Source organism: Rhincodon typus, chromosome 9 (assembly GCF_021869965.1).
Source record: "Rhincodon typus isolate 14 chromosome 9, sRhiTyp1.1, whole genome shotgun sequence".
NCBI lineage: Eukaryota > Metazoa > Chordata > Chondrichthyes > Orectolobiformes > Rhincodontidae > Rhincodon > Rhincodon typus.
In genome coordinates, this window is record NC_063340.1 from 10,727,778 (window position 1) to 10,799,866 (window position 72,089).

Sequence of the window (72,089 nt, forward strand, 5' to 3'; positions counted from 1 at the left end):
AGCAGACTTAACTGAACTTGAGCGTAGGTTGCTGAGGTGAAGTTTTAGCCTACAAATGCTCCTACCACCTGAATTCCCCTTCCCCAGGTGGAATTACTTTTTTCACTCTTTATCCACTGTTTGGTAAAGATTCTTCGTAAATTGTCATGTTTTGTGAAGGGAGATTTGAAATTAAGATGTTTCCAGTCGTTCAGCTGGAATGTGCTGGCTTGGTGCGAAATGACCCAATCACTCATTGAGAAACAGTTTGAGTATGTGAATCACTGCTGTTTGGTTTTTTTTACCATGTGCCTTTTTAAAGGTTTATTTTGGGTAACATGTGATTGGATGCCTCCAGGATCCAATCTGCTCTGTCAAAACTATCTGGGGATAGTTCATTTCTGGAAAATTCATGAATTTTGCATTTTGGGAGGCTGAACCGTTTCCTATATGGATGGAAAGGAAGAGGGGAAGTGAATTAACTTCAACCATTTTTCAGGAGCTGATTATGTTGACATGGTTCTGGGAGTAGGTTATCTGACTCCCTTTTGTAAGACAATGATGCAGGACAGAAAGCTACTGCAGAAGGCAATGGGGAGGAAACAATTTTTAAAAAAGAAACTACAAAGAAGACAATTAAACTTTCTTCAATTTTCACTAGTCCCAAATTACAGATTGACATGATGCAATGGATTAAATTCTAAATGTAATTGAGAAATATTTGAAAATGTGAGCAATGTGCATGATTTAAGAGATACATACCTTTTCCACCACAAGCATAGCAAATTGTTGTACAATGCATACATTTAGTAATAGACAAAGTGATGGTGCAGTGGTAATGTCATTGGACTAGTAATGTTCGTGGAGCAATAGGTTAAAATCCAACCATTGCAAGTGGTGAAATTAGAATTCAATTTTACAAAAATGTGGATTTCAAACAAAGCTGTTGTTGATTGTCATAAAACTGTCTGGTTTACTAATGCCTTTTTGGAAAGGCAATCTGCTGTTGGCCTGACCTGTTCCACAGCAATGTGGTTGACTTTTAGCTGTCTTCTGAAATGGCAAGATGGGGCAATTGGGGATGGGCAACAAATGCAGTCTTTACCAGTGATACCTACATCCCATTTGAGACTAAAATCATGCCAATAAAACGGATTTATAGTGTCTGGATATTATTGTGTTGATTTCCTGTATCCCAGTTATTCATGTTGGGGGAAATATGCTTATATTCCATTTTTTCCCACAACTTAAATACAATAGAAATTGTTCAAGAATAGCTTACAATAGTAAGTACAGTTTACTGGTTTAGGGGAGAGAAATAGAAAGAGAAAAAATATTTTCTTTTAGTTTTGGAAACCACTTTACAAAAACAATAATGCATTTGTACTGATGATGAAATTGTCAACATTCACTGTCATTTCTTCCCTGAAATTGGGAGCAATGTCCAATGTCTTATTGATGCCCAGCTTAATGCAAATATCCAGAAGCTGATATCTTGCTCTTCTGTACAGTACTGTAGCCTTTGCAGAGGCAATCAGTGCAGGATCATTGATTTAGGATAACATTCAAATTGTTACACTTTTTTTTTGCTTATTAAAACTTCAAGAAAAAGTTAAGCCTTTTTCAGCCAGATGTAACTGAGATTTTAACAACATAATGATAGATCACAATTATCTAAGAATGGACTTGCTGGCCTTGAGAAACGAACTTCACAATTGAAGGGTCACACTCTTTGAGAGGAATATTTGAATTTTGCACAACCTTGAAAATAAAGAAAAATATTGTATTCATAAATTTAGCGATTTAGTAGCATTTGTCAGCTTATAGGCTTCACTTTTGATAATAGAATGTGGGCACCTTTTCTCAAGATTAGTGTTGAGTGTTATCCTTTATCTCAGTGAAAAATATGGACTTAAATAATATAAAAGAAATCAGAGTTAATAAACTTGTGAGTGTTAACAACATTAAGCTGCTGACTCATTCATTAAAGTTCATTCCCTTCCTGCAGAAATGCATGTTTACTAGAATTTTACCTTTTTAACCTGGACGGTTATCTGTGGGATATATCCTTCAACTGTAATAGAACTCACCTAATTTTAATTCTAGTGATCCTAGGTGTTACTTCCCGGGCAACGCAGACAAAAAAGAAATCTCTTTATCTCCACTTGTATGTTGAAGATTAGCAACAGTGTAGAACATTAGATGGCAGAGGCAGGAGCATTGTGGTAATATCACTAGACTGATGAGTCAGAGCACTATGTTTCTGGGGACATCGATATGAATCACATCACGACAGCTGGCAAAACTTGAATTTGATAAAAACCTGGATTGTAAAAAAGTAGCTTGCTGTTGGCAAATTGGATGCCACATTGAGACTATAAAACACAGGAGCATAAGTAGTCCATTCAGCCCATTGAGTCTATTCTACCTTTCCATGAGATCATGGCTGATCTGATAATCTTCAACTCCACTTTGCTGCCTTTTTTCCCCACAACCCTTATTGATTAAAAATCTGTCGATCTCAGCCTTGAATAAACTTAATGACTCAGCCTCAATAACCCTCCTGCAGTAAAGAATTCCACAGATTCATTACCCTCTCAGAGAAGCTGTTCCTCCTTATCTCCTTCTTAAATGCGCACCTCTTTATTCTGAGATTATACTCTCAGATCCTAGATGAAATAACTCCTCAGAGGGCAGTACCCCGTCACCAAGACCCTCTTTATTGACACCTGCACAGTACTTGACACTGGTCCAGCTTCCTCAGAGCCAGCTCTCAGAGTGAACCGAACCTTGAACTCTCCTGTTTATACCTGTCAGCTAGGGCTCCCGGATTGGACCAAGTTAACAGCTCCAAGCAGGGAGCTCATATTCTGCGAAGTCCATCTGGCTGACCTCATTACAATCACTACACTAGACTCTCCCATAAGGGGAAACAACCTTTCCACATCTACCCTGTCAGATTCCCCAAGAATCTTGTATGCCTTAATAAGGTTGCCTCTCATTCTTCTATATTCCAAAGAGTATACCATTTTAACAGACTGTTGCAGTAATGATCATGCATTTATGCAAAGGGGTTTTTGAAACATTGCAAGAACTAGCCCCAAGAGCAAAATTTTACTTTTGGGGTGTCAGGAGGAGCAGAAATACTTTATAAATCAACCCCCCTGCTCTCCTAGACTCTGAGAAAGTTGGGCTGATTTGCAGAATTTCCCAAGCTCCCTCGGAACACTGGATCAGTACATAGGCCACAGGCTGCCTACACACAAGACTGGTTTCCTTGAAGTGGAACAGGCCAAATGGCAGTGACAATGGTTGGGCCATGGTGCACCTTTCCCACGTGGTATGTGACCAAACTTTAAATCAGGCCTGGAGTAATGCAGGCAAGGGAATGAAACAATCACTTCAAAAAGATACTGTGTGTTGCAGAGAGTCTTTCCAAGTGCATAAAATAAGATGAATTACCCTCTTCCATGCTCAATCTGTAAATACAGACATTTCAAAACATGTCTTCCTGGTCATTGAGTCAGAATTGCGCAGCACAGAAACAGACCCTTTGGTCCAACTCATCCATGCTAGCCAGATATCCTGAATTAATCTAGTCCCATTTGCTAGCACTTGGCCCAAATCCCTCTAAACCCTTCCTATTCATGTACCCATCCAGATGCCTTTTAAATGTTGTAATTTTACACACCTCTACCACCTCCTCTGGCAGTTTATTCCATACACACATCACCCTTTGCATGAAAATGTTGTCCCTTAGATCCCTTTTAAATCTTTGCCCTCTCACCTTAAACCTATGCCCTCTAGTTTTGGACTCCCCTACCCCGGGAAAAAAAGACTCAGCTATTCACATTATCCATTGCCCTCATGATTTTATAAACATCTATGAGGGGAGGTGATGGCCTAGTGGTATTATCACTGGACTGTTAATCTAGAGACACAGGTAATGTTCTGGGGACCTAGGTTCAAATCCTGCTACAGCAGAAGGTGGAATTTGAATTCAATAAATATCTGGAATCAAGAATCTAATGATGACCATGAATCCATTGCTGATTGTCAGGAAAAATCCATCTGATTCACTCATGTCCCTTAGGGAAGGAAACTGCCATCCTTACCTGGTCTGGCCTACATGTGACTCCAGACCCACAGCAATATGGTTGACTCTTAATTGCCCTCTGGGCAATAAATGCTGCCTAGCCAGCAACACCCTCATCCTGTGAATGAGTAAAGGAAAAAAAATGGTTGTTCCTTTCATGTGCAGCCTGCTCCCTGCAGGGAAAAAGACAGACAGAATATTCAGGACATTTGGTTAATGGAATCCTCAGCTGGGTTCTTTTCTGTTTCACTTGAGTTCAAGAGCTTCTTTGCAATGGGCCAAGGTCTAATCGGCTCCCAAAGTTCAGGCTGTTTTGTGCCTGCACCACCTCTAGCTCTATCCAATTTGTGAAGAGTTGCTCCTTTGGCACATGATTTATCCCTGCCACCCCAGGAGAGCTCCTAACTGGCACAACTTTGACATCTGCTGAGTTTAGCGATAATCTTGCCATCGCTTCCTCGAAGTGGAATGGGCATTACCCTGTGTGGCAGCTTCCTGTTGACTGCACTTCTATCTGATAACACGCAGTGACTTGCCATCAAATTTAAATTGCTCCATGTACTACAAAAAACCAATTGTTGCAAATGAGGACATGTCGCTTCTTGGCTTTAGGAAATCTGGTTCTCCCGGTCCATAGAGAGTTGCCTCTCATTGATTTGCAGGAAAGCTCTGACAGAGTTTACAATTTACAGTAATTGGCAAAAAAAAAAGAACCAGAGGTGCAGTGAGGGGAGTGATATTTTTGAATGCTGTGAGTTGTTCTGCAAACTCCCCGGAAGAGCGGTAGACGTTGATTCAACGTTAACTGGAGAAAAAGATTGGAGTAAATAGAAGTGGAAGATTTTTCCATAGTGAGGAGGATGAGCCCAGGAGTGAAATTAATTGGACAGTCCCTTCTGGGAGCTGGTATAGGAGGAATGGGCCAAATGGCATCCTTCAGCACTTTGCATTCTATGAATCTAATGCTTCTTTGTTACTGACAGTGAGGTCTGGGATTGTGTATGCTGCTAAGGCAAAGGGAAAGTGGGTAAGTTAGCTGGATGGCTGGTTTGTAATGCAAAGTGGCACCAACAGCATGGGTTCAATTTCTACATGAACTTTGGTTACCATGAAGGACTCTCCTTCTCAACCTCTCATCACCCTCACATTAAGCCACCACCAGATGTGTTTCTCTAACAAGAGTAGCACTATGGACTGGTAGAATTATGATGACTTTGTCTATTGCATTTTTTTACTACAATGGGATTGATTTTAATTTTACCCTCCTTGGGGTTACTGAGCAGTTAAGAGAGAGCAAGTTACTTATCTAGTTTGCAACTGAACTTCTATCCTCCCATCCAATTTTTAACGGACAACATTCCTGGAACAGATAAGTCGGTTGATTAAGGCAGGTGCCATGAACGTACGCAAGTTGGAATCACTTTATATCAATAGGATCCTGATTGCATGTACACTGGGGCATCAATGGGGAAGTTTCCCATTGAACTGCAGCAGACCCAGATAGAGGAAGGCCCCAAACTATCCTCTCTAGCACCAGAGGCTGTGCTGCCGAAACCTATCCCCCATCACTACCCCATTTTGTTTTTGGTGCTCAGAAATTGTCAAGACCCCATAATTCTGCGAGTGGGGTGTGAGGGGAAAATTCCCATGGTACTAGGAGAGGGGAGCTATGCCTTTGAAAGTGAAGTGGTTGGAGAGAGGGTGTGGGGAGGGGAGATGACCGTGTAGGGGTAGGGTGGGTGAGAGGAGATGCCTACAGGACAGGTGGAAAGGCCTGTGAGGGGTAATGTGTGTCGGGATTGGGTAATGTGTGGGCAATTGGGGAGGAGGGGCAGAGATGCCTGTGGAAGTGTGTGTGTGTGTGTGTGTGTGTGTGTGTCTGTGTGGAGTTTGTTGCCTGTGGGTAAGGTATTAGGTTTATCAAGGCAGGATTCAGATGTACAAGACTGAGAAGGTGGGCCATGCCCATTGTTTAAAAATAACACACGCTATAAAGGAGACTCACTGCTGTTAGCTCTTTATCAGAGCTTCATGACAGCCATTGCAGTATAGAACCCCTCTCAATCCCAAAATTGTGACACCCCACCCCCCACCCCAACCACTCCACCCCTCCCACCAAACATGTGGTCATGATCCACTGTTGAGCAAGTCTTGTACTAGAGAGGCCAGAACCTGGTGACTTTAGTGTTCATTTCACAGAACCCCGAAATGTTAACTCTGCTTTCCCTCCACAGATGCTGCCAGACCTGATGAATTTTTTGAGCAATTTCTGTTCTTGTTTCTGATTTCCAGCATCGGCATTTCTTTGTTTTATCTTCTCCCTCTACTATTGGGTGACTGATTATCTTGATCTTTAGACTGTTCCAGTGCAAAACCAACACTGGTTTAGGGCATCACAGTGGCTCATTGGCTAGCACTGCTGCCTCTCATTGCCAAGTTCGATTCCATCCTCAGGTGACCGTGCAAACTCCACACAAACATTCTCCCCATGTAAGCCTGGTTTCCTTTGGGTGTTCTGGTTTCCTCCCACAGTCCCAAGATATGCAGGTTAGGTGGATTCGCCATGGGAAATGCAGGGTTACAGGGATTGTGTGGGCAGGTGGGTTTGGGTGGGATGCTCTTCAGAGGGTCAGTATGGATTTGATGAGCTGAATGGCCTGCTTCTGCACTGTAGGGATTCTATAGAAAGCCTGGTCAGGAGCAAGGATAAAGGGGAGATGTGGAAAAGAGTGGTGGTAGAAAGGGGCACAAGGAAGGGGAGAGGAAATAGAAGAGGGCAGAGCAAAAAGGAAGTGTTCATAATTATCTCAGTGGAGGAGGGAGGCAGGAATGGGAGAATAGTGTCAATAGAGGTGCATGACTGGGCTCCTCTGGGTGAGTTACCATGTTTTTTGGTCATACTGTGTGACATGATTTCAAATCAAAGAATGAATGTTCAGGCATAATGCAATGTCATGTGCAGCCAGCTGATAATGCAGAGCTGGATTGTTGTTGAAAAGAAAAGACTTAACACTGAAGCTTCGACTTCGCACTCATCAGGACAACTGCAAGAATGTCAAATTTCAAACAATCCCAACAATTTACATTGCAGGAGAAAAGGGATGTTGAATAGGCAAGTCTCCCTAATGAGAATGTAGGTCTCGCTACAGCACATGGACTGCAGCAGTTCAAGAAAGCACCTCACCACCAACATCTAAAAGGCAATTAGGGAAGGGCAATAAGTGCTGAGTCTACCCAGTGATGCCCACGTCTCATGAGTGAATAAAAAAAGTGAACAATGATTGCTTTCCACATTGCAAGATTTGAGTCAATAATCCCAGGTAAATAGGAAGTAAAGGTTGTTGACTTGCTCACCGAGCTGGCTTGTTTTTGTTCAGATGTTTCAGAACCATGCTGGGTAACATCATCAATGGAGCCTCCGATGAGGCGATGTTGTTCTGCTCCACTTGGAATTTACACTGTCCGGTCCGTTATGGTGAGTAGCGTCATTTCCAGTTTTGTTCTGTAAGGATTTGTATATGGGGTCCAATTCTATATGTTTATTGATTGCATTACGGGTGTAGAACCATGCCTCTAGGAATTCCTGTGCATGTCTATGTTTGGCTTGGGCTACTATGGTTACCTTGTCCCAGTTAAACTGATGGCCTTCATTGTCTGAGTGCACCGATATTAAGGAGACTTTGTCATGCCGTTTTGCTGCTAGCTGATGTTCACGTATTCTGATGGCTAGTTTCTTTCCTGTCTGTCCGATGTCATGTTTGTTGCAGTCGTTGCACGGTATTTTGTAAACCACGTTGGTTCTGTATGTTGTGGGAATGGGGTCTTTAATCCTTGTATGTGTTTGTCGTAGGGTGGCTGTGGGCTTGTGGGTCACCATGATTCCTAGTGGTCTTAGGAGTCTTGTTGTCAGTTCTGATATGTTCTTGATGTAGGGCAGCGTGGCCAGTGTATTAGGGCATAATGTGTCCTTCTGTTGCTGTCTGTTTAGTAGGCATCTGTGGATGAAGTTGTGGGGATATCCGTTCATAGCGAAGATTTTGTATAGGTGCTCGTCCTCTTTGCTGCGTAGTTCAGGCGTATTGCAGTGAGTGGTGGCTCATTTAAATAGTGTCCTAACACGGCTTTGTTTATGGACAATGGGGTGGTTGCTGTGGAAGTTGAGGATTTGGTCAGTGTGGTTTATTTTCCTGCATTCTGAGGTTTGGAACTCCCTTTTGGTCATATTCTGACATCCAGAAACAGAAGCTGACTGTTGTTTTCTTTTTCGCTCGTGAATTTAATCCCAGCGCATATGTTGTTGATGAGGAGGTGGTTCTCTTCTACTTTGGTGCATTTAATAATGACAAATGTATCGTCCACATACCAGATCCACAGTTTAGGTTGAATGTGGGGGAGGGTGGTGTGTTCTAGTCTTTGCATGACTGCTTCCGCAATGAAAAGTGAGATGGGTGACCTCATGGGTGTACCATTGAAAGAAAGAAACATGGCTTGAAGATATTTCTTTTGCTTGTAGAGAACGGGCCCCTGCAAATGAATGTATGTCACTTTTAGTAACAGAATTTGACTGATTATCTTAAATTAGTTGATAGTGTGGACATTAGCATATTTGGGATTTCTTAGTAAATGCGGTCCAAACACAAAATCATATTTACAATCATAAAGTCATATAGCACAGAAACAGATCCTTCGGTCTAATTTGTCCATGCCAACCAGGTATCCTAAACTGAACTAGTTCCACTTGCCCATATCCCTCTAAACCCTTCCTATTCATGTACCCATCCAGGTCCCTTTTAAATGTTGTAACTATACCAGCCTCCACCACTTCCTCTGGCAGCTCATTCCATACACACACCACCCTCTGCATGAAAAAGTTGCCCCTTAGGTCCCTCTTTAAATCTTTCCCCTCTCACCTTAAACCTATACCCTCCAGTTTTGGACTCTCTTACCTTGGGAAAAAGACCTTGACTCTTCACTCTTTCCATGCCCCTCATGATTTTACAAATCTTTCTGAGGTCACCCCTCAGCCTCTGACGCTCCAGGGAAAAAAAAGTCCCAGCCTATTCAGCCTCTCGTTATAACTTTAACCTTCCAATCCAGTTGTAAATTTTTTCTGCACCCTTTCAGTTTAACAACGTCCTTTCTATAGCGGGGAGATCAGAATTGTACGCAGTATTCTAAAAGTGGCCTCACCAATGTCCTGTAAGCCACAACATGAAATCCCAACTCTTATACTCAATGCTCTGACCAATGTCTGACAAGCATGTCAAACGCCTTCTCCAATTCCCTGTCTACCTACGATGCCACTTTAACACGAGATGTTTTGCTTTGGAGCTTTTGTAAGTGCGGGCACATCCATACTCTTGTCATGAACAGTCAGTGTGGCAAATTAAATCATTCATTCTGCCTGTCTCGCATGGTATTTGAATTTCCACGCAATGCCATGCAAATATGACTGGCAACATTTTGTCTTTGAGGTCAAAGCATTACTTTCACCACTTGATTTGTTTTTTTTTAATTTTAAAAACTTCTTTTTATCTTTGTCCAGCAGGGAGCTCAAAGGCAATTTTTTTTTAAAATAGGGAATTTTCCTGAGACTTGTTCTCGTTGGCCACCATAGCTTTGGCAGAAGATCATTAGAAGAAAGTTTCTGATAATCCCCTCTCAGAGAAACAACAACTGATTTAAGAAAACACCCAGAGGGGATTCGTGCCTCCAAAAATATTCATCATCAAAAAATAGCAGACAAAAATTTTCAAAAATACACCTTAAAAATAACAACTGGCAAATAAGGCTTAAAAAAGCATAATTGACCAAAAAAGGATTAAAATGTTCAAAACTGTCACAAAAGATAATAATTAATCCAAGGTCTAATAAAATTCAATCTTAAAATAGCTCTACATAATTCTTCTAAAAAAAACTTCAAAAATATTAATCATAAAAGGGAACTCATGCTCTACCAGATCTAAAAATAAATATTAGGTTTTATATCCTGTGATAAGAATTTCCTCCAGGGTTCCAATGTTCTTTATTCCCCAGTATATTATAAATATGATAAACTGAAAGATGGTTTACAGGGATTATCTCTTGGGGAAATAAGGTCCCAGCAATAGCCTTCTGTTAAGCTGCAGAATAAATTCCTTATCTGAATTGTACAGAATCTCTCTCAGTTCTCTTTCCGTGTGTACGGGCAAATGAAATACATGTTTCCTTCATTTATTTTTGTCCTGGAACAGGTCACAGACGTTATAGTTCGAGGGGCACTACTCAGAATCAAACATAGCTAGAGTCATGGAGTTGACCCTCCAGTCCAACTCGTCCATGCCGACCAGATATCCTAAATTAACTAGTCCCATTTTCCAGCATTTGGCCCACATCCCTCTAAACCCTTTCGATTCATATACCCATCCGGATGCCTATTAAATATTATAATTGTACACCAGCTTCCACCACTTCTTCTGGCAGCTCATTCCATACACGCACCACCCTCTGTATGAAAAAGTTGCCTCTTAGGTCCCTTTTAAATCTTTCCCGTCTCACCTTAAACCTACGCCCTCTAGTTTTGGACTCCCCTGCCCTGGGCAAAACCTTAGCTATTCACCCTATCCGTGCCCCTCATGATTTTATAAACCTTCATAAGGTTTTCAATGCTCCAGGGAGAAAAAGTCCCAACCTATTCAGCCTCTCGTTATAACTCAAACCCTCCAGTCATGGCAACATGCTTGTAAAATTTTTTCTGCACCCTTTCCAGTTTAACAACATCTTTCCTCTAGCAGGGAGACCAGAATTGTACACAGTATTGTAAAAATGGCCTCACCAGTGTCTTGTATAGCCGCAACATGATATCCCAGCTGGTGGCTATTTGGAATGAGCTGCTAGAGGAAGTGGTAGAGGCAGGTACAATTACAATATTTAAAAGACTTTTGGACAAGTGCATGGATAGGACAGATTTAGAGGGATGTCAACAAAACACAAGCAAATGGGACACGTTCAGTTTAGAAAACTTGGTTGGCATGGACAAGTTGGGCTGAAGGGCCTCTCTCCATGCTGCATGACTCTATATGTAATATGCAGCTGAGGCATCTTCTCCAGGGAAATAGAGAGGGGCTAACAAACGTAAAAAACAAATCCACTTTTGTGGCAGTTAAATGCTAACATTGGTAGTGATCAGAGACTGATTTAATAAACGTGATTGCAACTTCTCAGTTAATGTAGGTATTAAAGAATCGAAAGGCTATAGCAGCAATCCCTGTTGACCATTTTCCGCTACCTGACTCACCATAGCAATTTGCAAAAGACACCAAAGCATGTCTGACCTGGACACCAGAGTAAGCATCTTGCCATTCGAGAACAGCGAAATCTGTGCACAGATTCTCTGCCACTCTTCATCGCCTTTTCACTGAATGTCAACCTCCTTGGTCATCACATCTTAAGGATGGAGTCGAAGTTGGAAATTCTGACTCCAAGGCAGGTGCTGTACTCACCATGTTACAAGGACCGCTCTGGTGGGATGTGCCGTGGATTGAAGAGATATCACTTACCACAAAGCATGATCAGAGAAACGGAGTTAAAAAACCATAGAGTGGATGATAATTCTTTGACTAAACAAAGAATTGCATGAAAACAATTAACACAGATGTTCGGAGACATTTGGTGATATGGAGCTTGAGTGTTGCTACAAAAGACACATTTTGTCACAGCTTTTGTTTTGCACTCATCATGATAATTCTCAAGAATATCAGTTTATAGGAAGTCCAACATTTATAGTAAGAGAGGAAACTGCTGACTGGTTGGCAAGTAGACTTTGTGATTGAATTGTACCCATCAGGGTGCATTGGACATCCAATCAGCATTCTTCTCTTCGACAGTATAAACATTGGGCTTCCCAATGAATGGGTACTCTTGTGAATTGCCCCGACGAGTGCAAGGCAAAAGCTTTGAAAACTGAATTTTTCTCTGAATATTCAAGATAATATTTATGTGCCTAATTTCTTCAATGTTGAAGATGGAAAATTGGTTGAAGGTTTGTATGTTGCAGCTGTCAGGCAGAATTTCCTCCTGCTCATTTGTGAAACTGTGCACTTTCTGTTGTGAACCTTGTGAATGATGCACAGACAACAATGATGGAGCAAACACAATCGAGGGGCTAGAATTAGAACACATATCTCAGAAGGTTGTGGAGCTGGAGGTGATTGCAGAGATTGGGAGGGACAGGGCCTTGAAAGGACTAACTTAGACAAAGAGATGGAGAGTACTGCAATCTAAGTTTGCTGATGATTCAATACTATGTGGGAATGCCAGGTGGGAGAAGGGCACAAAGGTGCAGCAAAAAATTTGAACAAGGTAGCTGATGCATGCAGTACATCACTCATTGATCTGGCTTCACTGGATCAAGTAATACGTTACTTCAATTGTATGCCAATAATCAACAATTACACTTGCACTTACTGCATGGAAGTAGCTGAAAGCTTTTAAACAAAGAATTCCATCTGAGTGCTAAAAATGTCATCCATGATTGTACCTGGCTGCTTTGTGTTTGGATTTATCGTGATCAATGTTGTGCTGCTCTGAATGAGAGATTTTCTAAACAGCAATCACTGCAAAGTTGTTTGTTGTGCAATTGAAAATAATTTAGAAGTTCTGAATGCCTTGAAGAATCAATAGTCTGTTTTGTTAATGATGTGAACTATGCATTTTGTTAACATGGAACTCTGAAATTGGCCCATTGTTAAAGTGGATATTTGCTGTAATAAAAATCACTTGAGCAATGGGTGGAATTGTGGAAATGTGCATTACCATTCAAAACTAATTAGCAGAAAGCAACTGAGTATTACTTAATGCTATACTTTGATTCATAAATGATAAATGATTTCACAGAGTTTATTTCCATTTCTGGTTCACTACTTACTTGGGATTTCTTCATTTTTACAATAAACAGGCAGAGTTGCGGGAAATGTTATTCTATGTAGGGATTGTGGTAATTTATCTGAATAGTTGTGGACGATTTGATGGGCGTAAATGGTTAGAACATTATTTGCAGATCTGCTATGCCAAGTTTCTCTTCATTTAGCTCCCTATTAGTCCAATTTTCTCTAATGATCCTGTATAGGCACCATGTAAGTACCCACCAATTTACAGTTAATCATCGATCTGCAATACACAGATGATGCTTGCGTGTGTGCAGTCTCTGAGGATATACTACAGACTATCATCAGCACCTTTTTATGGAGGTATATGAGAGCATGGATCTCACCCTGAGCATCTGCAAAGGTGAAGGTCCATCACCAATCTGGCCTGGCGCTGTGGACCGAACTCCTGATCATTGAGGCCAATGGGGAGGCCTTAGAGAATGTTGACCACTTCCAATACTTTAGAAGTGTCCTGTTGTCCAAAGTAGCTATCGCTGAAAAGATCCAGCACTGCCTCCAGTGTGCTAGTGCAGCCTTTGGCTCTCTGAGGAAAAGGGTGTTCGAGGACAACAACATAAGGTGTGACACCAAGTTCATGGTTGACAGAGCAGTGGTGGTTCCCACCCTCCTATATGGCTCTGAGACGTGGACTGTCTACAGCAGACACCTTCAGGAACTGGAGCAGTACCTCCAACGCTGCCTGTGCAAGAGCCTGCAAATCCTCTGGGAAGAAAGATGCACCAACACTAGTGTCCTCGACCGGCCAACACTCCAATCAACGAGGCACTGACCACCCTTGTTTGGCTGTGATGGACTGGACATGTCACCCACACGAGACTCCCCGAGCAGGTGCTCTACTCCCAGCTCGAAGCAACGGGCGAGCCCCAGGTGGATAGAGGAAGTGCTTCAGTGATACCCTCAAGGCCTCACTGGGGAATTGCAGCATTCCCACAGGCATCTGGGAATCACTGGCCCAAGACCGTCCAAAGTGGAGGAGGAGGATCCGGGAAGGCGTCGAGCACCTTGAGACTTGCCATCGGGGGCAAAAAGTGGAAACCAGAGGAAAACAGCAAAAAGAGTGCGCTGCCGTACCAACGCCCCACCTCCCCTTTCCCATGACCACTACCTGCCCCCAGTGTCACACAGCCTGCGGTAGGCGTATCGGTCTGTACAGCCCCCTACAGACTCACCCTGAGAGTGGAAGAGAATCACCCTCATCTGCGAGGAACCGCCAATGATGACATTTAATCATCAACAGCAACAACTTAAATTTATAAAGTGCCCTTGATTGTAATTAAAACTCTCAAGGTGCTTCACAGGAATATGATAAAACAAGACGTGGCATCCAGCCTCATGAGATGATAATAGCTTAGCTGTCCAAAAGCTTGGTCAAAGTGATAGGTTGTAAGGAGTGTGCCCTAAAGGAGGAAAGTGAGGTGGAGAGGCATTCGGTGGAAGAGGGGTTGATAGTTCCAGAGCTTGGGCCATTGGCCACTGAAAGCACAGACAACAATGATAGGCCAAATATAATTGAGAATGCACTTAAAGCTAGAATTAGGAAGCAGATACCTCAGAAGATTGGAGGAGATTGCAGGCATCAAGAGGGACAGGGCCTTGAAAGGATTGACTTTGTTAAACAGGTAGAGGGCACTGCAATCTAAGTTTGCTGATGCTTCAATACTGTGTAGGAATGCAAGATGGGAGGAGGACACAAAGGTACAGCAAAGAGATATTGTCCAGTTTGGTGAGTGGGCAGCCAATGTAACTGATGGAGTATAATGTGGGGAAGCGTGAAGTTACTCACTTTGTTTGTAAGAATGGAATACATTTTTTAAAAAAGTGCAAAACTTTAAATATTGATATTCGATGAGAATGGAGTGTACTTGCACAAAGGACACAAAATATTAGCAGGCAGCCACAGCAAGCTATTATCAAAACAAATGTCCCATTGGTCTTTATTTCAAAGGGATTTTAGTGCAGTAAAAGAGGTCTTTTTAAATCTTGTTTAGAATTTTTGTCTCTAAATTCAAGGAAGGATATGCTAATTATGCAAAATGCTATGCCATATCAGCCTGGTTATGAAGTGCTCTAGTTGTGAAAAAGAGAAATTGATAACATTTCAGGGAGGCAGGTCAGAGCATGAATGTAAGAAACAGTTTCCCCCTTCCACATAGCAGCCTGTTCTTCCTGGTTTTCTCCCTCCTTCTATAAATAGCAGGGTTACATTTGCCAACCACGTTCCCCGCTGCCCGCCTTCCCCCCTCACCCCGGACTGTTCCAAAGCCTATGGAATTTTGGAAGAACGTAACCAACACGTCCAATATTTACACAATCACCTCCTTTTGGTCTGATGGTAGAAGTTGTGGATTTGGAAGGTGTAGTTGGAGGGCCTTTAGTAAGTTGCTGCAGTGCTTTCTGTTACTAGTCAGCACCGTGGGTCAGTGATGAAGACTGTGAATAGCGAAAGCGAATGTTGTTGGAGATGAAAAAGGCATACACGAGCTAGTCTGTGAGCTGAAAATCAAAACATATGTCCAGTATGAAGTAAATCCTGTTTCTGCTGTCTCTCGTTCTCCATTTGATCTTCTTGTGCTGCATTTGTTACAATCAGATTCTGTGCTGCAATTCACAGTAGCTATCTCCCTTAACAGATCTTTGGAATTATAGTCCATGTGGAACGCTGCTGGGATTAAGAGAGTCAGATTTAATAATGTAAACAGTGGCAGTTAATTAACATTGTGCTCATGGAATTTAAATTAAGATGGTGTCGATATAGAATCAAGAACTTGTCTTCGTCCTAAATAACAACACTACCAGCCCACTAATGGCGGTACTGAATTACTTCATTCCCTGTTAAAGTCAGATGTTTTTTCTCCCATTAACATTTTTGGTGAGCAAGAAAGCATTGGGCCGATTTCAAAAATAAATCCTTGGTTAGGTCTTTTTTCTCTAGAATTTAGAAAATTTAAGGGGTGATCAGATCAAAGTCTTCAAGATAACAGGAAAAGACAGGGTAGATAAATTATTTCCACTGGTTGGGGACTCTAGAACAAGGAGGCATAGTCTAAATATTAGGCAACACCGTTCAGGACAGTTGATAGGAAGCACTTCTACACACGAAGGGAAGATGATGGCCAAGGTAATCTAGAAACCCAGACAATGTTCTGGGTTCAAATCCTGCCATGGCAGATGGTAGAATTTGAATTCAATTAAAATCTGGATTTAAGAGTCTACTGGTGACTATGAATTGATTGTTGGAAAAACCCATCTGGTTCATTGATGCCCTTTGGGGAAGGAAATCTGCCATCCTTACCTGGTCTGGCCTATATGTGCCTCCTGACTCACAGCAATGTGGTTGACTCTTAAAGTGCCCTCTGGACAATTTGGGATGGGCAATAAATGCAGACCTAGCTAGCAACAGCCTCATCCTGTGAATGAATTTAGAAAAGTGTGGTAAAACTTAGGAACTCTCTTCCATAAACAGTAGTTTACCCTGGGTCAGTTGTTAATTTTAAATCAGAATTAGATACATTTTTGTTAAGCAAAGATATTAAGTGATATGGGCCAAAGGCAGGTACATGGAATTAGGCCAGAGATCAGACATGATCTCATTTAATGGTGGAACAGGCTTAAGGGGCAGAATGGCTGATTCCTGTTCCTATTTTATTAATAACTAACATTCAAAGATTTCCTTCAGCAGTATTTCCCAAGGCAAAGGTGTTTTGTGGATCATTATGCTTCTATTTAATCCTTCAGGATAGTCACTGGAATGAGTAGTTTATGCAGCTTCTCATGTTGTTTCTGTTAGCATTTACCATTCTGTGGGGTACAGTGTCCCACAACATCATGTGCAGTGAAAGGACACACAGCTTGTGTGGCACACTCAGCAAAATGTCAAGGTCTTCTCCCTCAACTATTCTGTGGTGACTGGAAGAGCCCGGATCCAGGCCTATGGCTGAGCCAGATGTGGGAGCTGTTCCAAAGCCCACTTAACTTTATTGGTTTATGTTTCTGGCTTTATATTGTGTGTTTTGGTTTATTTTCTGTGTTTTAAGATGGCACTGGGGAGTGGCAACAACACTTTTTCACTGTATTTGTAATAAATACACGTGACAATAAATAAATCAAAAGTCACTTATGGGACGTAGGCTGGGCCCAGCATTTATTGCCCATCCCTAGTTGTCCTTGAGAAGGTGCTGGTGCTCTGCCTTCTTGAACCACTACAGTCCACATGACCCACAACTCCCCTTGGGAGGGAATTCCAGGATTTGGACCCAGCAATTAGGGTTAGGGTTAGATGCTACCTGAGTAGGCCACACTGATTGGTACAGGATGGGACTGAAAGCAGGAAATTTTGTTTAGATTCTCAATTGGGGAAACACAGGGAAGGATTTTTTTTTTCTCCCAGGCTTCAGAAAGCGCCCCTGGTCTAGTCCAATGGCAATCGTAAAGTTTGAGGGAACGCTCTCAGGGAGGTGACTTACCCTGAATCTGCCCATTGATGCCCATTCTCCAAGCTGGGTAGTCAATAGGAGCTGCTCAGTGTCAAAGTCTCTGAAGGTTAGCCGCGTTGAATAATAAAAGAGAGGGTCTTCTTTATCTGGAGATGCCTTCTCTCTAATTTATTTAGGGGAAAAACGGCCCAGATCCTGGTTGCCATTATGGAGGAGGTAAAGTGAGTCCTTTGTGAAATGAGTCTGCCTGAAGCCAGGCATGTGGGAGGGGCTCTAAACCCTGAGCTCTGGTGGAGGTCCCAACTAGAAAACTCTACTTGACCTTGAGAAGGTCTACGAGATGGACAATCGGTTACCCCCTAGTGGTCATTTGACCTCATTGCTGCCTCCCATTGTTGCCTTTGGGAGAATGGAACTGGTGGAATTTTCTGAAGAAGGGTCTAGGCCCAAAACGTTGGCTTTCCTGCTCCTCTGGTGCTGCTTGGCCTGCTGTGTTCATCCAGCTCTACACCTTGTTATCTCATGGTGGATGATGGAGCTAGCCCGTCAGTGGTATGAATGCATGTGCCTGCCCATGAGCATGCTCACTGCCCCTACGCCCTTCCCCCTATCCAAATTGGGCCTGGAACGTCAACTCACGCCATGTAACAGGTCATTTAATGAGCACAAATGGGGGGAGATAAATTACCAGTGAATGAATCGCGGTATTTTCCAAACGACAGCTCCTTGCACCTTGTCTCCTCTACCAGCACGTAGTACTAGGTAAGAGATGTTGGAGCTAGTTCCTGCCAACAATCCTCCTTTTGTCTTTGCTTTATCTTGGGCCTATCTAGTGCCTCATGCCAGAGGTAACACCCCCCTAGAATATCAACAGGAGAGGCTCTCGGTTCTTAGATAACAAGGAGGTTTATTGCATGATACCAATTAAGGGAAGTACACTTGGTCAGGTATAACAACAACAGGACCTGTTGAGTTTCCTTAGCATACAAAAAAACCCAAAGAACTGCCGACACTGGAAATCAGAAATTGCTAGAGAAACTCAGCAGGTCTGGCAACATCTGTGGAGAGAAATTGGAGTTAACGTTTTGGGTCTACTTCTGAAAAATAAAAGGGAATGGAATAGCCTTTACTATCACATGTACTCAATGAGTATAGTGAAAAATTTATACGTTGCCACTTATGGTAGTGACTGAAATACCTAGGCACAGCGTCTTTAGTTACAGGATTTAGACAGTACAGGAAGTCCGGCATTACAGATCTAAAAGTTCAGCACAGCAGACCATGCTGGCTCCCAGCTTCCAGCCTGCACCAGGCCCTGGCTCCACACCGCGCCCAGGGAGATGGGCCACTCTGGGAGGTCAGAAGGTTGCCACACCACGCCCAGGAGATCCCTATGGGGAGAAGACCGCAACGCCAGGCTGGGAGATCACCATGCCAACACGGGGAGGTTGCTGTGGGAGATCACCATGCCAACACCAGGAGACCGCGCTGGGAGATTGTCATGCCAACACCAGGAGGCCACACTGGGAGATCGCCATGCCAACACTGGGAGGCCCCTGTGGGAAATCGCCATGCCAACACCGGGACACTGTGGTGGGAGATCGCCATGCCAACACGGGGAGGTCACTGTGGGAAATCGCTACGTTAACACCAGGACACCGTGGTGGGAGATCGCCATGCCAACACTGGGAGGTCACCACACCAGGAGGCTGCTGCGGGTATCTGGGAAGACCTTTGAAGAACAGTCATTAGGCCCAAAACCTTAATTCTGCTCTCTCTCCACAGATGCTGCCACACCTGCTGAGTTTTCCCAGCAATTTCTGTTTTTGTTTCAACGTTCTCTGTTTATTTCAGACTTTCAGCGTCTGCAGTATTTTGCCTTTATAATGTTTAGGAACTTAGGGAGCTGGTACAGATACATCGGCTCTCTTTGAAAGCTAGAGCGGTCCTTCTAATCTTCACCCATAAACCTTCAGTAGAGTGGGTGGAGTCAACATACCATGAATATTAAATCCTTTAGAACCATTACCTTTGTACAAAACACACCAGGTAGGAATAAATACTGATAGTATATGAAGCACTTGATATTGTGTGGCTATTATCTGCTGGGAACTTGATAAACACAGCAGGAAGTTTTCAACAAATCTCTATTTCCAGTGAAAACATAAACGTGCTTGTTTGCCAGGAAAAATAACTTCTGACGTCTCTGTTGCTCAAACATAACAGACAGAGACCTTGGCAGTATCAGATGAAAGCTGTATATAAGTTAAAACTTCTGACAAAGGAGTAGAATTTTTTCTCTGAGAGATTTGCAGAGATTTAAATGGAGGAGAAATGTGGCCAATATAAAAATTGAAATGTAAACATGGAGGAGACAGAGCATATTTCCTAACAGAAAGTATGTGACAAAAAACCAACTAAATTCGGGGATAGAGACAAAGTATTTTAAATTGTGTTCCATTCATTTTTTTTTTTAAGGCTGTTGTTGGGGTGACTCTTGGAAGAAATGTTTCACAAGGTGGTGACCTAATGTGATTATTAATCCAGAGATCCAAGTCATGTTCTGGGGACCCAGGTTCAAATCCTGCCATGGTAGATGGTGGAATTTGAATTCAATGAAAATCTGTGATTAAGAGACTAATGATGACAGTGAAACCATTGACAATTGTCGGGGATGAACACATCTGGATCACTAAGGTCCTTTTTAGGGAAGGAAATCTATCATCCTTACCTGGTCTGGCCTACGTGTGACTCCAGACCCACAGCCATCTGGTTGACTCCTGACTGGGCCGTTAGAGATGGGCAATAAATACTGATGTGACCAGTGATGTCCACATCCTGTAAATGAATTAAAAATAAATGGTGAATTTCCAGCTGGTGTGACTTTACAGTTTAATGCTAACCCACCTTTTGTACTGTGTCCCAGCTATTGGTCTTTGTTATCTTAATAAAGGTGACCAATCGAATGCAGAATGTTCGCTCTGGCCATGTTAGCTTGATTTCTGATTAGTGCTCTAGAAAGCTTAAGACCTCAGCATTTGAATTTGAAGTTCAGAGTCTGAGATTTGTTGCTAACTGTAGTCTGGTTTTAGAGATAGTAGGAACTGCAGATGCTGGATTATCTAAGATAACAAGGTGTAGAGCTGGATGAACACAGCAGGCCAAGCAGCATCAGAGAAGCAGGAAAGCTGACGTTTCGGGTCTGGACTCTTCTTCAGAAATGGGGGAGGGGAAGGGGACTCTGAAATAAATGGGGAGGGGTGAGGCATCACAAAGCAGCTGTCCAGCCAACTGAACTAACCAACCACCCCACCCCACAAAATGTTCAAACTTCAGCATATCTGGCAGTGTTTGACATTTCAGATAGCTGAAGGACAGAAACTCGATCCCATCCATACTTCCAAAGGCTGTAGTGCTTGACAGGAAACCCCTGGGCACAGTTTAGAAACGGTTTTTTTCTCTTTAATGTTTCACAAGATGGCTACTCTTGTTTTCCTCACTATTGAGTCGTTGCCCTGCACTCTCAGGTACCATGACCCTTGTATCTTGTTCATTCCAGTCAAAATCAAGATATTGATTTCTCTGTGTAGAGCTCCAGAGAATGAAACTGCAAATTATTCAACTTCTTTGGCTGTAATGAATCCTTGCTCCGTGTCCTTGACATCCCTTCCTCGTCCAAGCCTGAATCAAAAAAAAACAATGACATGGTTTAATAACATTTTCACGGCTATTATTCCAGCTGCTGCCTTTGTTTCTTTTTTCCTATCTATAATCAATACACATCTCACATTTAATTTTATGGTGAGGTATATCAGTACCATCTTTAGAAATCTTACGAACGCACTCGATACTGCGCTGTTTTCCCCTCATTGTATTCACACCACTGCAGTCTCATATGAAAGTGTGTGTTTCATTTTGAAAATTTTACACTGATTCACACGAGGTCGTACATTTCACATAGTCGGCAGGGATTTGATTCTGAGACAGTAAACCTGTATACAAAATTATGAAACTGTGCAATTACATACCCTGAGATCAGATGTTCTTTGTAAATGTGGGCTGGAGGAGGAGGCAATAAAGGGCTAGGATAAAGTTGAGGGGGGGGTGTCTGTTGTGTAAGTTGACAGGGTCAGGTGTACTCGGTTTGGAAGAACCTTTCGATCTGCCAATTCTTCCTGTGGGCCTGAAGTGGGCAGTGGGGCTGCCCTGAGTTTTATTATTTTATCTTAAGTAGAGTCAAACAATGTTATTTTCAATATTCCCTACCATAATTGCCCAGAGGAAGTGAATACAAATCAAACTCTCTTACTGCCTTCCAGCCAAATACAATCTTTAAAACTTTGTCATAATTAAATCCACCTGAGAACACTATTTTGAGGGAAAATCTTCCTCTTTCATTTTGTTTATGGGTGTAGCAGACTGAAGGAAAGTACTTGGAAAGCTGGGCTAATGCCAAGTGAAAAATTTGCAAGATGGGTTGGGATGTTTAGGAAATGAAGTAACTTCAACTCAGTATGACAATGTAATAAAGTTGAAAGGAGAAAGAGACACTGAAGGATTTTATTGGTCCACATTGTTCCTGCTTTTTAGGAGTGACATGGGCACCTATGGCCACAAAATGGCAGAAAGTAAGGACGCACATAATCTGCCCATCACAGTGATTGAGACAAACAATCAAACATTCTCAGGTTGAAATATGCACATAGTCAGCAAGTATTTGATTCTGAAACAGTAAACCTGTAAAAAAATTATGAAACTGCAATTACATTCCCCAAGATTATCACTGGCCAGGCCAGTATTTATTGCCCATCCCTAATTGCCCATAGAGCAGTTAAGAATCAACCACATTGATGTGGGTCTGGACCAGACCAGATAAGGATGGCAATTTCCTTCCCTAAAGGGCATTAATGATCCAGATGGGTTTTTCCTGAGAATCAGCAATGATTTCATGGTCATCATTATACTCCTAATTGCAGATTTTTATTGAATTCAAATTCCAACATCTGCTGCGACAGGATTTGAATCCAAGTCCCCAGAAAATTGCCTGGGTGTCTGGAAGCACAGTCCAGCGACAATACCACTAGGTCATCACCTCCCTGACGGAGTATTTACCCCCTCTGCCACATGGCATACCAACCGGCAGGGCTAATCTTCAGAGCCCTCACACTGAGGTGTTGCTCATATTATAGTGTGAGTGTAGCTGCAGCAAAAAGTGATTAACTCAAGTAGCTTTGATAACAGGTATGAGAAACTCTCATTCAACCTAACTGCAAACTTGGAAGGGACCAAGCTTGGAGAAGTATTTGCGGTCTGGAAGCAAGATTCCAATGTAGATATTGCTGTTTGGTTTCCTATGAGGCAGCCGCAAATTAGCTGTAACTCACTTTATTTGGCACATGCAAGGGGTGGGGACCAGAGTTAGCTGACCACACATTTCCAGCTTATCCTCCCACATCCTGCTGAGCAACTATGTCTCACCCCATAGTGACACAGGCTTGGTGACATAAAATTGAAGGGATAGACAAGTACAAAAGCAGAAATTGCTAGAGAAACTCAGCAGGTCTAGCAGCATCCGTCACAGATGCTGTCAGACCTGCTGAGTTTTTTCAGCAATTTGTTTTTGTTTCTGATTTCCAGCATCCACAATTCTTTTGTTTAGGCATAGCCAAGTGTTGAGTCTTTACTGTGCACCTGAGTTCTTCATAACGTATTTGAAATGAACCATTTCTTCATAAAATCAAAATAAAATTCATGTTGACATTTTGGGTTTGAATGGGTAAATCAGAGCATCACTTCAATAAAAATCAGCCTCACTGACCATCCCAATGTGAACACAGTCCATACGTGCTTACTCAGAGATAGTAAGAACTGCCGATGCTGAAGTCAGAGATAACACCGTGTGGAGTTGGAGGAACACAGCAGGCCAGGCAGCATCAGAGGAGCAGGAAAGTTGATGTTTCAGGTCGGGACCCTTCTTCAGAAATGGGGGAGGGCGAAGGGAGCTCAGAAATAAATAGGGAGAGGAGAGGGTGGGGCTGGGGAAGGTAGGTGGGATGGTGATAGGTGAGTGCAGGTAGGCAGTGGTTGGATTGGTCAGTGAGGTGGGAGGAGCAGATAGGTGGGAGAGAAGATGGACAGTTTGTGTCAGGTCAAGGAGGTGGGGATGAGAGGGAGGGTTGGTCATGGAATGAGGCCGGTGTTAGGGAGATTTTGAAACTGGTAAAATCCACGTTTAGGCCATTGGGCTGTAGGCTCCCGAGGCGGAATATGAGGTGCTGCTCCTCCTGTTTCTGGGTGGCGTCGTTGTGACACTGAGGGAGGCCCAGGATGGACATGTCACTCAGGGAGTGGGAGGGGGAGTTGAAGTGGTTCGCTACCAGAAGGCGTTATCGTTTGTTGCAAACAGAGCGCAGGTGCTCTGCAAAATGGTCTCCGAGCCTCTGCTTGGTCTCACCGATGTAGAGGAGGCCACATCGGGACCAGCGGATGCAATAGGCCACATTGACGGATGTGCGAGTGAACCTGTGTCTGATGTGAAAGGTTTGTTTGGTGCCTTGGATGGAGGTGTAGGAGGGAGATGTAGGGGCAGCTGTAACACTTTCTGCGGTTGCAGGATGCTGGTGAGACCAGCCCCGGAGTGTCGCTTGCAGATTTGGTCTCCTTACCTAAGAAAAGATACACTTGTCACAGAAGGAGTGCAGCGAAGGTTCACCAGATTAAATCCTGCAGCGATGTGTTTGTCAATTGAGGAGGGATCGGGTTGACTGGGCTTATATTCACTGAAGCTTAAAAGAATGAGAGAAGATCTTACTGAAACATATAAAATTCTGACAGGATTGGAGAGGCTGAATGCAGGAATGATGTTTCCCCTGGCTATGGTTCCAATACATGGGGCTGCAGTCTCAGGATATGGGGTGGGCCATTTTAGACTCAGATGAGGATAAATTTCTTCTCTCAGAGCTTGGTAGACCTGTAGAATTCCCCAAAACAGAAGTCTGTGGAAGACAGTTCACTAAATATATTTAATAAAGTTATAGATAGATGAGTGGAAACTAAAGATGTCAAGGAGTACGGGCAGAGAGCAGGAGTGTGACATTGAGATAGAGGATTAGTTCTGGCCATACTGGATGGCACAGCAGATTAGATGGGCTGAAGAGGCTACTCCTGCTCCTACTTTGTGTTCTTAGCCAAATTAGTACTGGCTCAAAGCTTAAAGACAAGCAATGGGAAAAATGAGGGAGGAGGGAATGCATAGGTTGTGGACCAGAGTTACAGCAGAAGGTGTTCAGATGGGATTAAGCTTTAAGGAAGTTGCAGTGATGAAATGGGGAAAAGCTATGAAAAACTGCAGGTCTTAAAGGCATTGACACAAGAAGTCTAATGGTATGGAAGAAAACATGAAGTCAACACCCATTATGCCTTCTATACTTCAATTCTTTACACATATGGTCATACGGCCATAAGACATAGGAACAGAAGCAAGCCATTCAGCCCATCGAGTCTGGTCTGCTGTTCAGTGAGATCATGGCTGATCTGATAATCCTGAACTCCACTTATATGGCCTTTTCTCTATCCCCTTGATTCTCTCACTGATTAAAGGTCTGTCTATCTCAGCTTTGAGTATACTTGATGACCCAGCCTCTGCTGCCTTCTGTGGTAAAGAATCCTTAAACATTCATTACCCTCTGGGAGAAGAAATTCCTCCTCACCTCTATCTTGAAAGGGGAGTTTTAGTGTCCTCCTGCTGTTGTATTACTTCCACTTACCTATTTCTGTCTATTCCTTCGAGAGACATGGACTCTGCTGGTTGGACCAAAATTTATTGTCCCTCCCTAGTATCCCTTGAGAAGGTGCTGGTGAGCTGTATTCTTGGATTGCTGCAGTCCTGTGGGAACTAGGTATATCCATGGTGAGTGGTTCCAGGGTTTTGACCATTGACTTTGAAGGAAATGTGATATACTGCCAGGATGGCGTTTAGCTTGGAGGAGAACTTACAGGTGCTGGTGCCTTTTACAGTCATAGCAGTACAGAAATCCAAAAAGAAGGGGCACCACAGTGGCTCAGTGGTTCGCACTGCTTGCCTCGTAGCGCCAGCGACCCGGGTTCGATTCTAGCCTTGGGCATCAGTCTGTGGGGAGTTTGCACATTCTCCCCGTGTCTGTGTGATTTTCCTCCATGTGCTCTGGTTTCCTCCCACAATCAAAGATGTGCAGGTTAGGGTGGATTGGCAATGCTAAATTGCCCATAGTGTCCACGGATGTGCAGGTTACATGGATTGGTCATGTTAAATTGCCCATAATGTGCAGGTTAGGTGGAATGGCCATGGGAAAATACAGGGTTACAGGAATAGGGTAGGGGGGGGGGGGTCTGGGTGGGATGCTCTTCAGAGGGTCAGTGTGGACACAATGGGCCAACTGGCCTGCTTCCACATTGTAGGGATTCCATGATGAAGATAGCTGGCAGGAAGGAGGTGCACTGAGCTAAGACTGGATATATTATGACAGGGATATATCATTCAGTTATATATTTTTGGAAACATTCCCTATGCCATCATACAATTCTGCTAATGAAGAGAATAGAACTTTGACTGGCAGCCAAGAGCCAAACATTCAAAATCCTCTTGACATTTTTGAATAAAAGGAACAGGCAGGTCCTGGTATGGCTCCAATAAGTATTTTCATTGGTAAAGTTACAATGCCATTTAAATCTGATGCAGTTAATCAGCCAATCTAATTTACCTAGACGTTTTTAGTGCAAGGTGTCCCCAGTTTCCGAATGTCTGACTTACGAAAGCTCATACTTACAAATGTGGTCCCAGACAGGGGTGTACTTTTACAGACCGGACATATGATCATTTCCTGTGCTTACAAATGGCTCCTTTCCATTGTCCTCCATCGAGCTCCAACTTACATACAAATTGACTTGCTAATGCACTCCAGAGTGGAACCTGTTCACTACTTGGGGACTGCCTGTATTTGCAATTAATTTTAAATATAGGACAATACTCACTTCCACCACTACCTCGGGGCTGCCAGAAGTGGTGGTGGAAGTGAGTAGAATTTCATCATTTAAGAAACATTTAGACATGTACATGGATGGGACGGGTATGCAGGAATATGGACCAAACACAGACAAATGGGACTAATTTAATCGTGAAAACTGGGTGACATGAGCAAGTTGGGCCAAAGGGCCTGTTTCCATGCTGTAGACTTCTATGACTCTCTAATTGAAACAATTACCATTTTAATGCACTGATCCATAAAATATGATTGAATTCTCATGTGGCCTATGCATGATAATGTACCATCTTCTTATTAATAATGTTTTATCAGTGTTAGGGGAACAAGCAGGACACAGGAAGAGACGCATCACTCTACTCACCAAGTAACAAGTCACTCACTCTCTCTCGTGTCTCTCTCTCTGTCGATGCTCAGTGTTTATATCATCTCTTTCAATTCATTGCCCAAGAGTAGGTTCCACTTACAGCTTCGCAATGTCTGCCAAGTGTTCAGCAAGGACCAAACAGGCCTTGTTTGATCCTGAATCCCTCTTAGCCAGAACAGGAGTCAAACTTCACATTGATACCAATCTGGTCCATACCAGCTCTCCAACCTGATGAACAACCCCTCAGCCCCTCCAACTGGAACAAGCATGTCTCTTTGTGTTTGTGCTTTTTAAAACTGTGGACTGAAATGAGAGAGAAATGTTTTGCAGCTCAGGGATTTATGATGATGGCTGCATGTTTTGAAAGGAAGGCATCTGATATCTATTATAAATCCTGTTTGTATAGCTGTGGGTTCCAGCAATATGCAGATAAACTGGAGCTGATTGGTGTGGACTAGGGATAAAAACAGTCCTCTGCTTGTCAGTAACAATGTGTTTGGTCATCAGACAGCCAGGTGTGGGCTGTGAGCAAGATAGTGAAAAGCCAGTTCAGGCCAGAAGAAAAGCCTGCAGGTCTGCAGCAGCCAACAGGTCTCTCATCTGTCTCTCTCTCTCTCGTGTCTCTCTTTCTCATGTCTCTCTTGTGTGTCTCTCTCTCTCGTGTGTCTCTCTCTCTCTCTCATGTCTCTCTTGTATCTTACTCTCTCATGTTTCTCTCTCTCTCATGTCTCTCTCTCTCTCTCATGTCTCTCCCTCTCTCTCTCGTCTGTCTCTCTCCTCTCTGTCTCGTCAGTCTCGCTCTATCTCTCTGGTGTCTCGCTCTCTCTCGCGTCTCGCTCTCTCTCACGTCTCCCTCTCTCTCGTCTCTCTCTCTCGTGTCTCTCTCCTCTCCCTCTCTCTCATGTCTCGCTCTCTTGTCTCTCTGTCTCTCTCCTCTGCAGTAAGCTACTTTAAACATAGAGAAAGCCAATGTATCTTCCCTCAGCAGAGGCTGCAAGTTGTGACTTTGAATCGGATAAGTCAGAAACTGTTCATAAGTGAGTTAGCCACTCAGTGCCTTTTACAAACCAGTGGGAGCATTCAGGAAAAGTGAAGCTTGAGAAGAAACTTTGTTCATGAGATCTGTTGGATGAGGTCTTGCTGATCCAAAGACTACAGAACTGTTTTTTTCCTTCTGGTTTTTTCTTCCTCCATATCTTTCCCCTGTTTATATTTGCTTGTCTGTGTATGACAGGAGGAGTTTATAAGGTGTTTTGGAGTGTTTTTTAGTAGGATTGCATGCCATCTGTTGATAATTGTGTAGAAAGGCAAATTCACCACTGTCCTACCCAGACCATAGGGCTGCTCTCACATCATTAGAGAGAGGGGTGACTGGTGATGGTTTAACCTGCAGGTCACCATGCCTCAGGTGAGGGGAGAGGCTGAGAAGGACACTGGTAACCTCAGCTAGTGCAGAAATTGAACCCACACTGTTAGCGTCACCCAGCAATGACAAACCGACTTTCCAACCAACTGAGCTAATCGATCCCCTTCTGTAGCTAGGATCTAATTAGCTACATTAAAGAGTAAGTTTTGTAAAGTACAGCAACCTTGTCCATGCTTCCTATCAACCTAGGCCAGAAAAATCAGGTAGTTTGACGATTTTGTATATTTCTTTTGAAAATCTTTAACTTCTATGTTGAATAGCGAGGCTTGATTTTCATCATGTTACCCCTGAGAGTGGTTACACAACCTCTTTCCCCTTTGCCCCCCTAACTCAAGCAGCCTGAGTTACTGTGAGAGCACATACTTTTATGTCTTGTAGCCTAGAGCTATTGGTAATGATGGTATGGGTTCCAATTTCTCTCTACCTTATGGATGACCGGGAACCCGACCTGCTCTTGTTGGTGTATTTGGAGGTTGTTACTTGACCTGTTCTGCCACAGTATGAACTCACTTTGCCTTGGCTGTCCAATTCCTGGGGTGGAAGGATGCTCTCACTGTACCACAAGACCACCTGAACTTGTCATCAATGTGATTACATAGCGATGCATAATGTATTGCCAGCGGGATCTTCTGCATGAAGCTGTGTGTCTCAGTTTAGCCTCTCAGCACCAGAGCATATGACTTAAATCACAGCAAGAAAATCAAAAAGACATCTCAGAGAAAGAAACAAACCATGATAGTTTGAAAGTTGAAGCCAAACTTCCGTTACTTTTTCCAAAACCTATTTATCATGTGATCCTGCCAAAATTCTAAGTCCCCATGTACTTTTGTTTCCTCTCCTATGAAAACTGATCAGAAATATTCCTTCAACGAGGCTGAATGTGAGTTGGTGACGCACTGGGTTGGCATACACATCCCAGGGTCGGCCTGAAAACAGAACAAAACTTAAAAATGAAGTGCTATGCAGACTCTCATGCTCATTGTCAGTGCCATATGAATGCCCTTCACCCCTCTATTAAGCTTTCGTCATCAGGTCTGGTCACAGGAAACAAGCAATGGGCAGGAATTAAGGAGATGCCACCCACGTTTCCCTTGGCATCAGTGGCAGCTCTGAGGTTGATGTCTGTTCTCATGAGCTTTGGCTTTGACCCCATCAGCAGTGTTGGCCCCAACTCAGGAAATGTGTTTGGCACAGGCGCTTATTGTTATCCCCCATTACAGGGCTGGTTCTATGACAATACTTTTCAAGTGAACAGCGTCAGCTGCTAATAATTAGCAAATCCTTAAGTTAAACTTTGCCTGAACTTATGCAGCGAATGACATGAGACACCCTGTGGATTGAAACTAGACAGTAGAACGTCAAACAGAAGGAAGTAATCCGACGCAGCCAGAATGCCTAGACGGGGCTGGGGAGGTGGATGGGGGGAGGTAGTTGGTTGACTTGCTAAGTGAGTATAACTGTGTGACACCTTGGAGGCTGTGCACTGTAAGAGTCCTCACACTGTCACAAACCGAGCAAGAGATGAAAGAGAAACGGGCAATTTCCTGCTACCATTGCGCTGCTCATCTCTGTGAGGAGTACTAGCAGCTTCTTGATATGGTTCACCGATGGAAATATTTAAGCCAGATTTCTAAGAATGCTGTATAACAGGTTTAACTTCAGAAAACATCAAATTTATTAAGATATCTTTCCCTGAAGCAGCAAATGCAATAAAACTCTTGTGAGGAAAGGCTGAGGGTCTTGAGGCTGTTTTCGTTAGAGAGAAGAAGGTTAAGAGGTGACTTGATAGAGACATACAAGATGATCAGAGGATTAGATAGGGTGGACAGTGGGAGCCTTTTTCCTCGGATGGTGATGGCTAGCACGAGGGGACATAGCTTTAAATTGAGGGGTGATAGATATAGGACAGATGTCAGAGGTAGGTTCTTTACTCAGAGAGTAGTAAGGGCGTGGAATGCCCTGCCTGCAAAAATAGTAGACTCGCCCACTTTAAGGGCATTTAAATGGTCATTGGATAAACATATGGATGATAATGGAATAGTTTAGGTTAGATGGGCTTCAGATTGGTTTCACAGGTCGGCGCAACATCGAGGGCCGAAGGGCCTGTACTGCGCTGTAATGTTCTATGTTCTATGTTCTACTGAATGTTGCCCTCACTCACCTGTACAATATTTACCTGGTGAGTGAGGTGCAGTTTACCTGCAACAAATACAGGCTGAACATCCATCCCCAATATCACTGTCTGTCGTCCAACATCAAATGGGCTACAGTGGTTCAAGAAGGCAGCTCCTACCACCTTCTCAAGGGGCAATGAGCAAGTAATATCACCAGAGTCCCAGAAGAGCATTGGACTCCTCCCTCATTAGAGAGAGGGACAAGTGGTGGTGAGTTTAACCTGAGAGTGACCATACCTCAGGCAAGAAAGATGAGGTAGAGGAAGCAGAACATTCATGATAATGTCAGCACCGTGGGAATCACTCTGCATTACAAACCAGCCATCCAGCCAACTGAGCTAAGCAATCCACAGAGATGGGAAATAAATCCCTCATGACATAAGAAACCAGGACATGGGTAATGTGATATTGAAGAATCCACTAGAATGTTTATTCCAGCTCACTGTCCTTTACAAGCATGAGAATTGCAGACACAGAGTGCCAGGTTTGAATTAGACTATTCAAATACAAAGAGCATTATCCTTCCAGCAGTGTGTCATGCTTCAAGTAGCTCCAGTTCAAATGAAGTCTGAAAACCTTGACACACTCAAGTCACATGCTATGATGATGATATTATGAACATGTCTCTTCAAAATATACTGCATACCCCGAACTGTGAATCATAACACAAAATTAGAGTACTGCATACCATTCTGGTCACCATTCTATAGGAAGAATGTTGTTATACTTGAGAGGGTGCAGAAAAGATTTACAAATATGTTGCCAGGAAGTGGAGGGTTTGAGCTATCGGGAGAGGCTGAATAGGCTGGGATTTTTGTCCCTGGAGCATCAGAGGCTGTGGGTGACCTTATCGATGTTTATAAAATCATGAGGGGCATGCATAGAGTAAATAGACAAGGTCTTTTCCCTAGGTGGGGGCGTCTAAAGTTACAGGACATTGGTTCAAGGTGAGAGGGGAAAAAAAGGACCTGAGAGGTAACATTTTCACACAGAATGGGGCGCGGATATGGAACAAGTTGCAAGAGGAAGTGGTGGAGTTCAGTACAATTACAACATTTAACAGGTATCTGGATGGGTAGATGAATGGAAATGGTTTAGAGGGATATGGGCCAAATGCTGATAAATGGGACTAGGTAGATTGAGACATCAGGTCAGTGTAAACTAGATAGACTGAAGGGTCTGTTTCCATGTTGTATGACTCTATGACTCTATGACAGTGGGAATATGCTTGCTGCTTCGTACCAATGTCACAGAATCTGTACAGAAGGAAGCCATTCAGCCCAACATGTCTGTACTGGCTCATCAAATAAGCATCATTACCTAACACCAGTCTCCTGTTTTCTGCCCTTATCCTTTCATTATAATTCTAAGCAAATAATCTCCAATGCTTCAATCCAAAGGATGTCATCTTTAAAATTAAACACACTTGATATGTATTTATATTTATGCAGGAAGCAATATAGAGGGTTGAAGGCTGCTCCTAAAACCCATCAGAACTTAGACTAGATAAAATATTTCCCGAATAGACTAGCAATTTGCCTTGATAAGAAGGGATCTAATATTAAAATTTGGTTCAGCCTCATGAAACCTAAGGAGAAAATGTAAATAATTGGCCAGCCGAGGCATTGGTTTGCTAGTAACACTTTAAATGCTCATTAGATATGCTTTGTGTCATGGAGTGTTTGAACCCAACATGGGAGTTTATTGATATTTCACAAGTGAAGTCAATTTCCATCACTATGACTGTCACTGTTGACAAACCCTGTCAGTTGAATAATGCCAACTGGCGCTGTCAGAAACCCTAATAGGTGCAACATTGAGGCAGAAACTGAAGCCTATCAGTATTAACACTTGGTCATCCCTGTCTTTCACAGTTTTTATGCAACTTTGTGTCAGAGGAGTTTAAAAACAAGTAGATTTTGAGTTACTAATGTGTTTATTTTTCCATGTTAGCCCAGATTTTATCATTGGCAATGAGACAAGAGATTACCTCGAAGAAAGCTGTTTCCAAAAACCTCAGTTCCCTGGCTCTGTCCTTTTCCTGCCACCAGTTTAAATCATAGAATCCCTACAGTATGGAAGCAGGCCCTTCAGCCCATTAAGCCCACACCAACCCTCTGAAGAGCATTCCACCCAGACCCACCCTATCCCTGAAACTTGGCTTTTCTCCACGGCTAATCCAACTGGTCTACACATATTTAGACTGTGGGAGGAAACCAGAGCACCCGGACAGACACAGGAAAAACGTGAAAATTCCAGGTGGATAGTCACCCGAGGCTGGTATCAAACCCTGGCTCCTTTGGTGCCATGAGGCAGCAGTGCTAACCACTGAGCCACTGTACTGCCCAAATCTACAGCCAAGATTGAGGATATGTTTGTGTGACACAGTCAGTTAATTAGCCAATCACATTGAAGCATTTCTATCCAGCATTCCAGAAAGTTGAGTGTGGTTAATACTTTCAGCTTTAATCTTCAGGTCGCAGAAAAATAATTTCGATTCAATTGACGTCAAAGTTGAAATAAACAAACAATTAAAGCTTTGTTTATGTGAGTTTTTAAAAGTATGTGCATTTTTTTCATACAATTTTGGGGAAATTTGGCAGTGCACTAATATAAAAGCAGCTTTTTCAGAGCCAGGTGTTTGTTGGTAATTGGTAAGGTTAAAAATTCAATTACTCCTCGTTTCAGTGATGTGTAATTTTTGCAAGAGCCCTTATGTTGTAAGGGTTGGTCAGCCCAGTTGGCTGGTTTAATATTAGATCACTTCTTATTTTGGCAAATTGCTAGTCTATTCGGGAACTATTTTATCTGGTCTAAGTTTTGATGGGTTTTAGGAGAGTACCAGGAAGGACTCTCCTTCTCAACCTCTCCCCTCATCTGAGGCGTGGTGACCCTCAGGCTAAACCACCATCAGTCATCTCTCTCCAATGAGGTTACAGCCCTATGATCTTTTATAGTCAGACTAGCAGTGCTAGAATGGAACTTTTCATCAAATCACACTTGTAATGGGGATTAAAATCTATGGTATCTCAACAGTATCTCAACCCAATAGTGCATGGTAGGTTAACATCTGGAACACCATATCATTCTGAGCATTGTGGTGGCTCAGTGGTTAGCACTGCTGCCTCATAGCACTGGGGGCCTGGGTTTGATCCCAGCCTTGGGTGCCCATCTGTATGGAGTTTGTACATTCTCCCTGCATCTGCATGGGTTTCTTCTCACAGTCCAAACAAGTGCAGGTTAGTTGGACTGGCCATGCTAAATTGCCCTACAGTGTCCAGGGATGTGTAGGTTAGGTGGATTAGCGACGGGAAATATGAGGTGGAGTCTGGATGGGATGATCTTCAGAGGGTCAGTGCAGACTCAATGGGCCAAATGTCTGCACTGCATTGATTCTATTCTGTGTCCCCAAGCAACTATTAGTTTCAGTGAAGTGATGATGAGAAGCATTAAGGTTTTCACCACATTACTGCAGCAAAACCTGGGTTTTTGTGCTTAGCCCCAGGAGAAGTTATCTTTCTGAATAATTAGTTATTAACCTGTCTTTTTATTCACAATGTTACCTCTGTATACACTGTATAGATACTTCAGTTCTTGTTTGTCCAGCTGTAAGAGCTGAATTATTCATCACATCTCAGCCAATGGGTGTCTCACTCCTTCCAATATCCTACTGAGAAATTATTACAAAGTTAGAATTCTATGCCATTGCAATTTCGCAAGTAACAAGAAATTCAACAATCGAGCCTTTAATTTTGTGAAATATCCAACACTCTCAATGGAGTGATTAGCAAACAAAATTTGACACCAAGCCATGTAAGCAGAAAACTGTATTTGAAAATAAAGAACATTTATATAATATGGAGACTATGAGAAACATTAATTATCATCCAAATTCAATGACAATGTTTGTATACTCTCCACGGTCCAACACTTACAGAAAAATAACATTGAACGTGAATCTTTGAATGTTTTTTGAGAAACATTTCGACATAGTGTGAACATGAATCCACTTTCCCACCAAAGTCTTTGGCAAAAAAAAATTAGAGCATTGGATTTAGTTGGTGTATTTTTAACTCCCAAAAATGCTGGATTTCAGTTGCGTGAGAAGACAAAAATGTAGAAATTTCAAAACTGATCCCAAAGTGGCTTGATCCTGTCTGGTTGTGGTTGTGGGTGAAGTGACAGAGGAGCAAGCCACTATCAATTATGGCTGCTTTTCATTTTCCATTAATATCAGCCAGGATTTGCAGGCCTCACAACACACAAAAGTTAAAAAGAGACAAGGGGGTGCTGGATCAAAAACATAATCCTCGTCAAGGCACTGTGTGAGCATCTGGGAAGAGAAGGTTTCAGACCCAGTCCATCAAGCTCACCTGATTCCAACTCAACAGTCACTAATCCCTCACCCTAACTCCCCATCTCTCATCCCCCTGTGGTGCCTTTGGGGTGGTCTGTTACAAACTGGAACCCACATTCCAGCCTTGACTCCAGTCAAAGCCCAAGTGCCCCTTCTACAATGAGCTGTAGGATCAGGAGATGATTGTGCCTATGTGCAGGATCCTGGAAAGCGCGAAAAAATAATCTCAGTTCTTTACTCTTTCCCTTTCGTCTTAGAAATATTTTCTTTTCAAATATGTAATCAATGGTTCCTGATGGAAACACACCCAAACTGTAATCCCTCACAGTGGCCCCAGTTGGAGATCCTTTCTTACATGCAGTCAATGTCAGTACTGTGTCATTTCACACCATAGAGTCATAGAGCCATACAACATGGAACAGATCCTTTGGTCCAACTCATCCGTGCTGACCAGATATTGTAAATTAATTCAGTCCCATTTTCCAGCATTTGGCCCATATCCCTCTAAACCCTTCCTATTTCTTGTACCCATCCAGATGCCTTTTAAATGTTGTAATTGTACCCACCTCCACCACTTCTTCTGGCAGCTCCTTCCACAGTATTTGTTTGATAAATGAGATAAAGATGAAAATGTTTTGTAGCTTTGTAGTTGACTTGTGGAACATTTTGTGTTATTATATAATTGCTAATTGAGACAAATGGATTCACAATTTTACAGCCCAATTGAAATATAACATTGACAGTAGATTTGATACTTATACTTTTCTGGTAACACAAATTACTTTATAGTCACTGTAATCCTTATTCAAATGGCAACAATATACAGTTACCAACAAATACACAGCAAGGCCTCACAAACAACAGCACTAAATGACCACAGATTCTGGTTTGGTGGTGTCAGTTGAGATATACTCCCTTACTTTCCTTTAAAGAGCTTTGTGAGGTATTTTCTACCAGTGCAAAAGGTTTAAGTGCACTGAGTGATAGCTCAGCACTGCCTTATAGATGTGTTGACCTGGGTCAATGTGCTCACATTTCTGGAGTGGGATTTGAGACTTCTGACTTTGAGACAAAGCAATACCACTCTCTAAGATCAGTCATTTACATTGCAGTGCAACAACTAATTTTTCTGGCGTTGATTGATGCAATTCATTGTGATCAAAGATTTGGTTAAAGGGGGCGAGGAGGAATTGCAATTTCTTTTCCCAAGTAAAACCATAAGGTGTTCGATCCAAAAGTGCAGATTGGCCCCAGATTTAGACTAATCATGGACTGAAAAAGAATGTAATTTATTATGACTTGGTTAGGACTGTTAACATTTAAGAAAAATCTGAACATTTGTTTTAACCACAAGAGCTACACCACAAGTTTGTGAGTAGTAAACAAAGTTAACAACGTGAATCCTATTGAGTTGGCACGACAACTTACATCCAGTTCCGAGGAAGGGTCACACAACCCAAAAAATTAACTCTGATCTCTCTCCATAGATGCTGCCAGACCTGCTGAGCTTTTCCAGCAATTTCTGTTTTTAGTTCTTTTGGTTTTTATTTACCCATATATGTCATTTTGTTCAGTTTACTTCATATATCCACCAGGAATTCTTCCATATGTCACAATATCTTTGTTAATTACTTTTGCAATAAACAAACAGAAGTATGCCACATTCCTCAGGGACCTATATTTAATTATTTTCAATTCCGGCTATTGTGAAAAGTAAAGCATTTATCCACCATCCTTTGACTGTGGGTGCTTGAGTTCCTTGTAGTTGTTACCTTTTACAGTAAATCTGCTGGTTGATTTCTTTGTCTCAGACTTGAGGGGGACCTCTTTGCACTCTTCCATAAATTTAAAACTAAGTAGGTATCCGGCTTCTGTTCCAATGTAATATTCAAACTGAGATTAAGCCACATTCTGCGTTGTGAACAATGTTGTCTGCTAACTGCACAGTTTATCTATCAATCATTTACTTGAACCACCTGTGAACTACAAATTTCACACACCAATTCCAAGCAGCAACTACTACTTGGTGTGGTATTTTCCCAGATGATAAGTAGTGGTATTTGGTACCTCAGTAGGTGTGGTACAGGATACAGGGGGTTTGAGACAGAACATTGGCATCAATCCTCCTTTGCCTTTGTTTTGTCCATGGAGAGAGAAACAGTGTTTTGAAGTCTGTGACTCTGCTTCCATAGGACTCAAAACGGTTAGTCTGCTTTCTCTCCACAGATGCTGTCAGACCCGCTGAGTTTCTCCAGCAATTTCTGTTGGCCCATATCTCCAGCATCTACAGTTCTTTGTTTTATTCCAGACTGAACTAGTGCACATCATTGATTCTAGGTTAATTGGCCACACAGGGACAGCAGCAGAAAGACGTGGCTGGAGGAAGGAATTGTGGGAGCGGAAGGCTTTGGTGCCTATTCATCCTTATGGTTGCCAGAAGAACATTTGGGTTTAAATGCTATTTTGTGCACACATTCTCCTTGTTGGGCAGAAGGGCTTTAATATCATAGTTACATTGTTCAAATATCCATTAGACAATGCAATTGACCAAGCCTCTGGGTCCTATACTGTAAGGCTACATTTTTCTTGCAACATTGCAAAGTTGTCTGTAGCATTTATAACTGATCTTTTCTTGACAAAATGTGTATTTCCAAAAGAATATTCCTTATGCAGCAAATACTTGGTGCTATTCCCTGAGATTTCTAATCTCTAAACTCTAGAATTCCCTAAATTATTTGATCTTGCTGTCTCTCTGTCTTCCTTTAAGATACGTCTTAAAACGTACTTGTCTTTACAGAAGACAAAATATTGTTTCAATATGTTGGCTACCTGTCCTAATATCTCATTGGTGGCATGACATCAAATTTTGTTTGATTATCTCTGTTGTGAAGTGTCTTGAGACTTATTACATGAAAAGCATGATGAAATTGCAAGTGGTTGTGGCTTCTCTTTGTCTGAACCTACCTCTCAGACATTGTCTCATAATGGTGGTATCTACATTTGACTTAATTAATGTGCTGAGGTAAATCTTCTCACAGAATGAAAGAAGAACATGCCAACATTTCTTGTTGTTGATGTTCCTCAGACATTACCTAAGCTTACACATGTCATGCACTTTATCATTTCTCGAGCTTTTTGAATCAATCTCCTTAGAGATGTTATTACATACCACTAGACAGGTGGAGCTCAAAACCAAGTCTTCTGTCTCAAGGGTAGGGACACTGCATCACAACAGCCCTTTTAGAGCTCAATAACTTCTCTGCTCCTCTAATTCAGGGCATTTGCTCATCCTAGATTTGAATGCTCTGCCGTTGATATCTGTGTCTTTCCTTCTTCAACATGCTCCTTAAAACTTACTTCTTTGAACAACCTATTGGTCATTTGCCCCAGTGAATCCTTAGGAGACTCAACATCAAACTTTATTTTCTCATACTCCAGCGAAGAGCACTATATAAATATAATTTGCTGTTGTTGATCCATATTGATGTGAAATGCTTGAACCTCTTGTGCTATACAAGTGATTTGCACCTTCATTATGTGCCCAACAGCTTTGACCATATTCTGTTTTCCCCACCCCCGGGGAACTCTGTGTGTGGAGTTGGCACTTTATCCCTGTGTCTGCAAGTGCTACGGTTTCCTCCCACAGTCCAAAGATGTGCAGGTTAGGTGGATTGGCCGTGCTAAATTGCTTCATAGTGTCCAGGGATTTGTAGGTTAGGTGGGTTAGACATGGGAAATGTGGGGTTGCAGGGATAGGGTAGGGGGAGTGGGTCTGGGTAGGATGGTGTCTGGAGGGGTGGTGTGGGCTGAATGGCCTGCTTCCACACTCTAGGGATTCAGTGACAATGCAGACAGCAGAAATTTATACTGCCCGGGGAAGGGTTGGCAGGCCAGCAGGGTGCCAAATTGGGCACAATGCTAAAGCCACTGTTTCCAGCAGGGACCAGCCTTCCTCGTCACAATTTTGCAGTTAGGGTGGTGGGTTCCGGGAGGGTGCCAAGTGTGCCAATGGAGGCACTTCTCGGCTGATTAATTGCCAGTTAATGGCCACCTCCTACCCTGGTTACAACTGTCCCCGCAGTCAGTGGAGGCTGGCACGAGTCTGGGAGCTCTCCCTGCTCAGTCTGGTGTTAGGCATGCAATGATTTCCTTTCAGTGCATGATGCCTGGACCAACCAGGACTCCTCTCTCCCCAGGCCCCTCCTTCCGGTCTATCGTTCCATGTTTCCGCCCTTTCTTCATCAGCCTGTGTGCCCCGTCCTCACACCGCCTCACCCCATACACAGAGCCTTGCAGCCACACCCATGCTTTCGCACCCCCCCAGCTTCATTGAATGTGTCCATTCAGGATTGAATGCTATGCCAGCAGTGGCCACTGCTCCCAGTGGCGCTGTTGGGACCAGACAGCCACCTCTCATTTGATTGGCTGTTAAGTGGCTTTGGGGCAAGCTGATAGAATGATGCAGAGGTGCCGGTGTTGGACTGGGGTGGATAAAGTCAGAAGTCAGACGACGCCAGATATGTTACAGTCTGATGAATTTATTTAAAATCACAAGCTTTTGTAGCGCTGCTCCTACAGGTGAACTGAGGGCAGATTTGCCCCTAACATTTACACTGTGGAGGTGGGGACCATGTGGTAAAATAAAACTCTAGCCCAAATAGATTGAGCTGAAAAAAGAAGAGAAATTTGAAAGAAGAATGAGGAGGATTCCCTTCAGCTAATTGAGCCAGCTCTACCACTCGCATGATCATGGCTGACCCTCTATCTCAGTACCATACTCCCAATCCCTCCCCAAACCTCTTGACACAGTCTGTGGCTGGAAGTCTGTTTCTTTCCTTAGATATTTTCAGTGAGTTTGCCTCTGTGGCTTTCTGCAGTCAAGAATTGCACAGGTTTACCACTTTCAGAGTGGAACAAACATCAAAGAGAAACCCAAAATAAATCAGAGATGAAGAGGAGGCAGGGACAATTAAAATAGCAGCAACAGCTAACTTATAATGAGGACATGAAAGCGTAGCTTTTCAGCCTGGTGACTCTCTCCATTGGTGGGGCCGTGCTTTTTTATTCAGCTCTGTGGCTCATTTCCTGATTGCGTAACTTCCCAGGACATAGATTTGAGCTCCACATGTGTCCTGAAATGTACGAGCTCATGCTGAAGCCAGAATAAACTCGGATTTAATTACAGCAGCACCCCCTACGGAGCTGCTTGGGGGTGTTCTATTACAGGAGCTGCCACAGTGAAAGGTAAAATTCTCCTCATGAATCATGCAGGAAAGATTAAAGGCAGGAGGAAAAAAAGTTTTAGCATGATTTTTTTTAAAGTGCTGTTGACAGTGAAGCTGTTCATTTTTTTTAAACAAGACTTTTCCGATTGTTTAGATTTTGGGCAATTTTGTTAACTGCTGTAGACAGAGAAATTATTCATTTTTTCTTAGGTATGATACTTACAGATCTGGATTTTTTGTGCATTTTTGTTCAAGATTCGAAAAGGTCCTAAGGGACAACTTTTTTCACACAGAAGGTGGTGCATGTGTGGAATGAACTACCAGAGGAAGAGGTGAAGGCTGGTATAATTACAATATTTAAAAGGCATCTGGATGGCTACATGAGTAGGAAGAGTTTAGAAGGATACGGGCCAAATTGGGCTAGGTTAATGTAACATATCTGGTCAGCATGTGCGAGTTGGACTGAAGGGTCTGTTTTCATGCTGTACATCTCTATTACTATGGCTCTAACTTGAAACAAGTCTTTTTTTAATATTCTTCCAAGCAATGGAGGTGTCTCTGGCAAGGTCAGTGTTGGTTGTCCATCCCTAATTGTCTTTAAATGGGATGGCATGCTCATTCATTTCAGGGAACATTTAAGAGACAACCACATTGTTGTGGGTCAGATTGGGTAAGGATAGTAGGTTTCCTTCCTTGAAGTTAGTAAACCCAATGGGCTTTAACGATAATTGCTGGAGAAACTCAGCAGGTCTGGATAGGAAGGACATGTAGAAAATGTTTCCACTAGTAGGAGAGACCAGGACCTGAGGGTACAGCCTCAGAGTGAAGGGACAACCCTTTAGAGCTGAGGTGAAGAGGAATTCCAAGGGCCAGAGAGCGGTTAATCTATGGAACCCATTGCTGCAGAATGTTGTGGAGGCCAAGTCATTGAGTGTCTTTAAGACAGAGATAGTCAGATTATTGATTAGTAGTCAAAGTTTATGGGGAGAAGGCAGGAAAATGGGGTTGAGAAACATTTCAACCATGACTGAAGGGTGGAGCAGATCTGATGGGCCAAATGGCCTAATTCTCCTCCTATATCTTATGTCTCTATGTTCTGACTATATCTGTGGAAAGAAAGCAGAGTTACTGTTTTGAGTCCAGTGAGTTTATCCAGCAATTTCTCTTTTAGTTCCAGATTTTCAGCATCCATAATTCTTTGCTCTGTTTGGGGTTTTACAATAATTGCTAACTCTTCAACTGAATCTGGCTTTATAATTCAGATCTGTAAATTGCATTTGAATTCTACCAGCTGTCCAAGTGGGATTTGAAACCGCATCTCCTGAGCATTATAGCCTGGACTTCTAGATTACTATCCCAGTGACGTTTACTATTCTACCATTTCCCTGTGAACCTTGTGCGGCTGCCACTGAGAATCTGCTGGGCAAAAATTTAACATTAAAATGTTTAAGGTTACTGTGAAGTGCAGCAATGAGGACTCATGGAACAGAATAATATAAAAAACAGTCATAAATTCTGCTAATCGTTGGTTAAAATCTTTCACCATGTTAAAATATTTGCTCGTTAGCCATCACTGATTATGCAGAAAAAAATGGAAGGAACGAACTTGGAAAAGGATCATTTGAAAGTAAACCATTAAAAAAGGAAAAACAATTCCCGAGGGAAAAGGAAACAAATATCTTCCTGCCTCTGAGTTAAAACAAGCTCAGAAAATTGAAATTGGAAGAACGTATATTCTGTTGAGTTGTCTCTTCTACTGTTTGTTTCAGCTTCATGGAATCCCTACAGTGTGAAAGCAAGCCATTCAGCCCATACTGACCCTCTAAGGAGCATCCCACCCAGACCCACCCCTGTATTTCCCACCACAGACACTCTGGGAAATTTAGCATGGCCAATTCACCTAATCTGCACATCTTTGGACTGTGGGAGGAAACCAGAGCATCCAGAGAAAGCCCACACAGACACAGGGAGAACATGCAAGCTGCACACAATTGCCTGAGGCTGGAATCAAACCCAGGTCCCAGGTGCTGTGAGGCAGTAGGGCTAACCACTGAGACAATGTGCCACCCTAGTTTGGGAAGGGACCCTCTTCTTCCTCCTCCTGACATAACAGGACATTGGAAATCATTTTTCACAAAAGGACATGTTAAATTTTCGTGTTATTTCTTTTTGAGTGTGGACATATAGTACCGTACAAAATGCATTCAGGTAATAGAACAGAGCGAGGATTACAATGTTATGGCTGCAGAAAAAGTGCACAAAGAGTCATAGAATCCCGACAGTGCGGAAACAGGCCATCCGACCCCACAGAGTCCATACTGGCCCTCTGAAGAGCATCCCTCCTAGACCCATCCCCTACTTAATCCCTATAACCCTGTAACCCTTAATTCCCATGTTACCACACCTAGCCTACACGTCTCTGCACATTATGGGCAATTTAGCATGGCCAATTCACCTAACCTGCACATCTTTGGATTGTGGGAGATCGAGGTCAACGTTAAATTTAAAATTGAGAGGTCCATTCAGAAGTGGGGAGGAAGCTGTTCTTGAACCTGTTGGTGCATGTGTTTAAGCTTTCGTTTCTCCTACTTGATGGAAGAGATTGGAAGAGATTATAACTGGGGTGGGAGGGGTCTTTGATGTTGGCTGCCTTCCTGAGGCAGGGAGAAGTGTAGATGGAGTCAATGGATGGAAGGCTGGCTTGTGTGATGGACTGGGCTGTGTTCACAACTCTCTGTAGTTTCTTACGGTCTTGGGCAGAGCAGTTGCTGCACCAAACCATGACGCACATGGATAGAATGCTTTCTATGGTGCATCTGTGAAATTGGTAAGAGTCCATTTGATGTCAAGAGCATCCTTTCGCAATTGCTCACGATATAGAAAAAGCCCAAGGTTTAATCAAGCAGGCAGGAGAAGATCAGATTTTATTTTTAGACTGGACGCCTGTGGAATATTAACAACAATGGTCCATGAGCCGCCTTTTATGGTCCATCCGTTAAAATCAGGGGACAGAAAATCAAGGGTACGCTAAGCAGGATTTATGCTATAAGTGTCTATTCATTAATGCACCCACCAATGTTGTACTTGAATAGAAAAGTGGCATGTTGATCATTCGTACATCAAAATTGTGCATTCTGAATAAGTATTGGGAAAACTAATGAATGTTTTGGCAAACGTTCATCATCAGCTCTCATACAATTTACATTTACTTTCTGACATCCATTGGCAGTCTACAGTACATTCTCAACATCTAGAGATGCAAGCATAGAACATAGAACATAGAACATTACAGCGCAGTACAGGCCCTTCGGCTCTCGATGTTGCGCCGACCTGTGAAACCAACCTGAAGCCCATCTAACCTAAGCTATCCCATTACCATCTGTGTCTCCCATATCTCCCACAACTCATCCCTCACACCCCGTCCACACAATAAGAACCAAAAAAGAATCCCCCTCGTCCTCACGTACCACCCCACCAACCTCCGGATCCAAAGCATCATCCTCCAACACTTCCGCCATCTGCAATCCGACCCCACCACCAAAGACATCTTTCCCTCCCCACCCTTATCTGCTTTCCGGAGGGACCACTCTCTCCGTGACTCCCTTGTCCGCTCCACACTCCCCTCCAGCTCCACCACACCTGGCACTTTTCTCTGCAACCGCAGGAGGTGCTACACCTGCCCCCATACCTCACCCCTCACCCCCATCCCAGGCCCCAAGAAGACTTTCCACATCAAGCAGATGTTCACCTGCACATCTGCCAATGTGGTATACTGCATCCGCTGTACCCGGTGTGGCTTCCTCTACATCGGGGAAACCAAGCGGAGGCTCGGGGACCGCTTTGCAGAACACCTACGCTCGGTTCGCAATAAACAACTGCACCTCCCAGTCGCGAACCATTTCAACTCCCCCTCCCATTCCGCAGACGACATGTCCATCCTGGGCCTCCTGCAGTGCCACAACGATGCTACCCGAAGGTTGCAGGAATAGCAACTTATATTCCGCTTGGGAACCCTGCAGCCCAATGGTATCAATGTGAATTTCACAAGCTTCAAAATCTCCCCTCCCCCTACCACATCCCAAAACCAGTCCAGCTCGTCCCTGCTTCCCTAGCCTGTCCTTCCTCCCACCTATCCCCTCCTCCCACCTCAAGCCGCACCTCCATCTCCTACCGACCAACCTCATCCCGCCCCCTTGACCTGTCCGTCCTCCCTGGACTGACCTATCCCCTTCCTAACTCCCCACCTACACTCACCTTTACTGGCTCCATCCCCGCCTCTTCGACCTGTTTGTTTCCTCTCCACCTATCCTCTCCTCTATCCATCTTCTATCCGCCTCCCACTCTCTCCCTATTTATTTCAGAACCCCCTTCCCCTCCCCCTTTTCTGATGAAGGGTCTAGGCCCGAAACGTCAGCCTTTCTGCTCCTATGATGCTGCTTGGCCTGCTGTGTTCATCCAGCTCTGCACCTTATTGTCCCCCATTACCATCCATATGTTTATCCAATAACCATTTACATGCCCTTAAATTTGGCGAGTCTACTACTTTTGCAGGCAGGGCATTCCACGCCCTTACTACTCTCTGAGCAAAGAAGCTACCTCTGACATCTGTCCTATATCTATCATCCCTCAATTTAAACCTATGTCCCCTTGTGCTAGCCACCACCATCCGAGGAAAAAGGCTCCCACTGTCCACCCTATCTAATCCTCTCAAGCAGTGGCAGTGTAGCCAGATCTTGTGCAAAATCTTAACAATGCAGTACGGGCAGCCATGGCCAAGAGAACACCGAGTGTGCAGGTAGCATGATGGGACAGCCGTACAGGATGGAGTTAATAGGAGAAGCATAATCTGCAGGAACAGCTGCAACCATCCAAGGCATGGTTACAGCTGGGAAAGTAATAATGATGCTGCCCCAAGGTTCCCGTGTTGAACAAAATTAGATGCAGACTTCAAACGAATCCTGCATTCTAGATCTCACTACCTCATGCCCGTGGGTCATTAATCATCCGGTTCAGTTATATGGAAATGTGTGGCGGTAACTAGAGAACTCTGTGTGGATATTGAGAGCAACCAAGTTGTGCTGCAGTTGTAAACTTCTGTTCTACAGCTCTACGTCATTACTCTCCACTACTTCCAATTTGTCACAATGCTTGTCTGATGTGCACTATTGTATGAACACGAGGGTTTTTCCAGCTACGCACAAGAAAGAAATTGGCTTTCATGTCTGCCAAATACTCGCAACATGCACCCTCCCCATCTCCAGTACTTAGAATCATAGATTCACTCCCTACAGTGCAGGAAGAGACCATTTGGCCCATCAAATCTGCACCGACTCGCTAAACAGCATTCAACTCAGACCTACGCCCCCCTCCATCCCATTTCCACAGTGTTTTTACAATGGCAAGCCCACCTAGCCTACACATCCCTGGACACTGCAGGCAATTTGGCATGGCCAATCAACCTAATCTGCACACCTTTGGACTCTGGGAGCACCCAGAGGAAACCCACACAGATACGGGGAGAATGTGCAAACTCCCACGGTCACCCAAGGCTGGAAATCGAACCCAGGTCCCTGGTACTGTGAGGCAGTAGTGCTAACCACTTAGGCACCGTGCCGCCTCTAAATGCTTTTCAGAAGGTGATGGTGAACCACTTTCTTGAACCCACCGTAATCCACATTGGGTAGGTACACCCATAAGGATGTCAGTTCCAGGAAATTGACCCAGTGACACTGCAAGAATGTTAATTTCATTCTAAAGAAGTTCTGAGGAAGGGCCACCAAATCCGAAACATTAACATTTTTTCCTTCACAGATGCTGCCAGACCTGCTGAGCTTTTCCAGCAACTTCTGTTTTTGTTCCTGATTTAAAACATCTGCAATTCTTTCAGACTTCATTCTAAGACAGGATGGTGTGTGGCTCGGAGGGGAACTTGCACAGCACAGAGGCATCTGCTGCCCTTGTCCTTGTTGGTTGGAAAAGCCATGGATTTGGAGGGTATTGTCGAAAGAGGTTAGCTGTGTTGTAAATTGAATGCGTGACTTGTACTCCTGTTTCATTAGCTCTTCTGGAGGAGCGAGACAGAGAGAGAAACATAGCTCATCGTTTAGTGGATTTTCAGGCAATATACAAACCGAGTCAGCTTTGGTCATTCCAAAAAAATGTTGTGACTTCCCAGTGAACTATGAATAAAGCACCAGAAGCAATTTTTTTAAGAGATGAGCTGATCGGTTTGTCTGTAGACACGTGACAATCGAGGAGCCAAATGCTGCAGGTTATTGGTGTCTAAAATTGAAGCAATGAAATTATTAAAGCCATGGGAACTGTGCACCCTGAAAATAACATTGATCATGATTTATTCCATGCAGGTTTAATATTTAAAAAAGTCATTTAGTGCCAAAAACTGAGACAAGTATGTTTGATAATATGTACTTGCATCTGAGCCAGCATCCATAATCTTGTTGACTGTTTTCCGTACTAACAGGATCATTAACACATTTATTCGAAATTGTTTATTGATATTTTTCAAAAGCAATCTTATTCAGCGACACTAACAACAGGACAAAGAGAGATTCCTTGGTCTTTATAAATTACAGTGTATTATGCTTTCCAACTATATTGTTGGACTATAAAGGACATTATAGAAGTCTTGAAAATAGGAACAGGAGCAGGCTATTCAGTGCTTCGAGCCTGTTCTACCATTCATCTTGATTATGGCTGATCATTGAACTCAGTCCCCTGTTCCTGCTTTCTCCCCATAAAGGGAACACCTTTAGCCCCAAGAACAATATCAAACTCCTTCTTGGAAACATTCAATGTTTTGGCCTCAACAGCTGTCTGTGGTAGAGAATTCTTCAGGCTTAACAATTTTTAGATGAAGAAATTTCTCCTCATCTCAGTCCTAAATGGCCTATCCAGTATCCTTTCTTCATTTGTTTGCAGGATCAGAGTGTTGCTGGCTAGGCAGCATTTATTGCCCATCCCTAATTGCCCAGAGGGCAGTTCAGAGTCAACCACATTGCTGTGGGTCTGGAGTCACATGTAGGCCAGACCAGGTAAGGGCGACAGTTTCCTTCCCTAAAGGACATTAATGAACTAGATGGGATTTTCCTGACAATCGATTCACGGTCATCATTAGATTCTTAATTCCAGATATTTATTCAATTCAAATCCCACCATCTGCCGTGGCGGGATTCGAGTCTTGGTCCCCAGAATGTTACCTGGGTCTCTGGATTACCAGTCCAGCGATAATGCCACTAGGCCATCGCCTCCCCTTCAGAGGTGAATGTGACCCCTGGTTCTGGACACCCTGGTTATCGGGAACATCCTTCCTGCATTTACCCTGTCTATTCATGTCAGAATTTTATAGGTTTCATACATATTACATAGAATTATTACACAGAATTCTGACAGTGTGGAAGCAGGCCATTCGGCCCATTGAGTCCAGCAGGCCCTATGAAGAACATTCCATCCAGAACCATCCCCTACCCTATCTTTACATTTTCCCATGGCTAATCGACCTAACCTACACATCTCTGGACACTATGAGCAATTTAGCATGGCCAATCCACCTAACCTGCACATCTTTGGAATATGGGAGGAAACCAGTGAACCCTGAGGAAGCGTAAGCCATAATTTTTCCTCTCATGCTTCTAAACATGAGTAAATATGGTCTTCACTAATCTAGCCTCTTTCCGTATGTATGTTCTGCCTACTCAGGAATTAGTCTGGTGCACCTTTGCTCCAATCCCTCCTTAGCCAGAACATCCTTCCTCAGGTAAGCACACAAACACAAACAATATTCCAGGTGTGGTCCCTGTGTGCATTCATTGAAGTAGAGATTTCTGTTCAATATTTGTTCAGATCTGGTGTTTCTTAACATTGACTAAAAGGATTTCCAATCATTCCTTGAATCATAGAATCCATACAGAGTGGAAGCAGGCCATTCAGCCCACTGAGTCCACACTGACCCTTTTTAGCAAGGCCAATCCACTTTAACCTGCACATCTTTGGACTGTGGGAAGAAAGCAGAGCACCCAGAGGGAACCCATGCTGACACAGAGTATGTGCAAACTCCACCGATTCCTGAACAATGTTGAATGACGTGTAGTGGGTAAGCCTGATAGTTGTATTGTGCAACCCCTACATTCATAAATCTTTGTTCAAGTGTTTGCTCACCATGAGCATTTTCAAATAGGATCGAGTGTGAATCCTTTATTATAATGAACATGCTGGTGTGATTCAAAGATATTACATAATACCTTAATGTTGCAATAGACATTATAGTTAATGTGCACTTTGACTCAGTCCCACTCCTATATTTGCATTGGCATATGGATGCTGTGTTACTGCCCATATATTTTTTTGCCATATGCCAGACTTAGTCTTGCTCTTTTATGTTTTTGCTTTCGGAAAGAGCTATTCATTTTTCTGCCATTTGCATGCGTTCTGGATAAATCCTTCATTTCTTCATGACAACAATGACCACTCCCTTTGCCTTTTGTCCCATGATGTCTTTGTCATTTAATTTCTCCTGCCCCTCTGTCCTACCCCAGTGCTTCCCTCTTTATTCTACTACAATTTTTCCTCCTTTCAAAGTCTTCACATTTCTGCACCCCTCCCTCTCCCACTCTCTGTGCCTTTCTCTCTGTTTGTGCATGACTTCATTTCAGTTCTGAAGAAATCTCATTGAATTTGAAATATTAACACCGTCTCTCTACACAAATGCTGTCTGACTTGCTATGTGTCCCTTGTGTCATGTGTTAAGTGTGGCTCAGTTGGTAGCATCCTCCCCTTGAACCATAACGTTATGGGTTCAAGCCCAAAGAAGAGCTTGTGATCATGATGAGTAGTACTAGTAGGGAGTTGCAAAGTTTTTTTCTCGCATGAACAAAGGACCTTCAGCCCATTGTGTCCATGCTGGTCATCAAGCATCTGTCAATTTAATCCCATTTTCCAGCACATGCCCCATAACATTCCATGGTATGGTGCCTCATGTACTCATTTAAATAGCTCTTACATGTCTTCCAGGTTTCTTCTTCCACCACCCTTACTGGTAGTGATTTCCAGATACCCACAACAATCTGGTTGAAATATTTTTCCTCAAATCCCCTCTAAACCCTCTGCTTTTCACCTTAAAGCTGTCCCTCCCTGGTTACTGACCCCTGTACTAAGGGGTAATGTTTCTCTGTTCTAACCTGTCTATGCCCCTCAGAACTTTGTACACCATAATTGGATCCTCCCTTAGCCTGCTCTACTTCATTGAAACAACCCAGCCTATCTCATCTCTCTTCTTAGAGAGCTTCAGCATGCTAGCTTTTGGAAGGGACATTAAGGTGCAGCTGAAAGATCACATACCACCAGTTCAGAGAAAAGCAGCAGAGCTCTCTTGCTCTCCTGTCCTGACCAATGGCTATCCATCAATCAACATGACCACAACAGATTATCTCATAGTGTCTACAGCATGGAAACAGGCCCTTCAACCCAGCTTGCCCAAACCACCCAGTTTTCACAATTAATCTAGTCTCATTTGCCTGCTTTTGGTCCATATCTCTCCATATGCATCCCATCTATGTACCTGTCCAAGTGTTCCTTAAATGACAAAATTGTACTCATTTCCACTACAACCTCTGACAGCCCGTTCCAGACACTCACCACCCTCTGTGTGAAAAAAATGTCCCTCTGGACCCTATTGTGTCTCTCCCCTCTCACCTTAAACCTAAACCTGGTTTTAGACTCCCCCCTACCAGGAGGAAAAGCTGTTAGCTCTGCCTCTCATGATTTTACAGACCTCTGTAAGGTCACCCCTCAGTCTCCTACGGTCCAGGGAAAAATGTCTCAGTCTATCCCACCTCTCCTTATAAATCAAACCTTCTAGTCAAGGTACTATCCTAGTAAATCTTTTGTGCACTGTTTCTAATTTAATAATATCCTTTCTATAGTAGGACAACCAGAAATGTATGCAGTACTCCAAATGTGGACTCACCAACATCTTGTACAGCTGCAATGAGATATCCAAGCTCCAATACTCAATGCTCTGACTGATGAAAGCAAACATGCTGAAAGCTTTCTTCACCTCCCTGTCTACCTGTGACTCCACTTTCAGGGAGCTAGGAACCTGTGCCCATAGTCTGGGTCATTATCTGGTCATTATCGTGTTTTTATTCACATCTGTAATTTTTTAAAAAAAAAGTTGTTGGTGGAATTGGATGCAAGTGTGTGACGTTATTACAATCGAAGCAGATGAGCATTTCCAACATCTTTTCTTTCTGAGATTTCCAATGGTTTCAGAGTATGTCAGAAAGGTGTTAATGAAGGTTTATAGATCCATGCAGACGGACGACCTGTTATCTTTACAAGTGTAAGCTGAAGCTAGGAGAGTCAGGATATAACAACATTTGCCAATCATCTCAAGTCTGCTTCCTCTGGTTACCAATTTCCTGTCAATAGGAGCAGTTTCTCTTTGTTTACTCAATGTGGAGGGTTTTCACATTGATAGAGAAATGCCAGTGGCTGTTATCAAACAGCATAGCTAATGACATTGCTAGTTCTTAAGCATAGGTTTCAGCTCTTCTTTACTGTCTGCAGAGTCAAGCTCCCAAAATGTAAACAAATCAAATGGATTGCACTGCAGCTGGGCATCTGGGTGGCGTGGTGGCTCAGTGGAACTGGGTTCGATTCCAGCCTCGGGCAGCTGTCTGTGTGGAGTTTGCGTGGGTTTCCTCTGGGTGTTCCGGTTTCCTCCTACCATCCAAAGATGTTCAGGTTAGATGGATCGGCCATGCTCAAGTGCCCATTGTGTCCAGGGGTGCGCGGGCTAGGTGGGATAGCCATGGGAAATGCAAGGTTATAAGGATAGGGCATGGGGCGTGGGTCTGAGTGGGATGCTGTTTGGAGGGTCAGTGTGAACTTGATGGGCTGAATGACTTGCTTCCGTATTGTAGGGATTTTATGATTTAAAGGTATTAAATATTAGTCAGACCTACCTTTCCATTTATGTTTTTGTGACAGGTTGCTGCGGGTCGGAGCTGCTAAAGGCATAATGAAGGATTGATTGGAAGCTGAGTGAGGACAGCAGAACTAAGTATGTCCTTAACCAATTAGATTGAAGGATTATGAAATTGGCAGTGTAATGTCTGGGAAGGATGTGAAAATTAGGGTTGGTTGGTGCAACGTCGAATCAGGTGAAAAAATAAATAGACACGGAGATGAAAATTTGATTGATAAGGAAAAGGAAAGGAAAATAACAAAGAGATTTTAAAATATCCAGCAGCAATTAAAACTTGAATGGTTGAGTTTCCACACTTGTCTTATTTAATTTTCAATTCTGAAGGGGCTGTTTGGCAGTAATTAACTAATCACGTTATTAGAAAGTGTAAAGACTTGTCTTTCTGTGGTCAGTTTGGTTTGTACCATTCATGCAGTAGCAGCAACTTCATTCTATTTGATGTATTTAAATGATAAAGCAAATAAAGAGATGTCATATTCATGAAGCTTGAACACTGCTCCCACCGATTCTTCAGTAACAAGGGGTTATTGATTTTCTGTAATTCATCAGTCTGTGTTAAAACCATTATAATTATGATCTAAAATCAATGATGCCATCTACTCACCTTTCTCTGGTGTATGACTAGAAGCCAACAAGATCTATCACAGAAATATAAAATCACAGCCTACTGAATATGGTTAAGGAGTTCTGAAGCAGTAAGGTCAAATCTATAATTATCTCAGTGAAGAATGTAATGAACTGCAAGCATTAATCATTTATTATTCAAGGGTAAGTTCAAACACAGCCCTAAGCATAGATTGGTCAAACCGCTGGTTAGTTTGCACAGAAGGGGCTAGCTGTTTCCACAGTGCAAACTGCCATCTCGGCTTTCTCTTTTACCCACTCTTCCTTCAAGTTGATCAATAGAAGATAGGGTTGTCATAGACTTACCAGACCATAGGGCTGATCCCTCATTGGAGACAGATGACTCGTGATGGTTTAACCTGAGGGTCAGCATGCCTCAAGTGAGGGGAGAGGTTGAAAAGGAGAGTCCTTCATGATAACCTCAGCTGGCACGGGGATTCCCCAAAGAAATGACCAATATGTTCTTCAGGACTCTTGATTCCACCATCAGATTTTCCTTTATCAGTTCTTTGCCCATACCTCCCTCTTTGATGTCCATTAGCTAGGGACAGGCAATAGATGCTGGCTAACCAGCGAATCCCACATCCTACAAATGAATTAAAAGTACAATGAATGCCACTTTCAGCCTTTTCGATGAGCCACAGTGGATAATATCTGACAATAGGTCTCAATTCACTGACAAACCAATCCAAGTTATGTTTGTTAAGTGGAGAGTGACACATATCACAGCATCAGCCCATGATTCACGCTCAAACGATAATGCAGAGCCTATTGTCCATACAATCACATCCAAGCTTATCAAAATGTTGAGCAACAAAACAAGATTTTCAGGTTGCTCCATTGGAAAGCAAGTGCAAAAGGCCTTGCCTAGCAACAGATCATCCAACCATTTTGAAACACAAGGCATTTTCCTGAAATGACAAGGGGGAATGGAAAAGATGCGTGAGCAGGAACAGGTAGACAGCTACCACAGCTGCGCGACAGATAGAGAGTAAGAGTCAGAAATCCAGGCAGAACTACCTGGATACCAGTAAAAGTTCCAATGTTATGCAATCAGCTCAGGTCATATGAAGTTATTCTTGATCGCGGAGCTAGATTGTGAAAGAACAGATGCCAGCTCAGAACTATGTACGACATGCCAATCATACAAATGGAGTGAGGAAGAAAACTCTGATAATGAGAATGACGATGACTGTGTAATGACACTAAGGGCCAACTAACAACAGTGAGGCAACCAAGATGTCAGCCAAAATCAACCAAGAATAAGACATACCTCTTCGGAATGAGTAAACAATCAGCCCCAGATCAGGACCAGATGTCAAACCTCCAAAACATTATATTAAAGCTTGAATTGTCAATACTGTTAACTCTGTTTTTACACATCTATCTAACTGTTGAATTGACAATGCATGTCTACGGACAATGATATAGCTATTTGGGATTGCATGTATTTTGGAAAAATAAGTGTTTTCTGTTATGTCTTGCAGTAGACATACCATTAAGAGACATGCTTATGACATCACTGCCATGTCATGGCATGTGATCTAATGGTATAAAGCTTTCAGTCTCCATCTTACTGAGCTTTGTCTTTTTGGAGCATGGCATGCTGACGAAGTGTGACACAGTACACTTGAATTCCTTTTCTTGAGTCCAGACGTGCAAGTGTCTGTGATTGAAGTCTACATATGTAAATGCTGGGAACTGTAATAAAGGCTTGTTGCTTCAGAGCTACATGACCCACATCTTGCCGTATGTTATGAGAGCTAACATAAGTGTCACAGTACGATAATGGCTGAGCATCAGGATATCATGGCTGAGCATCAGGATATCATGGCACATCACACTTCACATCCACTTCTGATGTGGTGAAGAGTGAATTGAATTGGCTGAGAATTGGCGGTTGTGATGCTGAGGACTTCCAAAAAAATTGATGTTTATATGGTTTTGTTAGATTTCTAAATTTAGGTTTTGTTTATTTGAAATCTAAGTTCAGCCTCTACTGTGGTTAGGTTCCAATCTGGGTCCCCAAAGCATAACTTGTTCTCAGGATCACTAATTCAGCTATACCACTGTACTATGAGAACACCAAGGCATGGCAGCATTGCAATATCAGACCATTTGGAATGCATATCCATAAATGAACTTGTTCGGTGTCCTTTGTAGCTGTAGTTATGATGTTTGATCAAGCAAATGATAATGGAAAGAGGCAATAGTTTTACAAATTAAAAAAACAGAAACTACCAGAGAAACTCAGCATGTCTGGCAGTATCTGTGAAGAGAAAACAGAGTTAATGCTTTGAGTCCAGTGACCTTTCTTCAGAGCTGACCGTACACTTACAAATGTGAGATTCAATTTCCGACGAAGTGTCTCCCATGTCACCTAAGCTTTTATTTTTCATTCCCCTGTCACTATGTGGACTGTGAAGGGCTATTTCTGGTGGCAAAGTTTGACTTGGTACATAACTGGGATTTAACTATGGTAACCATAGAGGAATGCTGCGTGAAAAACAAGGCAAACTGTGGAGATTTATGTGAAATAACAGAAAACTCCCCGATAGTGATGCTTAGACATTCTGACCTTTTGGCAAAATTCAGCCTATTATCTCAACACATCAAACCAATCAAAAAGTAAGTCTCAATTATGATGTTGAATTGTATAAAAATAGCTAACCTGCCCTTAAACATATAACAGTGATGTCTCAGTATAACCTCTAAGGAAACCATAGATTCTGCCATGTTCTAAGTTCAGTTCAGTTCAGAGATTATTTAAACTCAAACAATGGTCCATCCAGTTTCCTGGCAGTTGTTTGGAAGCAATATCAAGATCATTCTTCAGGGACACAAATGCTTATATTCCTCTGGTCTTAAAAGTCAATTTCCTTTAAAAACAAGTACTGAAGCATGAAGCAAATTAGGCATTGGTTCAATGCAGACAGCCAAATCTATCAAGCAGATGAAAATAATAAGTGAAGGACATCAGATTGCTGTTTTCTATAACACTGAGTCCTTGCTTGGTTACACTGAAGTAAAACTCAAGAACGAGTGTTTTTACAGTGCCTATCAATTCCCACACTGGCTGAGGTCACCACGAAGCACTCTCCTTCTCAACTTCTCCCCTCACCTGAGGCATGGTGACTCTCAGGTTAAACCACAACCAGTTGTTTCTCACTCTCACTCTCACTCGCATTCTGGCGACTCTACCTGTATTTTCCCTTAGCCCATCATTGAATCATTGTGTGGTTACAGACCAGAAGAGCCCGTTCGGCCCATTGAATTCACATCAGCTCTCCACAATAACAATTCAGCTGATCCCATGCTTCCACTCTTTCTCCGTAAACCCCACAAGCTATCACAGAGTTCGGAGAAGGTGGGTGAAGGGTCCTTTATTCAGAAGGGAAAGCTTGGTAAAATACACAACGATTCGCAATTCTAATGTAAGTTGGGGGGTGGGGGTAAGAGGAATTGTATTTGCAGTTTTGCAAAACGTTGGGGTTTGTGGAGGGGGTGTGGGTGGGGGAAGGTGAGCAGTGGGTTCATAGACATGTTAGCATGCAGACTTTCCAGAAGACCATAAGATACAGGAGCAGAGTAGGCCATCTGGCCCATTGAATCTGCTCAAGCCATCTGATCATGGCAGATATGTTTCTCAATCCCTTTCTCCTGCCTTCTCCCTCGATCCTCTTACCAATCAAGAACCTTTATGTCTCTGTCTTAAATCACTCAATGACTTGGCCTCCACACCCTTCTGTAGCTTTGCTGTTTCTCTGTGGCCTCTTTCTGTCAGTATAAAAGGTTGGATTCCAACAGGAATCCAGACAGGACTCCTGGAGCTGGAATTGTTGGGAGCAAAAAGTCAACGCTTAACACTCAACAAAACGTCACCAGCCACTGAACCTGAGTCACAGGTTGTGGGCGAAGTGGGAGGCTGGGGAAGCGAGGTCGGGGGTGGGGTGGTGGTGGAATGTGGTGGATTGAGATTCGTTTAAGACCAAAGAACCTCAAGGGCCTGATCTTCGTTCCGGGGCTGGGCGGGATCTGGCATGGTGGTACGAAGGCTGGGCATCCTGCCCACGTTTGCTCAGCACCATCCTGCAGCCATTTGAAGATCGTTGATGCCCTGCATTGATTTGGACCAGGTGTTTCTGCCCCCCACCCCTGCCTCGGAGTGCCAGTCCCACCTCTGTGAACGTCAGGGCAGTCAAAGTGCCAATGACTCCCTTGTCCCAGCAGCACAAGTGGGTAGTACTAGGGGCTGCAGACAACATCTGACCAGGAGATGCCAGTGGAGCTCAGCCTTTTGGTACAGGTGTGGGGCGGGGGCAAAGAGAAACCTTTGGAATAGCTCTGTCCATCAAACAGAAACCCTCTCCTTACCCCCACCCCCACACCCCGAAACCACTGGCCAGCCACAAGGCTGGCAGGTTTCAGCGGGCAGCCTAGGTACTAGGAACTGGCCACCTCATAGTGCGGCAGTGGAAGCGGGCAATAACAGGTCCATGGGCAGGCAGGATGTCTGAAGCACGCTGCACCGCCACCACTGCCAAAGGGTCTAACAATGCCCTCTCCCCACCTACCATGCCATCCCACCCCTTATAAGTGTCATAAAGTTGAGCACAAGATTTTCTCTTCGGGTGATATGGATCCAGTCTGCTGGTACTGGCTGATAAGGAAAACTTTGGCAAAACTTTGGAAGAATGAATCTTAGACGAGCCCCCGCTTGTCTGCCCCATTTCATGAAAGGCCCAATCAGCCTTGGCCTGACCTTCCGCGCCTGTTGATTTAACATGTCTGAACATCACCTGTAACAAGGGGCCAGACATGCCTGAAAGAATGAGACGAGTGGTGCGCATCGGCATGGGTAAGTGGTACCGAGCCAACTGGAGTGGGCACAATACGCAGTTAAACACCTAAACCCAGCAGTTCCTGCCTCAATTCTACCACTTGTTAACTTCACAATAACATCCTCACCATTGACATGCATTGATGTTGTGAAATTGATATATACCGTATATATCTGTGTAACAGTCGAATTTTTTAAGACTTTTGTTTGTAGGTTAAATTGATGGAGTGGACTATTACATGGATACTACTTTTGAGTGTCTGAAATTCATGCTACAGTCCAAAATACCATATCATTAGCAGAAGCCCAACTGATCTCTGAACGAATAAAGAAAAAATAAACACAATGAATTATGGCAATTACTGGACAAAGACAGTAGAAACAAATTAGTAAGCTTTTATTTATACATACAAAAGGTGAGGTAGAAATATAATACAGCTGTAAATTACAATTAAACGGTACATCTTAAATTAAACATGTCAAGTACAAAAGTTCAGATGCATTAGGGACATTCAAGCGACTCTTGGATAGGCACATGGATGATAGTAAAATGAAGGGTATGCAGGTTAGTTTGATCTTAGAGTAGGATAAATAGGTCGGCACAACATTGTGGGCCAAAGGGCCTGTACTGGGCTGTACTGTTCTACGTTCTATGTTCATTAGAATCCTGCAAAATCACACTGTTCAACATCTTCAGCACCGAATAAAGCTTCATAATGATCAGGATGAATGATAACATCATATGGATCCCCTTCATTTTCACTGTCCGTTTCAGTTTAAATGCTGCTGTATATTTTTTTGTTTTTTTTTCTGAATGGCATGTTTATACGAAATGATGAAGGAAGTTGAAAACCTCAACTAGGTATATGACTGTATTCCACGATTGCCTGACTCTGACCTGATGCATCTTAAACTTTCACACCAAATTCTTCCATTTTCTCTCTCTACTGTTGTTTAGGTTTCTTCAAACTAACATTTTCAGCTTTTATTTCTGGTAAAAAAAAGTTATCAGACATTTGATTTTTAAACACTCACCGATCATTTCCTCATCATAACGTTAATGTACAGGATAATACCTTGACTCATAAATGTTGATCTGTTATCTGTGAAGAGCTAAGGTTGACTTTTACGTGAGGTAGATGGAAAATTCAAGATTTTTTTGCCCAAAAATAAGGGGTCAACTTTTGCATGAGATCGACTTTTACATATACGGTGTATATGCAAGGGTCACAAGCTAAAACTTTAGGACTTGAGATTAATAGTGCAAGCACCCTTTCCACTATGTAGTAACTTATATCACAGGCATAGGTGACAGCCTTGTGGTATTATCGCTGGACTATTTATCCAGAGGCTCAAGTAATGTTCTGGGGACCTGGGTTCGAATCCTGCCACGGCAGAAGATGGAATTTGAATTCAATAGGAGCAATCTGGAATTAAGATTCCTAACAATGACCATGAAACAATTGTCAATCATCACGAAAAATCCATCTGGTTCACTAATGTTCTTTAGGGAAGGAAACTGCCATCATTACCTGGTCTGGCCTACATGTGACTCCAGACCCACATCAATGTGATTGACTCTCAACTGCCCTCCAGACAATCAGGGATGGGCAATAAATGCTGTCCTAGCCAGTGACGTCCTCATCCCGTGAATGAATGAAACAAAATAATGACTCCAATACATCCTGTCTTGCATTGAGAATAATTTTAAATATGGAGTCTCATTCCTTCCAGCTGCAATTTTGAAAATGTTATATGCTGAAAGTTGCTATTTTGTCTTACTTAGTGCCTCTTGATATTTTTACTTCAGATCTTAGTCCAGAAAATCCAGAGATGTCCAGAATAAGTCCAGAATAGAAAATCCAACAGTGTGGAAACAGGTCATTCAGCCCAACAAATCCACACTGACCTTCTAAAGAACATCCCACCCAGACCCGTCCCCCTACCCTTTCCTTGTAACCCTGCATTTCCCATGGCTAATCCACCTCTCGGTCTGCACTTATTTCTCAATCCTTACATTGGATTCACTAAAGAGCTACTCTGTTATTTGTTCTGTTCACTCACACCAATGAAGTCCCATTTCATCCCTAACACCATTAACATTTCGCACTTTCTGCAACTTTTGGGGGCGAACGTGCTTTTGGCCATGGAGTGCATCAGCAAGTCAAAAGGCCAACACTGCTGGATCTTCATTTACCAGCAAAATCTTCCCCAAAAGTGTGCATTCCTTCATGTACCCAGATGCTCATTCTCCTGAGGGAACTGATGAACAAACATTCTCACACTGAGACGTTGTCAAGCGCCAGTTGCTTCAACTGTTCGGGATGCTCTGCCTGTTTTTTTTAATGACACTTTCCAAATGCTTCATTTCCCGAGTAATGAGGATTTCCTGAAGTAATTTTGAAGGACGAAGTTGGGATTAATTCAGTTGGGATAAAGGTCCAGTTAAAATGACTGGAATCGTTGCCAGATTTGGTTTGTTTTCTCATATTATTGGATCTGGGAAAGGTCTCTAAAGGTTACTGTAAAAAAAGACCGAAGACAATTACCATTCTTAAAGCTATCTTTTGCGGCTTCTGATAGTGTTTTACTGTAAAGGTTACACTGAGAACAGGAGATGTCTTTGCTTGTGCCATAATATATCAATGTCTTTTTCTGAAATGTAATTAAACAGACCAGGTAATACAGCAAATCTTTGATTCAAAAGTTACTACTGATAATCTATGAACAGACTCTAAGGCTACTGCATATGATATAATATGATATGATATGATATGTGAATGTGGCGTTTTCTCAGAGAAATTGCACTTCTTTTTCAGGACCTTCACTTCTCACAGGTTTGGAACTGAACAGCTCACTGAAGCATGGATCCGGATGGCCTGGAGATCAGTACCTTGGTCTCCGTTCCAACTATGTTTAGGATTTGACGACTACAATATCAAGTGAACCCAGAGTTAATAGAATCCTTATATCTTAACTAAAACCAACAGGAAAATGATTCTTTTTGTTCATGTTTCATTCTTGGAATGTAAGTGACATTTGTTCCACATTCCTAACTCCCCTTGAGAAGGTGACAATGAATCACCTTCTGAACTTCTGCAGTCTGTGCGGCGTAGGGTACACCCAAAGTGTTGTTAGGAAGGATTTTGACCCAGTGACAGTGAAGGAATGGCAGTATAGTTCCAAGGTGGGTTGGCATGATGCTTAGAGGGGTAATTGCATGTGGCAGCTCTCCCATGAGTAAGGTCCACCAACTTTCTCCAATTGCATGGGTTGCCCCTGAAATCTGACAGATCCAATTATCCATTGCTCCGGCCTTCATAGACCTGCCCAGCTACTGAAAATCTGCGGATGTGACGATTCTTGGCATCGGGAAGTCCCACTCCCTCCTAGTTGGAGGGAAATGTTTGGACTGTGCCGAAGCTCTTCCCTTGCGGAGCTTTATGCAAAGTTGGAATCCAAGGCATATCTGGTCCTTGGGTATGAATCTTCAGTCATTATAGAGGGAGTGTGATAGTAGAGTGGTTGCTTTTAAGATTACTTAATACGGTAGTAAAAGTTTGAAGGTGTCCTTTTAATATGAACCATTAAACCACAGCCTAGATTCTAAAGCTAGACATAATGATTTTGTAAGACTTTCTGAAGAGGAGGAGGGAGATTGTCCCGGAGTCTTGGCCAACATTTATACCTCCGTCAAAACCAAAAATACAGCAACTGCCAGTAATTTCATTGCTCCCTGTCAGAACTTGCTTTTCTAAGAAATCACATGACTTTAGATAAATAAACAACAATCTTCTGAAGAAATAATTACTGGAATGATTGCTGATTTGAGTTTTACAAAATACAAGGAGAAAGAGGGAGAGAGAGAGAGGGTGAGAGAGACAGAGATAGAGAGAGAGAAGGGACTCCAAAAGAAGTTTGACTCAGACAGAAGCTAATTCATTCAGAGAGCAGCTGGTAGATTCAGAGAGAAGTGGTCCTTAACAGCAGAAGTGCTACTATTAGTCATTCAAACCTTCAGCCCTGGGGGAGAAGAAAAAAGTCCTGAGGAAAGAAAACAGAAGCAGTCACCTATGAAAGTGCCTGGAAAGAAAACGTCCTACAAGGTTGTTGAACGTATGAGGTTAAGAAACCCGTGTAAAGCAAAAAGTGAGCTAAGTTAGCAGTTTGTTTAATGGTCTCTAGAGGAGACATTATCTAAAGAAGTAAAACATTAAGTGAATGCAGGAATTCTCTGAAAAGAAACTGACTTTAGCTGAGCTAGCTGAACAAGGAGCTATAGCACGGAGAATGAAATGACTCTTCACAGAGTTTTGGGTGTTTGGAAGGTCCTTTTCCTTCATTCATTTGTGGGATGAGGGCATCGCTTTTAGGCAGTGTTTATTGCCCATCCCTAATTGCCCAGGGGCCAGTTGAGAGTGATCCACATTGCTGTGGGTCTGGAGTCACATATAGGCCAGGCCAGGTAAGGATGGCAGTTCCCTTCCCTGAAGGACATGAGTGACCAAATGGATTTTTCCGACAATTGGCAACGGATTCATGGTCCTTGCCAGGTTCTTAATTCCAGATATTCCAGATGCCATGGCAGGATTTGAACCCAGAATGTTATCTTAGTCTCCAGATTAACAGGCCAGTGATAACATCACTAGGCTATTGCCTTCCCTGTTGCTCTTGGCTAAAAGTATTGAATCTCTCTTTTAGATATTTGTATTGATTTTGTTAAAATGGTTTGTATATTGTAATATAGTTTATATTTTGTGCAGTAAGGCTTTATTTTCTTTCGGCGTCACGGTAGCTCAGCTGTTAGCACTGCTGCCTCACAGTGTCAGGGACCTGTGTTCGATTCCAGCCTGTCTGTGTGGAGTTAGCACATTCTCCCCGTGTCTGGGAGCTTTAGTTTCCTCCCACAGTCCAAAGATGTGCAGGTTGGGTGGATTGGCCATGCTAAATTTTCCATAGTGTGCAGGGATGTGTAGACTAGGTGGGATTAACCATGGGAAAAGAGGGGTTACAGGGATAGGGTAGGTGCATGGGCCTGGGAGGGAAGTTCTTTGGAGAGTTGGTGTGGTCTCAATGGGCCAAATGGCCTTCTTTCACATTTTAGGCATTCTATGATTTTGTTCAAAGTACTCAGCCAACCTCTTAAAAATATGTTCAGTGACTGACCTCCGTGGATAAACAAAAAGAAAGAAAAAATCGGAACTTACGGTGTATTGAGCCGGGGTTCATTCTATTATGTAACTTGTCCAATATTACTATCAGCAGGGATTATAGCAATTGTGAACATCAAGAGTATTGAAATTGAATTGAAACATCTCAGAGTGGAACGTGGTGTGTGGAGAAACATTTAATTATATTGCACTGTCTGTAATTTTCAATTTAGAACATACTTTCCCTTGGGCTGTGTAACTGACATGGACCACACATTGTAATTATTAAGAATACTGTAACTGTGTTAAAGTATCTGAGAGTGGAACATGCCAATTAGAATTTATTTTGCATTTTCTGACATTTTTAAGTTGAGATGTTTCATAATGCACTTGTACAACTGTTATAGATAAAGTATATTTTTGGAATAAGAAGATCATTGATGTTCTCAACACCACGGCCAACTACATCCCTCGTGGGGGCCAATGATCACCAGAAGGAATTTCTGGGCTTTATTGCCACAGTAGTTTTCCCACAAGTTCAGTCTGATTGACTACATCCCTGAAGCTAACAATGTGCCACATAATGATAAACAGAGAAACAGAAAAACCATTTCCATTAATTTGTATCGGTGAGTGCTCAATGCCAGTTAATTATCTTCAGCATTTCCTGGTAGTTTTCATGATGCCAACATGTGGCGCCAGTCTACCATCTCCCTGAAACCTTTTTTTCTTGCTAGGTTACTGTCGCTAGTTTCATGCTATGACTAACTTTATCACACAAGATTCATGAGGACATAACCCGTTCCTCACTGGGGTGTAGGAGGTTGAGAGGTGACCTTAGAAAGGTTTATAAACTAAGGAGGGATATAGATAAGGTGTATTTTCCCTCGGGTGGGGGATTTCAAGACTGGGGGCATATTTTTAAGGTGAGAGGAGAAAGATTTAAAGAAGACATGAAAGGTTTTTTACATAGAGAGTGGTTTGTGTGTGGAATGAACTTCCTGAGGAAGAGGTGGATGCAGGTACAGTTATTAAGTTTAAAAGACATTTAGGTAAGTACATGAATAAAAAATGTCCGGAGTGATATGGGCCAAGGGCAGGCAGGTGGGACTAGTTTAGTTTGGGATTATGGTCAGCATGGACTGGTTGAACCGAAGGGTCTGATTCCGTGCTGTATGACTCCATGCTGAAAACTCAATTAAAGCCGTAGGTCATCATTAAGCACACCTTCGGACTGCTGAGCAAAGTGTTCACTATCTGTGCAAGTCTGGTAGTTCTCTGCAGTGAGACCTTCTTGCACTGTGATTGTAGGAGACGTTTGCTGAGAAATGAAGGCAGCATCTGTGGAACCTGCGCATCAAAAAGACCTCCCCCAATCTGAATAGGAAGGAAATGCACTGAGGGATGTGTCATGCACAGAAAGGCTGTAGTTAATGATAGTGTGACCAGAATAAAAAGAGCATTGGAATTTAAGCTGTGGCTATTCAAATATTCTCTCTCCCTCTCTCTCTTTCTCTCTCTCCATTTCTCACAATGAAAGGAGCTGACAGCATGGTGTGCGGGGTTGTGGGGGGCTGGGATTGGTGGTGGTACCTTCAGCTGCCCTATGAAGGTAGACTGATCTCACTCCCTCCTCTACATCAGGTTTTCAAATGCAGTGTAGGAGAATGCACAAGCTTGGTCTACCTGTCCAGGAACCCTTGTGTTTCCAACTGACCAGAGTGCACCTTGCCTTTAGGAGATGCCAGGTACCTCTAAAAGGGGCATCTGAGGCACACGGCACTTGGATCCCCTCAGAAAGACGTGCAGACAGTCAGTGGTGCAGGTAGAGATGGTTGCTCACTCGATTCACCATAACCAGAGGCAGCACAAGTTCGACCTGAATCTGTGTTAACTCAAATTTTGTTTTTAGATATATTTGGAGGAGGTGATGACCTTGCAATATTATTGCTGGAATATTAATCCAGAGACCCAAATAATATCCTGGTTCTGAGGAAGGGTCACCGGACCCGAAACGTTAACTCTGTTTCTCCTTCACAGATGCTGCCAGACCTGCTGAGCTTTTCCAGCAACTTTGCTTTTGCTCCTGATTTACAGCATCCGCAGTTCTTTTGGTTAATATCCTGGAAACTTGGGTTTGAGGCCGATGGTGGAATTTGAATAAAAATCTGGAATTGAGAGTCTAACGATGACAATCTGGTTCACTCGTATCCTTTGGGGGAAGAAACTGCTGTCTTTACCCTGGTCTGGCCAACATGTGACTCCAGACCCATAACAATGTGGTTGACTCTCAACTGCCTTCTGAGCAATAAATGCTGGCCTAGTCAGCAACATCCCCATCCTGTGAATGAATAAATTAAAATTGATCTTCTAACCTCTATCTATTACAGCTCATTTTTATTCAATCCCATTCAGTCCTTGCTGGGTGCTTCGTGCAGCATTCTGAAGGTTTCCTTTTGATTCAAGTAGATACTAGGAATAGAAATTGAATCAACATTTCTTGAGCTCCCTTGATAACATACACCGAATAAGAGACCAGAAGCAGCCAAAAGCAATGTATCCAGTGTCTATTGCCAAACAGCTTTCGTCCCAATAGTTCTTTGGGACGGTTTATGATTTTTATTTTAATGCAAAGCCTTCCCACCTAAACCAAAGAACTGCGGATGCTGAAGATCTGAAACAAAAGCAGAAATTGCTGGAGAAACTCAGCAAGTCTGGCAACATCTGTGGGTAAGAAAGCAGAGTTAATGTTTCGAGTCCAGTTCTGGTGAAGATTCACTGGACTCAAAATGTTCATTCTGTTTCTGTCTCCACAGATACTGCCAGACTTGCTGAGTTTTGCCAGCAATTTCTGTTTTTGTGTCTTCTCACCCAACTTTGGTCCATACATCTTCATTTCCACAATTTTTTCTGAACTAGAACATTCATTGTTAACCACAGAGTGATGATAAAAGGAATTGTTTTTAAAAATCACAGACTGCTTTGAATTTTGTCACGACTTCAGGTACATAATGTATCTTGCTGTCTGTAGTTCTGTTGCATTATTAGCCAGCATCAAAGTTTACAGATGACATAGGCTTTCTGTAGATTAATATAACACAATGACAATATCATAGAACGTTTGATTCCAACTTTGGATAATTGCCTCGTAAGTTTTCATATGCATCAGCGTCGAATGGAGAACTTGAAAGATCTAACTTTTGGCATCCAACATAGCAATCGTCTCCTCTTCAAACATTTTTAGGTGGCTGAAACACTTTTGGGTCCTCAACCTTACTCATGTCAGAGATATCCCTTGGGGCGTGATCTTACAGGAGATGGTCGATGAACTAGTCACCTTTGTGATGACTGTCCAGCAAGAGATGGATGGGAACTCAAATATAAGATGTGCTCTGAGGAAGGGTCACTGGACCCAAAACATTAACTCTGTTTTCTCCTCCACAAATGCTGCCAGACCTGCTGAGCTTTTCCAGCAACTTTGTTTTTGTAAGACGCGAGCCCTGCTCGGGGAGATGGAGAGCTAGAGAGTGCCAGACAAGAGGATAGTTTGCACCTAATGATTGGTAAGGCCTGCAAATGGTAAAGATTGGAACAGATTGGAGTGTTACTCCAGCGAAATACCTTCAGATCTATGCATCTGGTGGCAGAAGGCATAATGAAAAAGTAATTGCTTTTTAAAGGCCTTGATTGTTTAGCTGCGGTAGGCAGGAAGCTTGATGTTCTTGCCTTCTGCAATTGATAGGCACCACAGGAACTGGGATGCATTGCCAACCCATAGTACTCTAATTTAGCTGAAAGTTCATCCATTTTATGATTGTTTCTGCGCCCCTTCGGAGTTGTTTACATTAATTTGGTTATTTTGAAATAGTAGGGAGCTGCCGTCACTGGAAACACCTCCCAGAGAAGCTGACACTTTGGGGAGTTGATCCCCAACCGGACCTGCCTCAGTGTGATTTCCTGCAATCTCTTTGCCTACAAAAATGCCTCCACAGGGATGAATACATTCTAATCCTTCTAATGTCAAATGCCCACAACTGTGATTCTCAGCTGAAATAGGTCGCAAGTCAGATTCGGGTTCAGTTCTTTCACCCTGGCATTCATGAAGAAATCAAAGATTTCACAGAAGATTTACAGAAGCAGGCCATTGAGCCCATTGTGATCAAGCTAGTCAATGAGAACTGCACAGCCTAGCCCTCCTTGGTCAGTACAAAACCAAAGTTGCTGGAAAAGCCCAGTAGGTCTGGCAACATCTGTGAAGAAAAAAACAAAGTTAACGTTTCGGGTCCAGTGACCCTTTCTCAGAAGTTCTTCCTTGGTCAGTGTTCCACTGGTTCCAAAACTATTCATGTTATGCATTAACAATCTGCACAAGGGAACTGAATGCATTGTTGCAAAGTTTGCAGGTGACAGGTAGATAGGCAGAGGGACAGGTAGTGTTGAGGAAGCGGGGAGGCTGGAGTACAAATGGGACTGGCTAGGAGAGTGGGTACAGAAGTGGCAGATGGAATACAATGTAGGAAAATGTGAGGTTATGCACTTTGGTAAGGCGAATAGAGGCATAGACTATTTTCTAACTGGGGAAATGCTTTGGAAATCTGAAGCACAAAGGGACTTGGCAGTCCTAGTTCAGGATTCTCTTAAAGCTAACATTCAGGTTCAGGTGGCAGTTAGGAAGGCAAATGTAGTGTTAACATTCATTTCAAGAGGGCTAGAATGCAAGAACCATGGATGTGCTGCTGTGGCTGTATAAGGCTCTGGTCAGACTGTGTTTGGAATGTTGTGAGCAGTTTTGGACCCCATATTTAAGGAAGGATATGCTGGCATTAGAGATGGTCCAGAAGATATTTACAAAAATGATCCTGAAAATAAAAGACATTTGGATAAGTACATGAATAGGAAAGGTTTGGAGGGATATGTCCAGGAGCAGGCAGGTGGGACTAGTTTAGTTTGGGATTATATTTGGCATGGACTGATTGAATTGAAGGGTCTGTTTCCATGCTGTTTGACTCTGTGATTCTATGACTCAATGAAGGGCTTATCATATGAGGAGCAGTTGTGGACTCTGGGTCTGTACTCGATGGAGATTAGAAGGATGTGGGGAGCATCTGATTGAAACTGACAGAATGTGGATGTGGAGAAAATGTTTCCCCAAGTAGGAGAGACTAGGGAGCCTCAGAATGAAGGGAAGACACTTTAGAACTGAGATGAGGAGGAATGTCTTCAGTTGGAGGGTGGTGAATCTGTGGAACTCATTGCCTCAGAATGCTGTGGAGGCCAAGTGATTGAGGTCGTTAAGACAGAGATAGGTTCCTGATTATCAAGGGGTTCAAGGCTTATGGAGAGAAGGCAGCTGAATGGGGTTGAGAAACATATCAGCCACGATTGAATGGTGGAGCAGACTTGATGAGCCAAGTGTCCTAATTCTGCTCCTACATATTATGGTCATATGTTTGAGCCCTTCAAATAAACTCCAAGACTTTTTAAAAATATGTGCTTTGAGTCTGTGTCCCTACTACCTTTTCAGGCAGTGAGTCACATCTACTACCACCTTCTGATTAAATAAAGGGTTTCCTCATCTCCCTTCTAATCCGTGTTTACTTTCTTCCTTGCCTATTCCTCAGTCGCAAACGTCCTCCTTGTCTTGTGTTCTACATCGCAGGTCCTTCCTTATTACAACCAGATGAGTCTTCACTATCCCCTTGTAAGCACTGGTCCCTATTTGTGTAAGTGCCCACTTTATTCCTGCTGACGTCACATTGCCTCCAATCATCTAATCAAGGTCAAACACACAGAGTTACCGTGTATTACCATGGTAACACAAGGTAGGCAATGGGACTAGATTGGAGTTCAGGCTTTCTATTTGTTGCTGATGTGTGTGTAATTGAGAATCGTAACAACTTATACATCGCCAAATAAAAGGCCTCATATCTGCCAATCCAGTGAGTTCTGAAACAATTCTTTCTTCACTTGCTAACAAGCTGGATGAAATGTTGCTTAAAAGCTCACAGGTTCAGACATGTGGAGACTTTGAGATTTATGATTAGTGGTTTGCAGTTTATGAGATTCGTGTGAGTCAGAGCCATATATAACCACTTTGCGGAATGCCCTTATTGAATCCGCAAGCATGACTCTGACCTTTCGCTCATTAGCCATTTCAATATTCCCATCCTACTCTCAGGCTCATGTTTCTGTCCTCAGGCCTGTTGCAGTCTCCCAGGGAACACAAGCTAGTGGAACAGCACCCCCTTATATTGCATCACCAGTTTACAACCTTCTGGACTCAACCTTGACTTCAACAGCTTCAGACTGTAATTTTCTATCCGCCTACCTTTTATTTCCTGATGTGCAGGTGCTGGTGTTGGACTGGGGTGGACGAGGTTATAAGTCACACGACTTGTGATTTGTGAGTTTGTGATTTCAAAGAAACCTGCTGCACTATAACCTGGTGTCATGCAACTTCTGACCTTTTATTTCTCCCCAGTATCGGTGCCTTGGTTTCATGCATTTGCTTTCATTTAGAGGTAACCTACATTCTGCTATTGCCACCTGGATCCATGCTTTGTCTATTTTCCACTGCCATTACCACTCCCTTTTGCATTTTGTTCTATGATGCCTTTGATTTCTAATCCTGCTCTCCCTTTAAACCTTTCCCTAATCTTTCCTTTTGTTCCACTTGCTCCTCCCCATCTTTCTCAACAGCATAAAACCCATCACTTTCCCACCTCTCTTCAGCTCTAAGGGTCGTATTGAATTCAAAATGTTAACTTCTTTCCTGTCTCCACAGAATATGTCAGACCTGCTGGGTTTCTCCAGCTCTTTCTGCTTTTATTTCAGATCTCCAGCATCTGCAGGACTTTGCTCTTTGCAGAAGGAAGTGGTGACTGTGCAAGATGTGGTAAGGCAGGGGGAAGCTCATGCAGACTGCCAATACCAACGTGGATCAGTTGGGCCAAATGGCCAGTTTCTATGCCGTAACTGCCAGCCTGGAACTGGATTTTGTGGTCTCCTGCTGGATGCGTTTTAGTGTACGTAAAACATGGCTAGCCCATTACTTTCCAGCCTATCTCTGACCTGGTCCCCAAAACATATGTTCTTAAAAGACTGCATCTGTTGACACCCCGATGCATGACCACAACGGACATATAGGAAGATGGTGCCACAGTGATAATGTCACTGACCTAGTCATCCACAGAAAAGCAGCAGTTTTGGAGACATAGAATCCCTATAGTGCAGAAAGAAACTATCCGGCCCATTGAGTTTTCACTAACCCTCCAAAGACCATCCCACCCAGACCCAGCCCTATCCTTGTAACCCCACATTTACCTTGGCCAATCCACCTAATCCACAGTCATACAGTCACACAACACAGAAACAGACCCATCGGTCCAACCAGTCCATGCCAAACATGATCCCAAACTAAACTAATCCCACCTGCCTGCTCCTATCCCCATCCCTCCAAACCTTTCCTTATCACGTACTTATCTAAGAATCTTTTAAATCTTGTAACTCTGCTCACATCCACCACTTCGCGAACCACTCTGTGTAAAAGATTTACCCCCGTGTCCTTTTTAAATCTCTCTCCTCTCACCTGAAGAATATGCCCCCTAGTCTTGAAATACCCCACTCTAGGGAAAAGACACCTACTATTCACCTTATCTATACCCCTCATGAGTTTATAAACTCTATAAGGTCACCTCTCAACTCCTATGCTCCAGTGAAAAAAAGTCCTAGCCTCTCTCTATAATTCAAACCATCCATACCCAGCAACATCCTGGTACATCTTTTCCGAACCCTCTCCAGCTCTTTGAAGACATGGGAGGAAGCCAGAGCGCCCAACAAAAACTCCACACGGATGGTCACCGAAGGCTGGATTAAACCCCAGATCCTTGTGAAGCAGCAGTGCTAAACACTGTGCTGCCCTTGGGGGAAAAAAAACACAGGCTTAATGTCCAGTGACCCTTCTTCAGAATTAAATCCAGAGTTTCTCCAGCAATTTCCATATTTGTGTGTTTCAGATCTCCAGCAATTACAGTTCTTTATTTTATTTTAATAATTCACAGGCTCCCACTAATGTGACAGGTTCAATTCCCATTCTGACAACTACTGGGTTTTAAATTAAGTTCATAGGTTTGGAATAATTGTGACTGTAACAACAATCATTGGAGGGTTATACAAACTCATCTGATTTACTAATGCCATTTAAGAAATTAAATCTGCCATCCTTGCCTGGTCTGGCAACACATCATTTAGACCCAAGCGAAAGTGCATGTAAAACCGTATCGTGGGACCCTGCTTTATCCTATAACTCAGTTCATATGGCCAGGCCACTTAGTGGTTTAGCCACTGATGCATTACAACATTATGAAAACTGTACCTTCTCAACACAGACGTTCCCAGTAACTGGAGGGAACCACTTTTACCTGGGTCCAGTTGATACACATTTCTGCCTGCGCTGGGTGAATTTTGTCAATCTTTTTGACCATGTATGCCCAACAATTTAAGAGAAAAATATTCACTAAGTTTATAAAAATTCCAGGAGTATCCAATAAATCAAGCAACATAGATAACAACTTGGGAATGCCAAAAATATTGCATGGTTGAATCATATGGGGCATCACAGTGATTAACACTGCTGCCTCACAGCATCAGGGACCTGGGTTTGATTCTACCCTCGGGCGACTGTCTATGTGGAGTCTGTACATTTTTCCCAAGTCTGTGTGGGTTTCCTCCCATGTTCTAAAGATATGCAGCTAAGGTGGATTAGCCGTGGGAAATGCAGGGTTTACAGGGATGGGTTGGGTCTGGGTGGGATGCTCTTTGAAGGGTCACTATGGTCTCAATGGGCCAAATGCCTGGCTTCCACACTGCAGGGAATCTATGATTTGGGTTTAAGTAACTTTGAAAGAAGAGGAATAACTGGTGTGACTGGAATAGTCAGAGTTTCATGATTATTTCCAGTAATTATACACTCCTTGAGCGTGCTCCTTTGGTGTTTGTGCCAGCATTTATTGTCAAATAAGGGCAAGTCCCAGAAAGCTGGATTGAAAAAAGGGAATTAGATAGTGTAAACAAGGTTAGTGATGCTAAGGGTTGCTCTGAGCTGGTAATGAGGAGCACTGATGGGCAATGATGGTCCTGTGCTTTCATCTCTTCCTTGGCCTCCGACTCTTGATACCTGGTCTATTTTTCTAACTGTTTCTTCTGGTTTCTTTATGGTGTATTGGCATGTTGCCCGGAACTGCAGCTCTAAACTGGGCTGGGATACAACAGGGTCTTGAGAATAGGACAAAGGCTTCAGCACAACCCTGTAGGGACAGAATCTGAATTATCAGGCCTGAGATGTCTTAGCACCTGGAAACCAGGCTGGACTGTGGTGAACCGGGCTTGCAGTGAAACCTATAGCTGTTTCTTCTCACCCCAAGCTCTGAGACCTGTTCCTTGCTCCATCCTAGTCATTTTCTAGCTGCTTTCCAATGGGACAAGGCCTCAATTTTGGCTGAGGCCCAACAAAAATTCTTGGCATTTTTTTTTGAAATGACTGGATGTCTCCAGTGCTGTTAGTGTAGCACCCTTGAGGGTTTTTACTCTGTCAAAGGTACAGTCCCTTCCAACCATGTCTCTACAAACAACGTCTGGGTTTCAGGATTACTAATCCTGTGACATTATCTCAAGGATGCCATCTCTCCCAATCACATAGCCACAGACTCTGGAGAAAGACGATTCAGTGCATAACCTTGTGCTAAGCTTGATGATGTAAATAGTTAACAGGATGTTCGACAAAAATCTTACCTACAGCCTAGTCTCTAACAGTCTGTCTAGATCCTACCAAGGACACAACGTCTTCCATGACCCACTTCCACCCACCAACCCCCCACCACCCCAAAATCCCATTTATGAAATTACAAACTTTATGGTCAATATGGCTCAGTTCGTGGTCAACAACACAGGGTTCAATCCCCATTCCAGTTAGGGTGGATTTAGGATCTGCCTCCTTGTCGTACTGGTGCTGGAAGTCATCGAGCCATAGAGTCATACAGCACGGAAACAGACCCTTCGGTCCAACCAGTCCATGCCAACCAAAATCTCAAAATAAACTAGTCCTACCAGTCTGCACTTGACCCATGTCCCTCCAAGCATTTCTTATTCATGTACTTATGTAAATGTCTTTTAAACATTATAACTGTACCTGCGTCCGTCACTTCCTTTGGAAACACATAAACCACATTAAAAAGATTACCCCTCATGTCTTTTTTTAATCTTTCTTCTCTTGCTCCAAAAAATATGCCCCCTAGATTTGAAATCCCTTACCCAAGGGAAAAGACACCTGCCATTCACCTTATCTATACCCCTCATGAGAGAAATGCTTGGCATCACATCCAGATGGCAGGAGTGATTGCCTCAAAGAGAGGCACTTGTGTAAGCACTAAAACAAGAATTCCAACAATAAAAACGAAAGGAACAAAAACAGA

The 72,089-nt window shown here is 43.0% G+C and overlaps 1 long non-coding RNA gene across 1 annotated transcript; it reads left to right on the forward strand.

Moving 5' to 3' along the window:
- Positions 1-39,907: 39,907 nt before the first annotated feature.
- LOC125484097 lies at positions 39,908-60,203 on the forward strand. The gene is made up of 3 exons (XR_007262946.1): positions 39,908-40,020; positions 51,009-51,081; positions 59,290-60,203. It is a non-coding gene; the product is annotated as an uncharacterized LOC125484097 (long non-coding RNA).
- The last annotated feature ends 11,886 nt before the right edge of the window (positions 60,204-72,089 follow it).